Source organism: Lathyrus oleraceus, chromosome 6, assembly GCF_024323335.1.
Source record: "Lathyrus oleraceus cultivar Zhongwan6 chromosome 6, CAAS_Psat_ZW6_1.0, whole genome shotgun sequence".
NCBI lineage: Eukaryota > Viridiplantae > Streptophyta > Magnoliopsida > Fabales > Fabaceae > Lathyrus > Lathyrus oleraceus.
The window spans coordinates 27,375,980-27,448,068 of NC_066584.1; the positions used below are offsets into that span (position 1 = coordinate 27,375,980).

Here is a 72,089-nt window from a genome sequence, read left to right on the forward strand (position 1 = left end):
CAAGGTTTTGCATGCAAGAATGTAAATCAGGAGATACTTCAATTGCTAAGGGAGAGAAATTCAGTCTCAGTCAGTGCCCAAAAGGAAACTTAGAAATTCAAATGCAAAAGATTTCTTACGCGTCAGCTGTAGGGAGTCTGATGTTTGCCCAAGTGTGTATGCGTCCGGATATTGCGTTCGTAGTTAGGATGTTAGGAAGATATTTGAGCAATCCAGGAATGGATCATTGGAAAACAGCCAAAAAGGTTGTGAGGTATTTAAAGAGAACAAAAGACTATATGCTCACATATAGGAGGTCAGACCAGTTAGAGATCACTGGATACTCTGACCCAGATTTTGCTGGATGCCAAGATAGTAAAAGATCCACTCCAGGCTATATCCACATGTTGGATGATGGTGTGGTTTCTTGGCGCAATGCTAAGCAATCTCTTACGGCTTCATCCATCATGGCAGCAAAGTTTATAGCATGTTATGAGGCATCCAACCATGGAATTTGGTCGAGGAATCATGTCAATGGGTTGCGAATTGTGGAAGGAATTGAAAGACCAATTAAGTTATACTGTGACAATAAATCAATCGTCCTGTATTCCAACAATAATAGGAGCTCAACCAAGTCGAAACATATTGACATTAGGGATGGAAATTGTACCCATCCACAGTGGGTACCCGCAAAAATTATCCACAACAGGTACGGTAAAAACCCGCAAAATGGGTACGGACATGGGAAATCACTCATTAAAATAAGCGAGTATGAGTGCGGGTACATGTACCTTAGTACCCAACACGTCCCATACTCGCAATATATATATATATATATATATATATATATATATATATATATATATATATATATATATATATATATATATATATATATATATATATAGTGCGAGTATGGGACGTGTTGGGTACTAAGGTACATGTACCCGCACTCATACTCGCTTATTTTAATGAGTGATTTCCCATGTCCGTACCCATTTTGCGGGTTTTTACCGTACCTATTGTGGGTAATTTTTACGGGTACCCACTGGGGATGGGTACAATTTCCATCCCTAATGTCAATATGTTTCGACTTGGTTGAGCTCCTATTATTGTTGGAATACAAGACGATTGATATATATATATATATATATACACACACATGTTAATCTAATTTTTTTATTAAATACATCACTATTAAATTTCAACGTATTTTAATATAAATATTTGTTTATTTCTTATCTCAACAATGACATCCTCAAATTATTTTAAATGTTGTTAAAAAATAAAATTGACATGATAAATTATAATCGATCGATAATTTTTTATTAGAAATTCGGGTAAATGGGTATGGGTATGAGTACTTACGCACCCATAGGATACATGTACGGGTACAAACATTGATGCCTACGCGGGTATGGGCTCATGTATGAGGATTTTTTTTAACCGCGGATTTGGGGATGTGTACTTTAGTACCTTGCCCATTGCCATCCCTAATTGACATGAAGTTCCTTGTTGTTAAGGAAAGGTACAAAGTGGACAAATTTCCATAGAACACTTGGGGATAAACTCCATGATAATAGATCCTCTTACAAAAGGTCTTCCATCCAAAGTCTTTCATGAGCACACTGCTCACATGGGTGTTTTACCGTTAGAGGAGTCTTTGGTTTAGTGGGAGTTAATTGGTTATGAATTTTATGTTATGTGTTTGGTATTATGTATGCATACTATAATTTTGTATATTTTCCAACTAATAAAGTTTGATATTCAGTAGTTTATAGTTTTTACAATAAAGTTATTGAATGATCTCACTAAAGTAAAGTAGGAGCAGTTGAAAATCGACATATACATACCAATTTCATGTGATTTTCATGTTGCACATTTCATGATGGTTCTATGTCATTTAGTTGTGTCACTATTGGTGATCATTGATGAGTTTAGTTATGATTGATATAACGAAAAACACCTTGATTATGTATTTTGGCATGACTAATGAACGAGATAATTTGGATATGCTTAAGGAATATAATGGTGAACTTTGAGCTCATACAGTCTAGCACATGTGTATGATTACATATGTGACCAGTGAGAGATTGTTAGAATTTTTGGGTCACAATTGTAATATTACACGTGTTAGGGTAATTATGTAAATAACTAAAGTTATAGTGGTCTAATTAATAATAAGTTTGTGGCTAAAAACATAAATATCATGAAAGGTAAGATTAATGTGTAGATATCATAACTCAATATCTAACTTGATGAGGGGCCAAGTTTGAATATTAAAAATTAAGAAATAACCCTAAGGTTATTTATAGGGGTTATGGTCCCCATTTCTAGACAACGTAAAATAGTTTATCATAAATAATATCTTCATCCCCATCAGAGAAGAATCAAGGAGTCATAGATAAACTTTACCAATTGAAAGATCAAATGCCCGTAAACCTTCAGTGATTTTCAATGGCAAACTCAAATACGCTTCCACTTTTATTCTCTGTTTGAATTCTGATATGAGTTTAAATGATACAAGTTGATGGGTTATCGGCTCAGGGATTAATTTTATAATTATGTTCTTGATTTTTATATTGATAATAATCATAAAGTTATGAAAAAATCTAACAGATAACGGTTGATTTTTTGTTTGATAAAGTTAGAATTCTTACTTGTTGATGGTAGAAAGTTAATATGGGAAACATTATATATGCTTTGAATAATTTGTGGTTTAATCATTTATTATTTTAGGGGTTAAGACCACGTGATTTTTTTTTTTAAATTTTTGTTATCATTTTTATTAAGTTTTATTTTGTAATATCAAAACCTTTTTTTTGAGAGAAAAAAATTGTATTCCCCAAAAAAATACAACCATCTGATCCCTTGGATCCAGGAAGAGTCAAACCAAGCTTAAAACAAACACCAAAACACTACCAAACTATTATATACATAATGTTTCTAGATTAACATGCATTTTCATTTTTCTATGGAGACTGCATCTCATAGCCAAGCTAGTCTTGATGTAAATTGTGATATCCGGATCCATATGCTGTTGAGTAATCATGTTTAGCTTTCCACATATGGTATATAGTTTTTGCATCTACCATCTTTAGCAACTTCCTTATCCAACCGTTTTTAGCAGTTTCTTATACTACCCAAAGTGTTTCTCCATTCCAGACTGTTGCATTCCTTGCATATCCAATCCAACACATAATGTCCATCCACACCCTGTTTGTAGCCCTTCAATCAAAAAATATATGTTCCATAGTTTTCTGATTCTGATAGAAGCTACATTTTCCATCAGTCAACACCCCAAATTTAAGTAATTTATCTTTTGTTTGGAGCATGCCCAAGAAAGTCAACCACATAATGAAAATAGCTCGAGACCTATCATAATTAGCAAAGAGAATTATTTTTCAGAGGACTTTCTCTCTTTCCCCTTTAAGAACCTTATACATGTTGGCGGTCCTAAACTTGTCAGGTTGCATAAAACCTTTTTTTATTGAGAATATTTAATATTTTTACTTTAAAAAAAATTCAAATATTCATGATTCTATCATTAAATTTTTAAAAACATAAGATAAATTCACGATATTATAATGATTTAATCAAACAATTTCTTTCCTATAGAATAAATATAAAGAAAAATTGAAAAATAGGTTATGGTTTTAAATAAAAGTAAGGAATTTTTTTCCAAACTCAACTAGACAACTTGCTAGAACTATCAAAAACAAGTTATCCAAATCTAAACAGTCATCCCTGACGCCTCAAACTTTACTAAGTCAGCTAAAAAAGTTATGTTATAATTTGGACATAATTTATATTATACAATCCCAACCATAAATGGATTACATGCTACCATGTTACCAGACCTTAAATGTGTCATTCATTTGTTATAAATATAATACATAAAATTTATTATTGTAAATATAATACATTTTTAACTATTATATTATTTAAAAATATATTATAACATGTTTTTAAATACAATACAAGTTTGAAATCGAGTCTGATAGAAATAGGTTTGTTCCTTTTCGATTCGACTTTTTTTTGTTGTTATTTGAATTTGATATAGGGAAACTAGATAAATCTTAATTTCCATCATTTCATTTTGTTTTACTCTTGTTCTTTCTTTTTCTTTATCCATGAGATAATCCCCCCACCCCAAAAAGAGGTATGAAAGTTATAATTGTAAGCCACAATCAAATTTATGGAAGCATGTTATGAATCTCTCAATCAAGCTTGAAAGCGAGTTTCGGTGATCTGAGGGTGAATAGATATAATACCTGAATTGGAATTCCTATAGTGAGGTAAGTCGTGCTTTTCGGTAAGGGATAATTTGAAGATCTTAGTGAATAGAGCACAAGACATGGATCTCCTTCATCGAACTTTGAGCCACCCTGGACTTTAGCCAGGCCCCGATTCCCAAGGTTTGAGTATTCCCTATTATTTATATGCCTACTCAGATCAGAACTAAACTAGTTAATTCTCTTTCTCCTATCAGTCGCCTTTAAGCAACCTTCACATTTCCTGTTGAGATCACAAGTCTCCAAGTGGGCCCTCTTGTCCACCCGCAGCCTTGGCTTTTTAGAGAATACCGCTCTTGTGTCGTAGGACTTGTAGCATTTGTGATCTCGTATATTTCGCTTCTCTGACACCTCTTACTGAGTTTCTCCCTCATCTTTTTGCAAAAAGCCACTCCATGGTGGTAAGGTCTCATCTTGTGCGTTGTTTTATCTTTCCATTCGAGGGGGCTCGGACATATTCAGCAATACCCCCTGTGAATACTCCACCAGTATGAAAAGTTCTTAATGTTAGTTGAGTTCTCGATTCTCCAATAGATTGACCAGTAATAATCCCTACAGCTTCTCCCAATTCTACAGGGTCCCCATGAATAGGACTTATCCCATAACACAATCGGCAGACCCAAGACGTATTCCTACAAGTAAAGGGAGTTCTAATAAATATTGGTTGTGTTTGAAAAGTTATGAATCGATTGATAAGTCCAATTCCAATATCTGGATTTCTAACGGCAATGCACCGTGAACCTATATATATTCTCGACTACTACACGACCAATTAATGTTTGTATCAAAATTATTTTTGGCATCATTCCATTTTGGATGTTTACAGAAATCCCACGGATGGTACCGCAATCTATTCACCGTACAACAATGTGTTGAACCACTTCAACAAGTCAACATGTAATATGTTTAGAACTTTCTTTGAAGGTCGGTACCACAGAAATTCATCAAGGATGGGGCAGTAACCAACCCCAAAGGAAAAGAGGATACGAGTGAACCCGTTTGCCCGAGTCCGAGTTGACGAGGTGAAAGAGTTCAGACTAGGACAGTTCAGGCTAGGCCAGTGGAAGCCAATGAAAGGGAGAAGCATTCAACCACTAGAGAAGAAACTGAGTAGAAGATAGCCATTTTCTTCTATGATTCGACCATGAAATAATCCCACTTCACCATCTCTCTTGGGATGGGAAAGTAGCCCTAATTCTATATAACATTCAGGATGGATGGACTACTTAGACTACTTAATCGATAGAGCCCGACACGATTTCTGGATCGAAAAAAGCATAGGTACACTTAACACTAACCCAATCCAGATGAAACAACTCTTATTAAAACACAACTTCTCTTTTTTAGCGAATAAATATTGAAGTATCTCTTACACTTACTATATTTTAAATCTTTCTTATTTTTTCAAAAATAATACATAAATATTCAATGTAACACAAACTAATAAAATATGATAAAGTTGTGAAGTAAACTATGGAATAATTTAACAATAATATAGAAATATCGAATACAATATATGAGATTAGGCAACTCAATATGTTGTTTTTGAGTAAAACAACAAAAAATTTAGCATAATTTTTAGGATTTTTAGTTATGCGGACGAACTACCCACGATCCATACGAGGTAGACCTAATGGATTGTTGAAATATGTCTTAAAATCTTAAGATATGTAGAGAAATGAAACATGTTTTGAGATCACATAAACCAAAACTCAGCTTGGAGGCAAAGTCGCGGTGGCAACGCGATAGTGTGTTCGGGTTCGAAGGGCGGTTCAGTTCGCCGGAGCTCGGGTCAGGTTTTCTTGGTTTACGTGTATTAGGCTTCGTTGTTTTAACTTGTGGATTTCTTTATGAGTTACATTTTGGGTCTGTTATGGATCCTTTGGGTTTTAAAAATTATAAATATGTATGTCTTGCATGCTTGCTACCACAACCTTTAGAACTTCAGAGCTGAAGGCACATAAAAAGGTGTGAGAATCCTGGTGGTAATGTGTGGAATTTAGGGTTATGTTTTAATGTGTGGATTTGTTTAGGGTTATGTTTTGGGCTTGTTATTGCCTGTTGGATTTCAACAATTATCAATATGTATCTCTTTCATGCTTGTTATCATAATCTTTAGAATTTTAGAGTTGAAGGCAGAGAGAATGGTTTGAGAGTTCTTGTGGTAATCTTAGACAGGCAATGGTAAATTCCTAAGAATGTATTCTTAGAATTTTGGAAACCTTTGGAGGTATCTAAGGGGGATTGAGAAATACTTCTAAACACCTTGGATATTTGTGATTCTTATATTCAGAGTTGGAGAGATTGAGTAGAAATAGGATTTTTTCTTGGCAACTCCTAAGACTTTTTTCGTGCAACTCATATTACAATCTCTTGTAATAAATTTTGAAGTATAGTAAATTGGAAAATTGATCTCTCCCCCAGACGTAGATTGATTTGATAGAACTGGGTAAACAAATTCATTATGTTCTTGCCTATTATTATTTTTATTTCTTGAGGTTATTTGTCTGGTTGTTATTATTCTTTGTCCCATACATCAAATTTCTTGGTTTAATTTAACTCTGAACAATTCTTCTAAAGTGGAATTAAATATTCTATCAATTTCACACAACATGGTAATGTGCTTTTTAAAACCGGACTAAAATATCCTTACAAAATTTAGATTTTAATTTAAAAACTGAAACCCTAAATTTTACCAGGAATGGTGGACTAGTCCACATGAGCTAGTCCATTTTAAAGAATATTGAACTTTCTATAAACAAATCTATAAATTGATCAGAGGGGCTAAAAATTAAAGAGTTATATATTTTTGGCTTAATTGTAATTTTTGTCTCTCTATTTTGTATTGTTTGGGTTTTGGTCCCTCCATTTTAAGAATTACAATTTTAGTCCATTTTTTAAGTTTTGTGTTGGATTATTGGTCCCTTTTAGGGACTAAAATCCAACCTAAAAACTTAAAAAATGATCAAAATCATAGTTTTTAAAATTGAGGGATAAAAAAAAGTAAAATAAGGAGACCAAAATTGCAATTAAACCTTTATTTTTAATCATTAGAAAACCAATATTATTTAATTTTAGTCATCATAAAAGTTTTATTTATTTTTAATTCTAACTTATATGTTTTTTTCCATCTTATTGAGATTAAAAACAATTTATTAATGAACCTAAAAAAAACTCCAAGAAATCTCCAAGATTGATGTTTTCTTCTCCTAATTTCCCTAAATGATTGATCCCTTTCAATCCCCCTTTTCGATTTATTCTTCTCCTACTTTGTTCCGGTATCAAGTGTGAGTGTTTTGTTTGTTCCAATCATCATCTTGGATGCTGAGTTGTGCCTTTTTCATCTCTTTCAGTTTTCCGGCGATATTCATTCTTCTCTCTGAGAAGTTTTGGTATTGATTTGTCTTCTTTTGCGTCTTTTTTTCTGCAACTTCCAGTTTTTTCTCTGTCTTTTGTTGTTAGCTCATTCCTCCTCGTCGATGATGGATTTTAATTTCCCTCCTCCGAACCTGATCATTCCCAAGAAACTGTTCTTGGGAGACAACAACAATTCAAAACAAAAAAAAATCGCGAACAAAAATTAAAAATAGTCCCTGAAATTCAAATATGAAATTAATTATAAGAAACAAATCAGAAAATTTCAGTCACAACACCCCTTTAGATATGCATATCAAGAATCATGAAACTATTCATAAAAAAGAAGACGACAATGATGACTTCTACGTGTGGGATGAGAACGACGTGAAGGAAGAATAAAATCCAATCAACAAGCCATTATTTGAAAATTTCTGTCCGAAAAAGCTATGCACAAAAGTTCTATCAGCTTCGGTCTAGCTAGTAATGGTGTGGGCCTAAAGGGCTCAAAATAAAGGAGTTGAATTCTGGTTTTTTGCATATCACAATGGAAAATCCAACCGACATTAAAAGGATCCTCAAAGTAAATCGTTGGACATTCACCTCATCAAAAGTCACCAGCCTGATATAGTCTTCCTCTTCGAGGCTAAGATTCTCCCTCACTCTTTAAAAAAAATCTATCTTTTTTCTAGTATGTCTAATTACTATATCAAAGAGCCCTCCCTCCATAGCTGGTGGAGCAAAAGCATGGAGTTTGATTTTAATATGGAATAATAATGTAGCTATGAACATGTTAGACATTGATAAAAATTTCATTGACGTGTACTTCTGTTTTGACAACAAAATTAATAACTGTGGGCTCACTAGGTTTTACGGTTTCTCTAATCATTGTAAAAAGGCATGACTTGGTCGCTCATAACTGATCTTTTTAATGCTAGTAACATGGAAAACTGGATTGTTTGTGGTGATTTTAATATAGTTTCTCATGCTAATAAAAAATAAGGGGGGAAACCCATTGATCATAGTTTAACAAACAAATTTAACAACACTATATCTACCTGTAACTTGAATGATATAGGTTATTCCAGGAATAATTTTACTTTGGACAATAATCAAATGGGAAAATTTTGTATTCAAGACATGTTTGTATAGGTTTCTAGTTTCAGACAAGTGGATGGAGAAATACCATTATTATTCTAACACTCATTTGCTTAGATATTCCTCTTACCACTGTCCCATATTATTGTGGTTTGATACTTCTAACAAATGCAGAAAAAACTCACAAAAATAAAAGAATTTTTGAAAAAAATAAATTGGACCACTAATGAGAACAACAAGCAGATTGTTTAGAAACACTGGTGCAAGTCTCAAAGTACCTATGAAACCAAGCAGAAACAAATGTTGCAAGGCCTTGCTGAGTAGGGGAAATCCACTTTTGAGAATCTCACTACAAGTAAGATAAGAGCTAAAGAAAATCTCAGAAAATTCAGAAATTTGAATCATAATAAACATAACATAAAGGAAATTATTGAGCCAAAAAAAGAGTTTGATAACATTTTAAATATTATTTGGTGGAGACAACGCACAAAAAGTGAGTTGCTTAAGGATGGGACAAGAACAGTAAATTTTTTTATTTAAAAACTAGTAAAAGAAAATCTAAGAACCCTATAAAATACATCCAAGATAAAAATGGTCAGATATACAAATCCAAGGAGGAGATGGCTATAATCTTCACAAAATTCTGGACATAGTGGATAATGATATTGTTGACCTAGTCCTCAAAATTCTGAACAATAATAGTAAGATATCCAATCTCAACAATACTTTCATTTGGATGATTCCTAAGGTTAGTAATCCCTCTATTCATGCTGATTTTTGTTGAGAATGTGTCAAGTGTGAGTAGTGTGGATAATAGTCCCACATTGGTTGATAATGTGGAGACTTGAGCATTTATAAGTGAGAGAACCCACTCACCTATCACCTTAAGGTTTTAGGTGAATATGTGGTGTGTCTCTCACAAAGGTGTTGCTCTAGAAAAGGAAGTCCCACTATGTTCAATGCTCCCTAGTGAAAAATCTCCCCCAACAATTTTCTCCGCGTATCTCTTTATAATATCACTCTTAAAATTGTGACTAAAACTATAAATAGCAGAATTAAACCCATGCTTGATAATATCATGAATCCTTTCCAAGGTGCTTTTATTCCGGGAAGATTGATTATTGATAATATTATTCTAACTTTTGAATCTTTTCACACTTTGAATATAAACAAGAGTTCTGAAAAAGGTTATATGGGCATGAAGTTGGATATGGCCAAGGCTTATGACAGATTAGAATGGGACTTCATTAAAAAACCCTTGTTATTATGGGATTCCCAACCAATATTGTCAACACCATAATGGATAATATCACCTTTGTTTCCTATTTCGTTCTTATAAATGGGGATCCTACTATGTATTTCAATCATAATAGTGGCATTAGACACGGGGACCTCCTCTCCCCTTACATATTCATCCTCTGTGTTGAGGTCCTTTTTGGTTTGCTTTCAAAGAGCAAAAATGCGGGCATCATTCATGGTGTCACTATTGTTAAAAAGGATCCAGTCTTAACTTATCTTTTCTTTGCTGACGATAGCCTTATTTTTGCAAGGCAGTGGAAGAGGAATCTCGAGAGCTTAATAAGATTTCTGGGGCCTATCAAAAAATTTGGGGCATGTGATAAACTAGCAAAAACTTGTGATAATCTTTAGCAGCAAGGTTGAAGAGTATACTCAGAAGAATATTAATAGATGGATGGGCTTACCTACGACAGTGGGAAAATCTAAGAGATTGGATTTTCAATTCATCATAGTCCGTATGGAAAAGAGAGTTAAGGGTTTGAAGGAAAATACCTATCTTATGCGGGCAAAGCCACCGTGTTCAAAGTTATTGCCCAAACCATACCCACTTGTGTTATGAGTGTCTTTAAATTCCACCCTATATATCAAACAAAAAATATAATGATAAAGATACGAACATAAATATTTTTATCTTGGTTCGCTGTTAATGAAGCTATATCCAATTGACCCGCCTGAGTGATTTCTCCTTATCAATTAAGGACTTAATCCAGTAACCAATCTAATCACAATAAATTCAATGACACATAATCTAAGACTTTCTAAGAAATTATGACTATATCCTAGTCTTTAAAGGAAATCAACTCAACGACTAACCGTCAATAACATCTTGAGAATTCTGACTAAACTTAGTCTCTCAAGGAAATTAACAATTGTTAATCAAGATAATTGTTTTTACAAGGATGCTTCTTACTAAGCAGAATACACAATAAAATTCGGGTTTTACACTAGAGAATATTTGAAATTAAGCTCTAAGTGTTTCTCTCTTATTTTCTCTTGATGTTAATTTTCTTCATTGAAATTCTTCCAATGTAGAGTTTTTTTTCTCTTCACAACATCATTGTTTTCGTAATTCTTTTCCCCTCTTTATATAGGTGAAGAATAGATCCGTTAGAGGGTAGAATAGAAAACTTATTCAAATCCACCACAACTGTGATAATAGGTAGCTTCAGTTGTAAATATTGGGAGTTGGTAGAATGCTTCATATATAAGTAGATTTTTAGAGAAAGTAGATTTTTCTTTTGTACTTCTGTCACTTCAATCAGTCGTTGACTTTTGGACATAAATTCAAGTCAAATGCTTCATATATAAGTTGACGAAGCTTGAGTAAAGTTAAGAATCCAGTGAGAATAAGACTTCAGAGTTCTGAGACTTTCGATGCTTGAATAGTCATAGTCTTTATCATAGTCCATCTGGATAGTTTCTTTTCAGAAGTGTTGATTAGGAAATCCATATGCTTGACTCTAATTTTAGAACTTCTCCATATTATCACTTTGGTTCAAAATTCGATGAAGTCCATAGTCTCTCTTTGTCCAGAGTCTATTTTGGTTAGCTTTGTTTTGCATCTGGCTTGTTCATACTTTGCTCTATTCATGACCTAACTTGTTCAGAGTCTTCCGTACTCAGGTTCTGACTTGATTAAACTCCTCTTTACTCAGCTTCTAGCTTGTTTAGAGTCTACTTGATTCAACTTTTGGTTTGTTTAGATTTTACAGACTCAACAAACTATTAGAAAACAAAATTATTCTTTTACACTTTGTTATCATCAAAACTCAAGGATAATACATGTAGAATCAAACGTGTTCCAACAACAAGTGGATATAAGGGAGTGGTTTTGGGACACTATTAACACACAAAATAAGGACACAATCAAGAGATTTATGAGTACTTTCTATAGCATTTGGTGGGCCAAAAACAAAACCATCCATTAGGAAAATAAGACCCATATGGAGGACATCATCAACTATGCTAATTATGTCAACATGGAAGGAACTACATATAAGCAAAGCATCCACATTACTTAGAGTAGCAACCACCAGGATTAATGGTCAGACCATTATAGACACACAATAGGAAAAAAAAGAAATAATAAGAACAAGGATATTACTAACCTCAAAGGTTCTATGCATGCGTCTAAAAATCCAAAGCAAAGTCAGCATCAGGAAGATAACATCTACAAAGTCAACAACCATATCCAGAATTTTCAGAAGGTGGCTAATAAGAAAGAAGATAAAGGTGAGAAAGAAGATGAGGATCAAAATAGTACCTGGCAATTAGATAGCCTCACAAGAAGGGATCAACAAGTTGGAAAAAGAAAGGGAGTCCATAGGAACCTTCACAACAATGACAACAATAAGGAGAACAATAAAGGCAAAAATATAGAGGAAAAAGCTGAAGTTTGGAACACTAAGCTTCAAAATATGAATAACAACTCCAAAATCCACATGTCCAGATACAAATATAATAACCAATTATACAATATATATCTAATTGGATGCAACTATGTTGAAGTTGGAAGGAAGGAAAAATCTACATGGGAAATAGGAGAGTGTTCTCACAACCAAGACAATAATAAAGCCGAAAGTCAGATGTGTGGCATGAATTGAAACTTGGAGTCAAATTGGTACAATAAGAATAAAAGCATTGAGGATAATAATCTCAATCAAGGAAATAATCATGCTAAAGAGAAGGTTAACAATAACAAGATGATAAATTTCCAAAATCAATTCAGATACTCACGTCAGAAGATTAAGGATTTATGTAATAACATAAGCCAACTCCACAATAACAAGAGCAATACCATAAATCATAACCAACAAAACTACACCTAGGAGGGGAACACCAACACCAATTCGAAAATGCAAGAGGAGAATTAGAAACAAGATAATTCTAGAGACAACGACAGAGACAAGTTGAAGAGCAATCAAAAGAGTAGGAAAATAAACACTAGGAATAATGATACACGATAAAAATTTGAAAAACGGGAAGAACATTACCTGAGAAGAAGAGTTAATGGTTATCAACACAGATGCGAACTTAGCGATTAAGGGTCTGTTTGATTCAAATGAGGAGATGAGAGGGGGGAGATTTTAATGAAGGGATGGAATGGGAGGGGAGATGAGGGAATTTTTTTCATTATATATATATATATATATATATATATATATATATATATATATATATATATATATATATATATATATATATATATATATTTCAAAAGAGAAAAGGGGAGGAAAGAGATTTTAATTAAAAATATGTTTCATTCACAAGGAAATGGGATGAAATTTATTAATAACTTATATTTTTATCCTTATAAATTTATATAAGTTATATATATATATATATATATATATATATTGAAAAATTCATAAGTATTTTTTTGATAATAACATATGTATAAATAATTAAACACAAAATTTGTATTTTTGAGTGATTAAAATTTTTTTAACTTACTATATAATGTTAAGAAAAATTGAGTACACGTGATTCACAATATAATTCTCCGACACAAATTAAACTATGTGTTGATAACAAATTTTTAATTATGATGAACCATCTAATAACTTTTTTATAAAATAACTTATTACTATATATATATATATATATATATATATATATATATATATATATATATATATATATATATATATATATATATATATATATATATATATATATATATATACAAAAATATAAAATGAAAGGTTTAGAATTAGATATAAGAAAATAATAGGATAAAAAAATAAAAATGAACCTTAATAAACATAAAACTAAAAAACTATAAAAAAAAATTGAAGTGATTATAATTTATATTAAATAAAAAATATAAGTCTTTTTTTAAAAAGGAGAACGATTATAATAATTTTATATAAACAACAAAGAGAAATTAAAAAAAAAAGGAAAACAGTAAAGGAAAGAAAATAAATAATATTAAAATAATAAAATAAAATAGAGAATATTTTTATAAATATAATAATTTTTTAAATATCAAAAGAAACCTTGCCTCCGTTACTTGGAATTAGGGAGGGTACGAAGGGCTATAGCTGCAGAATGTCAAGCCATATACAATGTAGTCAATCTAGCGCTGGAAATGGAAGCGAAGGATATTTAGTTGTTCACATATTGCAAAACCTTAGTCGACCTATTCATGCATCAAAGTAAGCTTCAAGGTAAGAAGTGGAATGAAACTAATAACAATGGTACATAAGCAATTCATAACGAGATGGAGAGAAACAAGAATATTAGAAGAAGAGATGGCAACCTGACGAAAACTAAAAACGAGAATGATGCAAAGGACCAGACTCGTCTATAGAAGCTTATCTCAAACACTTTGGAAATCATAAAAGAGCTTTAGGAACTAGGCTATTAAATTTACTAGTAAGGGCAATAACTAACAACATTTAACTTCTCACCTCCAACTTACCATCTAGTTATTATCCTTACTAGTAAATAGAGTAAGAAGGAATATCAAATTATGATCATTATTATGTCATAATGATCACATGCCCCTAAACTTTCTCTCCATTGCATCTCAACAAGAACTCGATTATTAGTAGTAATAAAGTTACAATTTTAAATCTATTTCAGAAAAAAATAAGAAACTTATGATATATCCAATTCAATTTTCCATATTAAAAATATGTACTTCATTATACAATTTAGAGAAATCTCAAATTTTTGAAGGCCTTGTCTAGATAAGATGTTGTTTAATCATAAAAAATAAATAAATAGAGATCTTATTTAACTATAATTTAATTGCGGAAATATTTTCTGACATTCTATTTAATCACAATTAAACCGTGACAAATTTTAGATCTTGTGTGATTTTACACGCTCTCAAAGACGACTATGATATAAAACACATATTTGTCCTAAATATATTTTAGTATATATATATATATATATATATATATATATATATATATATATATATATATATATATATATATATATATATATATATATATATATATATATATGTGTGTGCGCGCGCGCGCGTGTTTGAGATAAGAAAGATGGATCAATCATACAACAATGAAACACAAATTGACTAAAGAAGTGCATAGACATGCAAAAACCCAATACATAACAATAAAAAAGCAAACATAAACAAACACCCAAAATCAACAGCCAAGGAACTCCTGAACAAGAGAACAAACTCCAGAGAAAAACTTACTCTATGATACATCACCCAATTGAATATCCAGTTAGAGCTGAGATCTCCAGACACACCATCAACATACCAAAGAGTCGCAAGCAGAACCAAAACTATTGAACACCTCAAGAACATGTCATAATTCTTGATCCGCTAAAGGTTTAGACACTAGGCAGTGTTCTGAAGCCATTCAAAGAGGGAGAGAGAGTTCAATGTTGACCGATTAAGAAACCAGTTCCAAGCTAAAAAAATATACTTCTTATCCATTTCATTTACATTATTGACACACAAGAAAATAGCTTATCATGACACACTAACCAAATAGACAACACCACCACATGCCAAATCATAACAAAACCTCTTATTAATTTAATATTCACTCCTAAAGATAAGAAAAACTCAAAAATCAAACTAGGTTCTTTAGGAAGAGTCGATTGTACCCCAACAACTTAAATATCCTATACCAACCGCTATAGGCTAGATTACAGGTAACAAACAGATGCGAGAAAAATTCAAGAGAAACCCCTCACTTGATACAAGAGAAAGGTATGATTGGGCCAAATAAGAAGACACCACTGAAAAGAAACTATCTTTGGAATGTCTCTACACCCACCTATCACTCTCGTTACTAAATTGAAAGTCTTGGAGGACTGAAAAGAAATCAGAGACCAAAGGTTCTTCATGGAAAAAGAAATATCTCATTCATATAAAATCCTAAGATGTCATCCCCTCTTGCAACCTTCCAATATCACCCATCAACCCTTCCTAAAATTTGAAGATGAAATACAGTCTCCTAAACCTAACCTTAAGAGGTATAGCCCATATCTAGGAATATTCCTAAAAGGATGTCTGAAGACCCGACCCAACCTTCTTAACCATCCCTTCTCAAAATAGTTCAAAGGATCCTAATTTTTTGGAGCCAAGGAAGGATGCACATTTACACCAATATGAAACAAAGTGAAAACCCATACATTAACCTCTGCACAAGGAGGAAACAAAAGGGACCCCTTACGTGGCAGACAAGATATCGAACCAAAGACTATAGGTGCTTGATAAAATTCTCCAACTTCATTTATTTAACAAGGCTAGATTAACTTTATGAATATCTATGACACATAATTCCCCAATCTTCTTAGGTTTATACACTTCAGAGCACCTCACCCAGGAAATTTTGGAATCCCCTTTAACACCTCCCTACAAAAAACTCATTTGTATCTTGACTAGCTTCTTCCACACTTTCACACACATCTTAAAGACAGAAAGAAAGAAGACATGAAGGGAACTAAAGACTTAATTAAGAAGAATAACTCTCCCCTAAGGTTGACATACCCATGTTTCCAAGAGTGAAATCTTTTCCACATAAGGTTAATTAATGGTTCCCAAGTGGCTTCCGAACAAGGGTTAGCTCCCACTAGAAACCCTAAATACCTAAAAGGGGGAGACTCAATCTTGCAATGAATAAAATTCTGAGCTAGCTCTAAAAAGATAGGCTCAACATTGATCCCAATCAGGCTACTTTTATGAAAGTTATCCAAAAGGCCCAACGCTAACTCAAAAATCCTAATGATTTCTTTGATAGTCTGCAAAACCTAAACCTAAAGATCAACCAAGATTAAATTATCATCAACATACTGAAGGGGGGAGACCTCCAAACCAGATGGACCTACTTTAAATCCATAAAAATGAATAAGATTAGAAGCCCTTCTAAATAACCCATTAATACCTTTAACTGCTAGAAGAAAGAGGAAGAGGGACAGATGATGCCCCTGCTTCAATCCTCTTTTGATCTTAATCTCATGAGTTAGGGAGCCATTGACCCACACATTCAGGTTTCCTGAAAAGACACAAGAAAGAATCCATGATCGCCACTTAGCTTTAAAGTTGAATTTGGCCAGCATATAATCTAGGAATCCGTAGCTAACTGGGTCATAAGCTTTCTCAAAGTCAACATAAAAGGTGAGGCAAACCTTTCACGTGTGATTTTCCAAATCAATCGCTCCATTAACGACAACAACTCCATCCACCAACATTCGTCTTTTAGGAAATCGGAATGATTAGGCGAGATCAACTTGTCCCTAACCAACCCTAGTCAATTTGCAAAAATTTGTCTACCAACTTATAAATAGATCCCACGAGTGAGATATGCTTAAATTCAACCAAGGAAGAAGAATTCTTAATCTTAGGGATAAGAGTGAAAAAGTAGATGGAAAATCTATGGGGGTAAAGACGCAAACCGATGGAGCTCAAAACAAAATAACCATATCATCTCTCAATAAAGTCCAAAACATTTTTAAACAATAAAAATTAAACCCATCAGGACCAGAACTCTTATTCCCATCACTCTTAGACACAACCTCATCAAGCTCCTCAAGGAGGAAATGGGAAGTCAAGACCAAATTATCCTTTGTATCCAGGGATCTAAAGGGGACCCCATCAAGTCTGGCCCAATATAAGTTTGTTCTTGAAATAACTCAAAGAAATATTTGAAAACCTCTTGCGGAATGACAAAAACCCCTTGAATCCAACTACCACCCACCTTTTTGGAGCCAATATCTAATTTCTTCTGCTCTTACTCTTAATCAAAAACATGAAAGAAACCTAAATTATAATCCCCTTCCTTAAGCCACTGAGCCCTCACTCTTTGAGCCACCTGAGAGTCTTTCAACCTAAAAAGAGCCCAAATATTAGACATAACCTTAGACCTAGAAACCAAGTTCCTAATTTCGAGTCTGAGAGACTAACTTTGATAATCCAAATTACCAGACACTTGCTTGTTCCATTCTTTAAGGGAAATTTTAGGGATATGAGGTTACCCATTAGAATAAACACCTTTCATCCCTAATTAGAGGAAGAAGACGAGGAATTACAAACCAACTTTGGGAAAGTAGGATGAGATAACCAACAGTTGTTAACCGAAAAGGTTTAAGACCCGTCAACTTATTTTCATACTTTAAAATAATAGGACAGTGGTCAGAGCGATCTATGGGAAGAGCCCACTCTACTGGTGATCCCTAATGGTCCCACCAGCCTTCCGAGATCAGAATCTGATATAACATGCTAACAACCCTTTCATTAGGTCAAAACCAGGTTAAATTCCTACCTAAAAGAGGAAGATCAAGCATATACATCCATGAAATAAAAGAAGAAAAAGTAGAGCACTCAACCTAGAAATTTTGGAAATACCATCACCTCTCCTCCTCTTATTAGGTGAGGTCACCACATTGAAATCACCTAGGGCACACCAAAACTCACCTAGAAGGTTGGACTTACGCAAGATAAATGATCCCACATACATCTTTTATTAGCCAACAAGGTTTTAGAATACACATTAACTATAATGACTTTGAAACTTCCTACTCCAAAAAATCTCCAAGAAAGGCAGAACCTAAGAAGGATAACAAATCCCTCCCTTTAGAATTACACCAAATCAAAAAGAGGCTCACTATCACCTAAAGAAGGAATAAAACTTCACTCATATAATGGATTACCCCAAAGGGACTAAACCAAAAAATATGAAATCTCAATGAGTTGGTCTCTTGGATTTCCACATACTCGAGAGAATTGGCAAGGATAAGATTTTTTACCTTCCTTATTTTAATACTACTTGAACCCCATAATATTAAAGTAACAAATCAACATATACATCCTCCTTAGATATTCGAGAAGCTTTCTTCTTCCTATCTCTCCTTTCTAACGCTATAAGTTTACCCTCATTGTTCTCATCACTCAATAATAACTCACATCTTAACTACTTTGAAAGCCTTAAAAGTTTTGAAGCTACAAGACTTTCAACATCCTTATATACCTTAGATGCCCCATGGGTAAGTGGTAACAAAGTAAAAAATTGGGAAGGAGAAAGAATCAAAGAGTCTTCTAAACAAATAGATAAAGAGGCCTATTGAGAACTCAAACTTCCATCTAGTATCAGCGTAGCAACACTACCTTGCATACAAAAACTAATAGAAGTACAAGGTTCAGAAGAGGGGTTAGCCATACCTGACTCCGAAGAAGGAGTGGGGGAGCATATGAATAATCTGGCCCATAATAGGGTCTGAACCTGAGTCTATCACCTAGAAATCGTATGGAAAAACAAATTGCAAACAAACAAAGGAAGGAGATCCTGATATAACCACTAGTGAAACCTCTGCTCTCTCTGAGAATGAATACATGATTTCACACACAAGCCTATGAGGAAGAGGAGTCAAGGAATCTTTGGGTAATGGGAATAACGACATGGAATATGCATTTCCCTTAGAAGTTACTTCCACAAACAAAGAGGGAACAAAAGAATCAACAAAATCCAAAGCATGCACCAAGTCTAAAAGATTTCCACTCTTCTTAGAAAAATAATAATATCACCACTAGGGGAATATGGGTTTTAAAATCATATATGGATGAGTATAAATTTAACACACCATCAAACCCAAGAGAACCAACCTGACCCAATATTGAACTAACACCCAAATCTACAACTGAGGTGCTCTTTGGACCCCCCTCAAAATATTTGTGGAAGCAAACAATTGGGGCGTTGAACCTCCACATGGCCCCAAAACCACTAGCATCCAACTAAAAAGAGCTAACACCTCTTTTTTGAAAATGACGCACTGGATAGGGGAAAAGATAGAAGTGGGTCGTACGTTGTGAGGACCAAGGTAGGAAAAAGTTGTAACACAAAAATGAGAAAGCTTCAAAGGGCCAACATGCACATTATCACATATTCTCTCTCCAATTTTAAGATTTACTTATATAAAAGTGGGAGGATCATCTTGTGACTAAACCCTTAAAGTACCCATCTCATCAGAATGAGAATGGTCATTCTCTACACTATCCGACCTAGACATGGTTGACTTTCCACCAACCCCACTTTCCACATGACATGAGGTCACTTCTTCCAAAGAACAAGCAAAAAGAAAAGCACCACTAACAACAAAATAATCATCTTATACCTCCTCGTTCTTGATAACACCTTCATGACGATGGACTAAAGCATCACCTTTAGAAGGATCCTCAACCTTACCTCCTATAATAACCTCTAAATCATCCACTTCTTCTTCTAAACCTTCTTTTTCTCCTTAAAATATGATGTTACAAAAATCATCAACAAGTTATTAGCTATAAAGTCACCATTTATTTAGGTAATTTATTTATCATCCTTTGCATTTTATGAGAAATAGATTTAGTCTATAATATAGGAAAATAATAAATGTAAATTCATTGAAAATGACTTGTGTAAATGATTATTTAACTTATTAATCTTGGATATAATTTTTCCAACATATCACTAAGATAGAATAGAGTTCAGGATAATGAAGTCATCATCAGATTTTTTAACAAAAACATAATTGTTAAAAGTAGTGTTATATATTTTTATCCACACATAATTGACCACTCCCTCCGTTCTTTTTTAAGTGTCATTTTTTTTATTTTTTACACATACCAAGAAAGTTAATCATTATGGTTACTTTTCAAACAATAATTCTCCTTTTACCTATAATACCCTTAATTATTTATTACATTTATTTTACTTTTTCTCTCTTTGTAATGATTATCTAAGGTTAATTTTGACAAAAATACAATTAGTACTACCTTGAAGTTGGCAAGTGACAACTAAAAAGAAATATTTTTTTTTCAAAAAATGGACACTTAAAAAGGAACGGAGGGAGTATAACTTATTGTATCATTACCTTGGAGTTTAGTTCTACTTATAATACACTCTTTTTTAATCTACATATTATTATTTGCCTTAAATTTGAAAGTCATAAGTTACTTCATATGAATATTTTCCTCCAAATAAAAATGAAGGAGGAAACAATTACATCTATTTTCTCTATCTCTAAATCAAAAGTAGCAACCAAAATAAATATTTTTCTAATTAAATACAACATAACAATATGTGAGAAAATTTCATTAAAATTGACGTATTTTTTTGACATATATCTTTCACCACTAATTTCAATTTATACCTAGAAAATTTAAAGTTACTCTTATGTTTTATTCTATAAATCCACTTAATTTTCAAACCCCTCTTGTCTTTAGTTAACTTCACTAAATCATAACTTGTCTTTTCATGAATTTCATATTAAAATTTATTATATCCAATCACTTTTTATTTTCTTCAATCTCCATGGCTTATCAAAAACACTCAAATTCCCTTTGTATATGATTGTCTCTTTCTATTAGACCTCATAATTTATACTTTAGATGGTTCAAGAGAACCATCAAGAATCGCATACTATGATATTATCTACTCATTGTCATAATCATTAGTTTGAATGTTTGCTTCATCTCGAAGTTATTGATCATTAACATAATCATGCAGTCCACCATTTTAAAAACTACAACTATTAGTGTTTGAATATAAACAGATTCAGATCAACATCAAAAAAAAGTTTCTACCTTTCTTAGACGTGTTCTTCTCCATCTGACTAATGTCTTAGATAGTTTGATCTTCCATAAACACTACATAGTGACTTTTGATAAGTATTTTCTCTACATAGTCATACAAAATGCAACTGAATTCATCTTGGACATAACTAATAAATATGCATTTCCATAACTTTTCATCCATATAGCATGTTTCATGCTTTGAAGTGAGCTTCAAAATCTTACAACCAAATATTATCCAATGACCATAATTGACATTCTTTGCAAATCAAACTTTATCATGAACTCCATTTTTCAAATAAACAATAAGACGAAGGTTAACAACATGCATCACTTTACACACGACCTCACTCAAATAGTGTTTGGGTAACACATATTTAAAAGGCATACATCTCATTATCTCAATCAGTGTTATTTCCATCCTTGCCGCTAAACCATTCAGCTGATAAATTTTAGAATGAACATGTTCATGTGCGATACACTGGTTATTTCAATAGATATTAAATGACTACAATAATCATCATCATTGTCAATACAAACACATTTGATCTTCTTTCTTTATTCCGTCTTAGCCAAATCTTGAAATTGTTTGAACTTATACAACACTTGTATTTTGTTTTCAAAGCATATGCACATAGTTTTCTACAACAACCATTAATAAATATAACTAAATAAAATGTACGACTAAAATATTTTACAATTAAGAAATCACATACGTTAGAGCACACTAATATAAACAACTCTGATTTTTTTGAGAGATGATTCCTTTGAATGATATTATGGTCTATTTACTAATCATTCAATGATAATATTTATCTAAATATATATTCAATCTTGGAAGTAGATTATTTTTGGATAAAAACCTTAACCATTTTCACTAACACGACTACTGAGACACTTCTATATTAGCGACATCCATATTATCTTTAACAACCAAATATTTTATCCAATACAATTAGCAATTTTACTTTCTCTATCCAAAATTAATTTACCTTTATCGAGTTTTCAATTTCTAGAGTTAAAGTAATTCTCATAACCTTAATAATGAAATATATGGCCATAAATCAAAATAAAATAGGTATTTATAGTATATTTGAGTCCTTTAACTAAAAAGTATATTCCCTTGATGGTTTGGAAGACAAAACCATAAAAATACCTATTATCTTAAAGAACATCTTAATCGCCCATCTTTAAACCTTCAAAGTCGCATGAAATATAAGATGTGAAAATTTATTTTTACTCTATATAATCATATAAACTTCAACTTATTCAATCTTGGACATAACTAATGAAAATATATTTCCTTGACTTTGATTACAAATTAGATGTTTCATCCTTTGGAATATATATGCACCAAAATCTTACAACCAAATATTATTCAATGACCATAATTGATATTTTTTCCAACCAAATTGTATTGTGACTCTCGTTGTTCAAAGAAACGGTATGACGAAGATTAATAACATGCATCACTCTATCCACGACCATCATCATCATCCATTTTTTTATGCTTATTATTATGGATTAGGTTCTCCTTTTTCCACTTTAAACAATTTTTTTTATACGTAGCATGTTTTGTAAAAGTAATGACACATCACTTACTTGTATTTAGATTTTAACGAGTTTTTACTCTTTTCTCACCACCCTTCAAATGCTTTTTTTTTAAATCTCAAAAAATATTTTTCCTAAGAACACCGTCCTTATTTATTTGTAAAAATACTTTCTTACAACCATAATATAACTCCTTTCGACTTATTTATATATATGTGGCTAAAATATTTGGGTATTTCACATGGTAAGAGAGTCTAATACTCAAAACAAACATCTTTTTGACACATTGAAATCATAAAGAGCAGACGCAAATGTGTGTTTATGATGTTGCACGTGAAACGAAACTGATGTTAAATTATTTTAAGATTATCTTTTGAGCACTATTATTTAGAGTGAACACATGTTATCACGAAGCAATTGAATTAATATCTATCTCTTGTTTTAACATATTAGATAATATGCGCTTTATTCGTAAAAAAATCATTTCAACCGACTCTAATATGTATTGTAATGTTAGTACAATATTTACTATTCCAATTTTAGCTTTCCTTTTTATATTTGAGGAGAGCTCATCCAGTCTTCATACAAGTAGTCATGCAACTTCCTTTTCGTGAAAGATTTATGTCTTTTAATTTTTTTATTCAAACTTTTATATTCGAATCAATAATCTATTTTTTGTTCTTTTGAATAATTTTCTCCTTTTTTAGAGAGATATTAATTTCAATTTACATTACTAAGCATCGCAATTTCATAATAATTATCAAATAAGTGAAAAATCATTGATATAAAATTTTGATAGAAGAAGATACATTCATGTAGATAGAAATAATGATGCCGACACAACATTGTCAAGTATTTGGGTTCAATTGAATATTGAATTGAAACCAATGAAACATATAAAATTACTTATGTGTATGGTGTTAATTAACTATATCCAATAATCTCTTTTGGAAACTTATCGGAGTAATTAGTCGTTGATGAAGAAGAAGGTGGTGATTGAGGCAACCGAGAGCTAAAATCTTTAAATGGGATATCATCTTGGGCACTTTCATTTTCAAAATTGAGTGCATAACTTGAAGGGTCATAGCTAAAATCTGCGGAATGTGATTGACGATTATGACATTGTTTGCGACCCACGCGTGCCCTTATACTTCTACCCCTAACGCGTGAAAAATCGCTTCCATTATTTGGGGGTGATTTCTTGAACCACGAGGATGATGAACTTGACGAGCCTGCAGGTGAAATTGGTGTTTTTGGTATGCGTAATTTGTTATAAAATCCTTCTCCTTCTTCAAATGAAGAATCATGATGATGAACATTTCCCGTGAAACAACATATTGTATTTTTAAGTTTGTTTTTTATGGAAGATTGTCTCTGAATCCCATTATCCATTAGAAATGAATAATAGGAAAAATTGATTGAAAAATAATGATTAATAAAACTCTTATTTTGTGATGTGATTGAGGCACTGTGAATTTTTATAATGGATTTAAATGCTTAAGGAGAAAAGCGAATTAGAAAAGAGAAAGAAGTTGAGGATATTAATGAGTTAGTGAGTTGGGAAAAATCCGAAGATTCCGCGAGACGAACGTGGTTGCGATTTTTATGTTAAAACCACATTGTTATGTTTATGTTTAGGTAAATTTGTGCTAAAAAACTTAATTACTTATGTGGAAATTATACTTTTTTTTCGATAGTTTTTGCTTATATTAGGCTAAATTGTAGGTAGTATATAAGGTTGATAATATCCACCCTACAAATCTAATATAATTTGTTATTCTTGCTTCTTACAAATACAATTTAAGTATATAGGTGTAACAAAAAAAAGTTAATTTTGTTAATTTGTTGTTGTGTTCATAAGTTATTTTCATTTTTTAAAGGCGTGAACTGCCATAATTTTTTTTATGAAATAGTTATTAGCAACTGATTTTTCTTCTTTTAGGATTTACTAGAACATTCAACCTTTCACACACTATCATATTTTTTTGGTCCGTTTATGTGCATGTATGAATCACTTTTGTTTTCTTCAGTTTTATTTTTGTATAGTCAAAATTTTGAATTTTCTTAGAAAATTCTATCACCAATCAGTGTTATTAACTAAAGTTGAAGATTCCTCATCAATATGTTAGACCCAACATTGTTATACTTATCATTCAACTTGTGTAAAAATTGTATTTGATCTTATGTCTTTGTCTCCAAAATACCAAAATTAAAATTACAAGAGTACTTAATCGCAAAAGTTTTATTCGAATCTAATGTGGATAACTAAGTGTGGATTTACTTGTTTTTTTTTGTCTTTGTCTTTGCAATAAACTAATGAAAATCACACATATAACACATGTTAGAAAACTCAACAAAAAGTTTCATCTCAAGTTTAGAATATAAAAAAGATTAAGTTATTATCATGCCAAGAAAATTTATTAAATGTGGTGTGAGCATGTTCTTCTTTCACTAAAAAAGTTATTGAACCATTTATGTCTTCATGGAAAGAATAAGAGTCTAGGTTGAAAAGTCAGATAATACAATAAAGGCTTACTATATTTTTTCGTCATATATCTTGTACTCGAGGTTCATTTTAGTCCCTTAACTTAAGAATATACTATTTGAGTCTCTTAAATATATAAATTGAATTGTGTTAGTCCTTTCTGCCCATTCTATTAGTCAAAGTCAATTAATAAGGCTATGTGAAACTAGTGTGGAATACCACGTGGCTTATACCAACTTTTTGTGACTGATTTAACGACAGAAAAATTTGTCACTAACAATGTTTTTTTGAATTTTTATTGTTGTTCTTCATATTCTTCCCCAAACCCACAAATCCAAAATTTTCAAAATGCAAATAATGCAAATCCCATTTGTGAAGAAAGATCCCACATTTCTTATTCTTCCCATAAACTCAATGTTGTTGACAATATGCAAATAATGAAAACTCAATATTGTTGTCAAATAATGAAAACAACCTTAATAAATTTTATTAATGGGTTTTGTACGATTGGTAGAATAAGGGATGCATTGAAGGTGTTACGACAATCAATAATGTAATTTAGGGAAGTAGAACGAACATTCTTGTATTTCTTATAAACTGGATAGGCGGGTCAACCAACCACGCCAAATATGTTATAATCTCATCCAACTAAGAAGTGAAGAAAACCAATTTTTGACAGTTGAAAATGCATACGTAACACAGAAGGTGGACATGAATCCACTCAACAGTAAGCTACTGGTTAGTTTTACTAAGGGCACACAATGGACGCCACTGTACTAGTTAAAAAGTATAGGTATGTTGGTGTAAGCCCTAGAGGCCAATACTTTTGGTACTTGTATCGAATTATTTATTAATAATAAAAGGCTTTTTCTTTATTACGTTTGTTTAATAAAGTCCCTAGAATAACTAGTCTGTTTAATGTATCAAGTATGACTTAATCATGAGATCACATTAAACATAAGGACACTATTCTTAAAGTATCCGTAGTCGAGCTTTATTGTGAAGTGGGGTGACATTAAAGCATTAAGACTATTATGTATATAGACTGATGATCACATCTCATGGATCATGGATAAGGAGTTATCAAGTCTTAAACATAGGTATGAATATTAAGAGTAATATTTATACCGGATTGACCCGCTATGAGAATACTATATAGAAAGTTATGCAAAGTGTCATAAGTTATTCTCATGGTGATAATGGTGTATACCACTCTTCGACCTGAAACCACTATGGACCCTAGATGTAGAGTCGAGTGCTTTATTGCTGATCAAACTTCCGTAACTGGATAACCATAAAGACAGTTGATGGGTACTCCACGAAGCATGCTGAGGGACATGAGTGACCTAGATGGAATTTGCCCATCCTGCATAACAGGATAAATGTCTATGGGCCCAATATTGAACTGGACAAGGATGACACGGTATATGCCTTGTGTTCAATATAGACAAAAGGGCAAAAGGGTAATTATACACATAAGTATTATCACAGAAGGAATTGTCAGATCACATGACATTTTCGTGTCTTGGGTAGCAGTGATGTGTTGCTAGATACCGCTCACTGTTTATTATGTTAAGTACATGATTTAAAATAATTGCCAATGCCGCGAAAACCTACAGGGTCACACACAAATGACGGATTGATGAGAGATAGAGTAATTAAGGAACACCGTAAGATACGGTGCCCTTAAGTGAATTGTAGAACATCGTAAAGGTACAGTGTACTTAAGTAGAATACGAAATATGGTAAGGTACCATGAGCTTAAGTGATTTTGGGCATATTATAAGATATATGGGCCAAAATACACTTAAGTGGGCTTTTTAGCTTGAAGCCCACGCAAGTGGTTCTATAAATAGAACCCTTGTGCAGAAGCATTAATTGCGGTTGCATTATTTTCGTTTTCTCTCTCTCTCTCTCTCTCTCTCTCTCTCTCTCTCTCTCTCTCTCACTCAAAGCCTTCATTCGTGCCAGCTAGCACTGTGATTGAAGGAATCCGTTCGTGTGGACTGAGTAGAGACGTTGTCATCGTTCAACGTTCGTGATCGCTCCGTGGATCTGCATCAAAGGTTTTGATCGTCACAAGAGATTTGCACCAAAGGTTTCAATCGTCACAAGAGGTAAATATTCTATCACTGATCATGACCATTCGTAAGGATCTCTAAAGGAGAAAATTTTAATTTCCGCTGCGTTTTGGATCGCAATTCTCCCTCAAGGTATGCATGGTATCCCTACAAGGGCAGGGGATACTCAAAGGCTTTAGTAGACTTATAACAATTTAGGGGTGGTTAGGTCTTGCTCGTGATGGTGAGAAGCCCTGTATGGTGGTTTTGCGGTGGTTTTAGAGGATATGCTTAGGTGAGGTGAGAGGCTCTATGTATAAGCGTCATGCTTAGGGTATTATGCGTAAGTTATGATCTGTCTCTTTCTGATTTTAGAGGAGATATATATATATATATAAAGGCCTTTGGACCTAGAGTTTCATTAGGAAGGATCACTAACCACCTAGTCAATGACGGACCTTTGAATCCTTATTTCCTAGGGAGACGTTGATCAGCAATTAACCTTGACTTTTCTCTGCCCAAGGAACGTTTTTTCTCATGTTTCCCGTAACTGGGTGAGTGGAAGGTAGTTCGAGCAAGGCGATACCTCTTGGAGGGTGACACATAGTCGTCGCCCCTCCCGGGGGATACAAATCTCCCACCCTTGCTAGGTCTTTTACAAATATAATGCTACATTTGTTACTATGGGATACAAGAAATTGTTTGTGTCACTAGTTGTTTCTAGAGATTTATGGATATATGATTGATGTGAAATGTTTTTAAAGAGGGTTCACACCTCCAAAATCCGTTAAGCGAAACTTATTTTGACAATATGTAGTTTGTAATGATATTTATTTTATTAGTTTGCTCGTTCTAACAACCTGTATAGCATGGACATAAATGTCACGCACTTAGGCAACTAATCACTATTTGTATTATTTTATTCAAATTGTGTTAAGTTATTGAGAATATCTACACCAGAGCTAGAAAATCATTATTTTTATATGAATGATATAGTGTTATATTTGCAAATATCCTTACCTAGGGCGGCAACTTGGTGCCACCCTAGGAAAGGGGCGACGACCCAAGGTCGCCCGAAGGGAGTTACCACCTCGCCCCTATGTTTTCCTTGCTCCCGGGAAGAAGAAACGTGGGATAAGATGTGTCTTGGATAACGGAAAAGTCAAGATAGTTATTGACTCACGTATTCCTTGGAAATATAAATTCAACAGTCTATCCTTTTACTAGGCAAGCGTCGACCTTTTCCTAGAGGGCCCTAAGGATCAGGAATCCCTATAAATACCACATCCCTCAAAAGGAGGGATAAAGTCGTATTCACTTAATACCACCCAATACTGCTCATAGAGCACTTCGCTCCCAGCAGTCATAACGCTGGTCATTTAATCGCCCATCTGTAAACTAGCAACACCGATCGCCAACAGGGTCTCTCACCTCACATGAGATGGTCCCTTAAACTGCCTCAAAAACCACCATACAGGGTTACTCTCCATTGCGAGCTAGCTCTCACCCCATTTGTGCAATATACCTAGTAGGAACACTAAGTCTCCCCACCCTTACAAGGGGAACACACAAATCTTGTTCTTTTTTGGACAGTACAGTGGTGCTCTCCGTGGGGCCAAGTAAAACAAACATGGTCCACACTTCCTTTTAACAAACAACACATTTCACTTCGACCCTATCATCCCTTTTTTCTTTCTTGTAGGAGATGACTGACAGGGTCATATACCACACACCATACACCAAGCACCATCGTCGAAGGTATCTCTAAGAGAGGTCTCTCCAGGACCGCTCGATGAAGATACGTGAGACAGGTTCTTGCTGTGAACGTCATATCTGTCATACCCCAAAATGCTCACTCCCTTTTCCACTTTTCATCTAACATATGACTTGAAATTCATTTTCACTCATTCATGTCTCATTCATGTGCATCATTAATTCATGTTAACACTTTCTAATAACCATCATAGATTCAAAGTTTGTGGCTAACAAAAGCTAGGGTTTGCTTGTGGATCAAGGCCTAGAGGTGTGCTATGTATAATCACATGGAATCAATTGGGTGAAACCCTAATTTCATGATCTTTGGGACCTTGATTCAAGGAGACCACATCATGACATCAAAACCATATCTCTTGGCTTTGTTCCTATGAGATCTTGTGTTTGACCTCTTGAGCATTGGTTGGGTCATTAAACCCTATTATGGGCCTATTTGTTAGGAGATTGACTATGAAGCTTCATGTTTGGTTTGAAGGCCTTGATTAAGGGGTGTGCATTATAAAACCCTAATCAGGGATGCTTGGTACTTGGGGTGTCATTTTGAGTTGAATTTGACCATGGGATTGACTGAAACCCCAGGTCATTTGGAATAGGTTCTTGACCATCTTGTCATGCATCATCAACCATTAAACTTGATGTTGAGCGTGAGATTCATTCATATAACCTACACATCCATATGTTTGAAGTTTCATCTGGTTCAAGCTTTTGTTCAAGCATCCATATATATGCATTCTACTTGGTCTTTCTTAATTCATTGATCATGGGCCTATGGTGCTTTTAAAATATATGGTTCTTAACTCATGGCCATTGCTTCCATCCATATGGTGTTGTCAAGATTATAAGTCCTTGATCATTGACTCTTGGATTCATGTTTGCATTAGTGCATTGGTCTTTTGGTCCTTGGTTTGTTTTTGATTCATTGAGATTCTTAAGGCATTATAGGTCATCATTGTTGGTTCATTTAGGCATTTTAGTCCATTAAATCAAGGTTCATTCATATTGCTTAATATTTGAACAAGTCACATAAATCATTGTTTCATTTAAACCTTGACATATTCATTAAAAACCTTATTTACCTTACAAGTAATTTAAACTAGTCCTTACATATACATCAAACAATACAAAACCCTAGTTTCTAACCTACAGTTGACTTTGGTCAACTATTGATTTTTTGGTCAACTATTGGTTTTTTGGTCAACTGTTGACTTTCTGATCAACTAGATGACCAAAGTCAACCATTTTCCCTTGAGTCCTTAAGTCATCTTAATCCTCAAGTGTCCATGCCAATTGCAAAACCTACAAAAGAACCATTCCATAAAATTATGTCACTAAGCACTTTTGTCCAAAACAATTCAACCAAGCAAGCCATACATAATCCAATTCATGCGATACAACTTTCGAGCATTCAAATTCCAATACAATTCAATAGCATGTTCAAGGCCATACACATTCCCGATCCAATTCCATATAAAACACCATTCAATTTTCCATATCAAGTCCCAATTGCATTTCAATTCTACAAACTAAGAACGATACACATAACAGACCAAAACATTGACCAAGTGCAACCTACAAAGCATTACAAGGCCAAGACACATTGAACCTGCAAACTGACTTCAACAAAGCACAACATATCAAACCAATCCAACACATACATAACAGGCGCCAACACATTGAACCTACAAACATATTTCCTACTGACTTTAACAGGGCAAAATAGTGAACCACTACATACATTTCATGACAGAAAATCAGCAAAAAGCACCCTGCATCTTTTTCATCTAGCAGAACACACAAACAAAATACATATCCCTATAGAACACAAGTGAAAACTAACATTAATCCTGCAAGTTTCGAAGCCCCCTTCATGAATAACAATACAACCTGCATATTATTCCAACAGGATATAATAGAAATTCAAAAGCATTCATCCTGCATATTTCGTGATAACAGAAAAATGAGACCACAATAACTAACCAACAGATGCAACACAGAGAATCAAATTAAAAATAACTCATTTTCACTCATTTCAAAACTCTAACAGATTTTCTAATTTTTAACCAAATTGATGCGAATTTCATATTGGAAGAACCAAAAAACTATAAATACCCATCACTCTTTACAAATCAGAGAGAGCAATCACAACTCAGCAATTCACGAATCAAAAACTCAGAAGCATCTTCAACTCTCTCACATTCCAATCTTCAAGGAATCCTCGCATTTGTTCAATCCCTCACGTAACAGAAAGTTGTAGAGAAGAAGAACTCGAAGCATACATCAAGGTTAAAGCAGAGCAAAGAAAATCTGATACCTATTAACGCCGGAGAGCCACCGCATTGGTAAGTTACTTTTATGTCTCCTTCTTCAATCATTTGTGTAAGCGCAATCCTCAAGATCCATGTTCTCTTCTCAATTCACCACATCCATACAAATCGAATACATTTTGGATGTCGCACTTCTGATTCGTTAAAGGTGATGTTGAAATCGAGTTTGATTAAAAGTGTGGTGATGGTGATGGAGCTTCGATTTCAGAGTGTCTCGTGATTCTTGTTTCGTTAAGAGCATTTGAATTGAGAAGATGCAAGAGAGAGAAGCGTGGAAACATAAGTGAGAAGCTCAGGTTCAAACGCCACGGATGAGTCTATGAGTCTATGTGCTTTGTGTGTTAACATAGACATGACCCGAACATGGACTTGGATTGGACTTTAGGCCCAAACTTCCTATTTCCACATCCATCAAAAATCCACACCATGCCTCACTTCATCCTATTTCCTTTTTGTTATATAATTATTTTTATTGTTTCTTGTTCTTATTAATTTCTGATTTTTTTTCCCTACATTTTTATGCATAATCCAATGTTAGGATTAGGTGGATTTTAGATTAGCCTAAACTTTGATCACATAATATGATTAAATTTAGTTCGAATTAATTAGGATTAATTAATTTTAATTGTTAGAAATTAATTCAATATTAATTAAATTGTGGATAATGACCATTTTATCCCTAGGGTTTAGAGAATTCATAATATGCATGATCCCTAAACTTAGGGCTTGTGTAGATTTAATTGGTATAAAATTGATTGTTCAATCCATTAGGTTGTACATAATTCAACTGATCTTTTTTATTCACATTGGCTGTGTTGGTCAAAGTCCACTTTGATCAACCAAATTCTTTGCACTGTGCTCAATTCCCCAAGTCTGCTCAAGTGATCAAAAGACCCTTGATCACTTGATAAGGCAAGTCCTTTTTATTCAAGTTGTACAGGACCTCGGGAGCTTAAGACCTCAAGATTAAAATTCAAGTTCAAGACTTCAAAGTCAGTACAAGGCCTTCACATTACAGACAAAATGGACTACTATTCAAGCACAACAAAGGTGTACCAACACTTGTCAATTATCATTCAAGTTGTGTGCCATGAGCCTTAAGCAACGAAGAATGATGAGAGGTATTATTCCAACCCTCGTCTAAAATACCTTTGAGTACGATGCGTAGGCCCTAGCTACTCAAAGTATTCGTCTTTGTTCACAGGCTTTAGTACAATTCGAATCAAATGATTGTCAAGTCTCTTCTTCACAAGTAATATTTCATCATAAAGAGCAACAAGGAGAATCTTCTTCAAGCAACTTGTCAGTTATGATGAGTCTCACATGCCACGAGTCTTAAGCAACAGAGAATGATGAGAGAGATTATTCCTACCCTTGTCTAGAATACCTTTAAGTACGGGGCGTAGGCCCTATCTACTCATAGTATTCACCTTCGTTCATAGACTTTAGTGTGATTCAAGTCAAGAGACTGGCAAGCCTGGTGCATCTATCATTTCCACCCCTCAGTAGTATTTTACTGTCTTCTCGGGAACCAAATACCATAGTCCCTTTGGATTCCACATATGCTTTTTTAGGCAAATAACCAGTGTCCATTCTTTAAACCAAAAGTTGTTTGTCTTAATGCCAAATATTTCATTCTTTTCTTTTTGGCTTGATGCATGTTTACTCTTTGGTTCATATTTTATCAATTCATGATTAAATATATACCATTATATTTTGGTTTCAAATTGCATGTTCCCCAACAGTGATATAATGTTTCCTTGGGCCAAATACCATATTCCTTTGGGGTCCCATATATACCGTTTTAGGGAAAATAACCAGTACCCATCCTTCGAACCAAGAGTTGTTTATCTTGATAGGAAAATATTTCATTCTCTTTCTTTTTGGCCAATATGACTGCTTTACTCTTTGGTTCAGAGTCATTTCCTTCATGGGTTCCTACAATACCATTGTCTTTTGGTGTCAAGTTATACTCTTCATCACTTCTATCAAATCTCTCTTTTCCTTGATTTGCATTAGTTCTACGAACTACAGAGCTATGAATTTCTCATTGCACGATGAGAATACGTAGGCACAAGGGTTCGAACCCTTGGAAATCATACTAATTATTTCTTCTGCCTTAGGGCATCATCCATATCTTTCATGATCCATTATCATCAATCTTCACCCATAACCATTCATCTCAATGATATATTGTTTCTTTGAAACCAAATAAAATATTTCTTAGGATTCCATATGTACCCTTTTAGGACAAATAACCAGTGTCCATCTTTGTACCCAGAGTTGTTTGTCTTTATAGGCAAACATTTCATTCCCTTTTGTTCTTGGCCAATATGTCTGCTTTACTCTTGGGTTCAAATGTCATTATTCTATGGATTCCAATAATACCATTATCTTTTGGTTCCAAATTATACCTTTCTGTCACTTCTGCCAAGCCTTTCATTTCTTTACATTTTAATTATTTCTCTCTATCCTACTATTCACCTTCCATTATTCACTATTCACTACCCCCATTCAATATCTTCTACCAATCATTCATCCTCATTGATGTACTTTCTCTTTGAGTCAAATACATTATTCCTTTAGACTCCATACATACTTTTAGGCCAATAACCAATGCCTGCCTCTGAACCAATACCCTTTGAAATTCTGGTATTCAGATATCAGGTGTCGTATACAATGTCATGACACTAATATCAAGACTTCGCACAACAATAATAATAATAAGGATGTTAAAATGCACTGCTAAAAGTAAATAACATAGATGATTGTTAACCCAGTTCAGTGCAACTTCACCTACATCTAGGGGCATCCAAGCCAGGAAGGAAATCCACTATAATAGTATTAGTTTGAAGACCTCAGTAAACAACCTCCTATTTACAATCTTCGCACCTAATCAATACATGTGTTATTTCTATCTAAGACCCTCTTAGATATGAGACCCATATCACTTCCCTCCAATCACATACAGTGATAATGACTTCAATCAAATAATAGAAGGCACTCCTCCAAAACATATAATCCACTCTTGCTTAAAAGCTTATGAGTGATTAACAATTACAACACAAAGATACAATCCAACTTTAATATCAACGAGATATAAGAGTGGCTCACAAATAACAAAGAATATTAAAACACCAATTTCACAATACTCAAGCGTAGCTCTCACTTCTTTAAATTAGGTTAGAAACATTCTATTTAAATAGCCTTTGGTAAGCGCGGGCTTAGGCTTAAAACCACACCAGACCTAATATGGACTGTTTCACAAAGTCTGCAGAATCTTCTGCATAAAATCAGGAACAAGATCACTTGTTTCCTAAAATGTTTCAACATCCTTTTTTATGAAACAAGTCCACTGCTGGAAACAAAACAGTAGTTACTAAAACAAACCTTATTAGACAGTCAGATATGATAGCTGAATATTTAGAGAATCTTCAGAGATCTCATAATAAAATAAGTCTTCCAAGTAGTAAAACAAAATATGCAAAGGTGCCTGATCAACATGCCAAGACATATTGCTCAACATTTTGTTGTGATACATATTTTAACAAAATTGTTGCCAATCATAAAAACACAGACATAACAATCTCCCCTTTGGCAAATTTTGGTTAAAATAACATTTGCATCATATAGCTGGAGAAAAGATAAAACAACAGCAATAATCACAAGCACAAAACCAAACAACCAAACAACCAAACACTTGGTATAACACCAAGACATATCAGAGGCACACGCAACAGAAATAAGTAGAAACCCAACCTCACAGAAAACACATAGAGAGAAATAAACCCTCACACTCCAAGCCTCCTCCAAAGAAGAAATTCTCTGAAACAAAATATCAAGACATTCTGTCTAACATCACAACAAGCACAAAACAACCTAAGCACACACAGATCAAGCTCCCCCTGAATGTCATGATCAGCAACACATAAACTACTCCCTCTGTCACACATGAAACATATTCCCCCTCAAAGAAATAGCCTTCACACGGATCACGCGAGGAATCAAAAAAAGAATTCAAGAGAACAACTATACATTATCTACTCCCTCTTTTTAGCCAAACTATGACAACCCCAGCAGGCATTCACCAATGACAACAATACAATAGAGAAAAGTAGTAGCAGAACATGTGAGTTAGAAGTCCAGACCATGGCACACAAAGGTGCAATATTCAGGGAAAAGGCCCACACAAAAACATACAAAATCAAACAGAAAAATAAACAGCTCAGATGTCAGCAGAAACATATGATTCATCTGCAAAGGTAGCACCAACAACAATATCCTCTTCTTCCTTATCTCCTTCTTCAACATCACCAGCCACGTTCTCATCGGGGCTCTCTTCAGCCAAATATTTGACCAATCTTTCAAGCTTGATATTCCTTTTAGTGAAGGTCTTGATAGTATCATCCAAAGCTTTGCAGATGTCCTTTAATTTAGCAACCAGACCAACCTTAGAGGTTGAACTGGAAGACTCTTTGCTAGATGTCAAGACAATATCTAGGACGTGTATCCCTACAAACAACCTGTAGTGAAGAGAAAGAGGAGATTCCCTCTTGCTAGCAACATCAACACTATTCAGGATACTTGGGTGTTGACTTAGAATGATTCCACATATAAGTGAAGTAAATGCAATGGCCATCTTCATTACACAAGTACCAGCATGCTTCAATGTTTGTTCAAAAACATAATTTCCAAAATCAAAGTTGGTCTTAGTACCAACTACATAGATGAACTTCCCTAATCCAATGGCAATGGTTGATGTATGGTTTGTAGGAACCCAGTTAGCAACACCAAGCCTATGAAGGATTGCATACTTTACACTTAACTTTCCAGTTGGCAGCTTTCCTTTTCTAGGCCATTGTATAACTTGTTTTGCAGTAATTTCTTTGCAAACCTGGTTGTCAGTCACCTCTATCTCAGGTTGTTCATCTTCAAATCTGCCCACGTACCTATTATTCACATTAGGTGAAAATTCCACACATTTTCCTCTCACAAAAACTTTTCTAAATTCCTTGCTTTTATTTTCATCACACTCAGTAGGGGTGTTTACAATAAGCTCCCTCACTAGCATCTCATAGCATTTTCTAAAGCCTGTAACACTTTTCATCAGATTTATTATTATAGACCCATTTTGTGCCAATGACATTTGTTCCTTCAGGCCTATGAACCAAGTCCCATACGACATTCCTCTTGAATTGACCTAACTCTTCTTGCATATCATTGATCCATAATTTATCAATTAAAGCCTCCTTCACATTCTTGGGCTCAAACTTAGAGACAAAGCAAGAATTGGATACAACCTCTCTCGATCTAGTGGTTATTCCCTCATTAAGATTCCCTATAATGAGCTCCTTAGGGCGATCTTTCTGGATTATGATAGAAGGACCTTTGTTGGCTTGATTGACCTCTGATTCAGTACCTGCAGACTCAATGTTGGACTCAATGTCTGATACATCTTATGGAGCATCATTCATCTGTAATGATATTTCAACATCTTATTCGATGTCAATTTCCTTCTCTATGATTGAATCATCAATCACAAGATTAATAGATTCCATCATGACTTTGGTTATGGAATTAAATACTCTATAAGCTCTGCTATTTTGTAGAGTAGCCCAAAAATATTACTTCATCACTCTTGGGACCTATCTTTCTTCTTTGTTCACGATCAGCCAAAATGTAATATTTACTTCCAAACACATGAAAGTATTTGACAGTAGGATTCCTCCCTTTCTACAATTCATAGAGAGTAATTGAAGTACCAGTTCTCAGAGTGACCCTATTATGAATATAGCAAGCAATATTCATTGCTTCATCCCAAAAATGGTAGGGTAGACGCTTAACATGAAGCATGACTCTAGCTGATTCTTGTAGAGTCCTATTCTTGAGCTCAATAACTCCATTTTGTTGAGGGGTGATGGGAGAAGAGAACTCATGGCCAATAATTTCAAAGGAGCAAAATTCAGCAAATTTTCTATTTTCAAATTCCTTGCCATGGTCACTTATAATCCTGACAATTTCATTTTGCTTCTCTCTTTGAAGCCTTTTACACGAATCTTTGAAAACCTCAAAGACATCTGATTTTTCCTTGATGAAGTTCACCCAAGTGAATCTTGAAAAATCATCAACAACAACATAGGCATACCTTTTCCCACCAAGGCTCTCAACTTACATGGGCCACATTAAATCCATATGAAGAAGTTCAAGAACCTTTGAAGTAGTTAGATGTTGGATCTTCTGGTGTGACATCTTGGTCTGCTTTCCAATTTAACATTCACCATAGATTTTTCCTTCCTTAATCTTGAGCTTAGGAACACCTCTGATAACTTCTTTAGACACAATCTTCTTTAGCCTTTCATATGCAAATGTCAAAGTTTTTGGTGCCATAGTTTGACTCCGTCTTCCTTGGAAAACAAGCACGTGGAAAATTAATTTCTTGAGGTTTCCATAAGTAACAATTATCTTTAAACCTGACTCCCTCTCATCAGTACTTCATTCTTCTCATTAGTGACCAAACATTCAAACTTAGTGAAATTAACTTTAAGAGCTTGATCACATAATGACTGATACTTGAAGCTAGCGGAAATATACCCGAACGTATCGCACGCTCGAACATACAACAGAGTCGCCATCGAACTTTATTTATCCCCAAAGGGAAGGGAAAACATCAATAAAACCCGGGGGGAAGAGATATACTGGGTAAGGAAGTCGGTTATGCAAGGGGAAGGTATTAGCACCCCAAACATCCATGGTACTCCATGGGAACCGTTTTGATTATTCTCGCTCGAATATGTGTGATAACTAAAGATTACTCGCAAAAGAAGGGGAAAGGAAAGGAAATAGATAGAGTGTTCGGTAAGGATTAGGGCCCTCATGCCTACGTATTCGCATAGTGAAATGAAGAATTCAGAGCTCCGTAGTTCGAAGAACTAGAGGTGGGAGATGAAAAGAAGTGTGATCAAGGTGTGGTATGAACCAAAGGATAATATGATTTGAACTCCAACAAGGGGTGAAAATGTAAACCCAAGAGTAAAACTGGTATGAACCAACAAGTGAGGGATCTAAGACATGGTATCACTGTATTGGAATAACCGAAAAGAAAGGGTTGCATACACACGACTGCAAAGTAAGTAAGGAGATGTTTGTCTAAGCTACAAGGTTTGACAAGACAAACAAATCTGCTATTGGTTCACAAAAAAGGGTACAAGATGGAGCACAAAGGTATAGTGTATTTGGCTTAAATAATAGGTATATCACATGAAGTGAGTGAAAGTAGAGTATGAAGGTATCATGAGAATGAACGGAGTGAAGTGACCGAAGTCACAAAATTTGAATGTTTGGTGACAAGTGACTGAAAAGGTATAGTTTGAAATCGAAAGGTGAAAGTGTATTGGAATCCCTAGGAGAAATGGAATTTTTACCATAGAGGGAAAGGTGGCATGAACCGCAAGTGAGGGGTCTAAGACATGGTATCACTATATGGTTGGCCAAAAAAGAAGGAATTAAATGTCTGGGTACAAGCCAAACAACTCTTGGTGCAAACGCGGACTTTTCATTAGGCGTCCTAAAAGGGTATGTATGGAATTCCAAAGAAAGTGTATCTGATTTCAAAGGAAAAGTATGTCACTGGGGTGAACGGTTTATGATCGAAGGTAGATAATGGATAGTGAAAGATATGAATGATACCCTAAGGCGAAGGAGAAATAATTATAAGTATGCTCGCCAAGGATTATTATCCTCATGCCCACGTATTCTCATTGTGCAATGAGAAAATCAGAGCAATCGTAGTTCAACTCACTAGGGCTGAAAAGAAATTGATTGGAGGCAAGAGGAAATGGATGATTGAGATTGAAATGATTAGAATTGGAATGATTAAGAATGAATAATGGATAGACTTGATAGTTACTGGATGAGAATCACACTAAAGTCTATGGGTAAAGGTGAATACGATAAGCAATGAGCCAAACGTCTCGCACCTAAAGATATCCATAATGAGTGTAGGAAAACTCCAGTCTCATTCCTTCTTTACCACTTAAGGCTCGTGGCATGTAACTCTCATATTAAACTTCAAGAGAAGAGAGAAGAGTCTTTGTAGTTGTTTCTTGTAACGATGAAGACCTTATCAATCGTTAGATTCGAATTGCACTAAAGTCTATGAATAGAGGTGAATACGATGAGCGTTGGGTCATACGTCCCATACCCAAAGATACTCAGAATGGGGGTAAGAATACTCCAGTCCCACTCCTTCTCCATTACTTAAGGCTCATATCGTACAACTTGATTCATGATGGATGAGTTGTTGATTGTTGTCCTTGCTTTTTGTTGTTTTTGCCTTTGTGAAGAGAGACTTGTCAAGTGTATGATTAGAATTGTGCTAAAGTCTATGAATAGAGGTGAATACGATGAGCGTTGGGTCATACGTCCCATACCCAAAAATACTCAGAATGGGGGTAGGAATACTCCAGTCCCACTCCTTCTCTATTGCTTAAGACTCGTGTCACACTCTTCTAACTTTGATTTAACAAGTGTTGAAGACGCCACCTTTGATGTGCTTGAATAATCCGCTGCTTGGTATGACTGAGGATGCCTTGATTGAAGATCTTGTCTTGAGGTCTTGAACTCCACAGCTTGGAAGAAAAGTCTTATTAAGTGACCAAGGGTCTTTTGGTCACTCAAATTAGACTGTGGGGTTATACGAGTTCAAAGGATTTAATTAATCAAAATTGCTTTTGATCAATTTAATCAGGGGTTTTGTTTTAGTTTTATGGGGAGCTAAGTTTGGATCTAATTGAAGTTAGTACTTGTTAGAAACTATACTAAGAGATCATGCATTAGAAGTTGATTGAATATTCTAAGTTAGAAGTTAGAAATCCTAAGGGAGCATGTCAAAATATTGATCAAAAACATGATTAAAATTCTATGTTAAGTCCTACAATTATTAGGAAATGATCGAATTCTAATCCTAATGGGAGCATGTAATTTTGACACAAAAATACCAAAATAAGCCCATAAGGGGCAAAATGGTCAATTGTGAAAATATGTCTAATTTTAATCATGGCCTAAAAGGGATTCTAACCTAAAGTTGAATTCTAATCCTAATGTTGAGAATGGTGTAATTCTAAACTTAAGCAAAGCATAATTGTTTCTAATTTCAATCTAATTAAAATTCCTAATTAAATTCTAATGACAAAACTAATTAAATTCTAAGGGAATTAATCTAATATTGTGCTAATCAGATTCTAAAATCAAGATTTAATTCCTAATTGTCAAAATTAATCTAATTAATCTAAAGTTGTACTAATAAGTCTAAAATTGTTTTTAAAAAAACAATTAAAAGTGACAAAAGAAATGAATTTGGTTGGGGAGGTGTGAGCTGAAAATGGTGGTGAGAAACTGGAATGGTCTTGTGGGCTTCAGACAGGCCCAACTCTGATTTTTAACCATAGGGGCGCTCATCCAAAAACAGAGTGGAAACTACATCGGGTTGATGCTAAGCCCAATATTAACTTGTTCACTTCCCAGGGGGGTGAGTTTCAGATTCGCATGGTGGATCAGGAAAAAGACCAGTGGGCTTTGCCAAATCCCAATTCTCATTTCTTTACTAACCAAAGGGGGTGTATCATCAACTGTGGTGTATGAAAAGCAAATTAATGGACCTAAACTAGTTAAGCCCAAACTTCTCTCTTCTGTTGACTTGTCTAAGTCAACAGATTCAAAACAAAGTTCAAAACGCGCGCTAACTTCTCTCCTAGTCTCACCATTCGTCCGCCTTGAAACACCGTGCCGGCGTCCGTCGCCGTCGCCGGTAGTAGCCTACCACTAAGATGTTACCACCATTGGATGCACCAAAATAAGCTAAACACGAATATGGGAATGGATTTGGGAAATGGTTCTCGGATTGGTCGAATCGAGCCTAAACAGTGGAAGAACCCTAGGTCTCTAATCTTAAATTAAATGGAGTTTATCACGAATTAATCTCTAATACCAAAGGGCTTTCACTCCCTAGCCTCAAAGCTACACTCCAGTATGCTCAATGTAAGAAAACGTTACAGAAGATAGATGGACTTACCGGAAAAGATGATCGGAAACTTCAACAGGTGAGTTCATGATCTTGCTTGCATGTTCCTTCTTCCTCTTTCTCCTTCTTCTTCTTCTGGATTGAGAATAGTGAGCAATGCAGTGGTTAAGCTCAAGCTGAATTGAAGCTTCAATGGCTTTTTTATGAGAGAGTGAGAGAGCTTTGGTGAGGGTGAGGGAAGAGATTGCAAAGAGAATTCACACAAATGCCAAGGGTCTTGAAAATGTGAGTGACGAGTTTCTTAAATAGAGGCTAGGCTTGGACTTGTTAGCTTTGGACTTAGGTATGGAGTTAGTTAAACATGTTTTGGAGTTAGTTGGACTCAACTCACTAAGTTAATTGAAAAACTCAGCTAGTTAGAAACGACTCAGTTAGTTATGTGAGTTGATGTTGGTTAGTGAGTGAGTGAATTGAAACTTGACTGGCTACTGCAGGTTAAAATTAGATTAAAGTCATGTTGAAATGGTTTTGACGACCTGTTATTCATGTTGTAGGTTTGGCTTGTATTTTGTTTGGAGTTAATTAATATTAATTATTATGAAGTTAGAATGGTTGGAAAGTGATTGTTTTGACGTTGTTGGATGTACAGGTTGAAGGAAGTGAAATGTAGTGGGATTCTGCAGGTTTGGTTCAACTCAAAGCACTGGTTTGTTGGAATTGTTTTGGCATCTTGCATATTAGAGTTGGTTTGAATGGTGATTGGTTTTATTGCATTATTATGATTTTACTCTATTTTGACATTGCAGGAAAAATGAATATCTTGCCAACGAACTCGACATCCTCGGCAAAGAAGCCATAAAATTTGGAGCTATGAAAATAGGAATATCTTGCAGCAAGCATGCTTAGCAAATCCGCTTGATTCGTTCTCCAAACTCTCACGTCAACAATTCTCCTGATCTAAACAATTCTAATGATTTTTCTCTGGGCTTAACATTGTTACTTTCCTGTGACAGATGATGTTGTAGTCAGAGAATCAATGCCTTGTATGTTCATTTTTTTCCAGGTAGAGCTTCAGCCAAAGTTGATGGTTATTTAGATGTAAATTGATTGTCATTTGAATGATTTGGTGTTAATCCTGCTCGTGCAGGTAAGTGACTTTCCGTCAATGAACACTTAGGTGTTGTTCTTCACTGCTTAGCATCTCCTTGATGTTTTTGCTTGCATCGAACCTCGCTAACCTTGCTTTGGACATTTTGCTGTTGAACCGTCATGTAATGCTACAAGTGGTTCTGCTCTCATGCTCTTTGCAGGTCTCATCTACGAAACTCGTGTCCAAGCTGGAACGGTATGTCGGTTGATGGAATGGCGTTGTACAACCATGTACTTGAGATTTTTGCGTGTCACTGCAACTTGTTGATGCTTTGGGTTGTTACTGTCATTTTGGTTTGGAGGAGACAACATCGATACTTGGGGTTGGGGGTTTGGCTTTGTTTTGTATGGAAGCAGAGTTTTGAATTGCTTTGATCTACCTTGTTGCTACTTCATAATAATCCCACTCAGGAGTTCCCATAGCGATCTTGCTAAACTCGGTTGCACTAGCATCTATGTCGGCAAGTATGTGCCTGTTGGTTTTGTCTATCAGCTTCACTAACTTCCATACACTCTCTTTGTCCTAAGGTCACAAAGTTCACGAGACTAAAGTGTTCAACAACATCACACAATTACTTTGTGAGCTTTCCGTACTTAGCATGGAGGGGATCGTTATCGAGATGGTGTCGCAAATACGACAAGTCTTGCACGTCTGTGTAAAAGTCAAGGTTGAAGGCCAACTTTCCATAGCTCTCAATTAAATCAATTTCTGACAAGCCATTCATGTGGAGAGTTATGGATGCAACATTGTCGACAAGGTTGGAAGCGATGCACTGATGTACTTCCCAGGGTCACTCCAAAGACGGGTATCAACCAAATGCGCATCCGTTAACTGTAAGTTCAATTTCTTTACAAGTCTCATGACGACATTCTTGGCGAGAAAATCAAAGAGTAAATCATTCCACTTGGCCAGAAAAATCAAAGAGTAAATCATTCCACTTGGCAAGAAAATTAAAGAGTAAACCATACATTTATCGCTCTTCTTTCATATTCCACCATTAGTTCTATGAACTACGGAGCTCTGAAAATCCTTATTACACTATAAGGATACGTAGGCATGAAGGCCCAAATCCTCAGCGAGCACCCTAATTATTAAACCCTTTATTCTTTTGTGAGTAATCTTTAGATGATAACACTCATTCAAGTATAGAACAATCAAAATGGTTACTAGTGAGTACAATAGATATGAGGGATGCTAATACCTTCCCATTGTATAACCGAATTTATTACCCTTTTCTCTTCCCCTGGGTTTTATTGATGTTTTCCCTTTCCTTCGGGAATAAATAAAGTTCAATGACGACTCTGTTGTATCTTCAAGCGAGTGATGCACTCGGGTATTTTTCACGTAGCTTCAATATCCTCCGATTTTCTTAAGAGCATCGCAGGTGTAACCTGGGTCAACATTGTGTTCTTTAAAGAAGATACTTGCGCATCAATCCTCATGACGATGACCCTTTGGTCTTCACCGTCTATCACGGAGACTTGGATATCAGGCGTATCTTGATAGACCAGAGTAGCTCAACCGATGTCCTGTTCTGGGATGCCTTCCAGAAGCTACAACTGAACCTGAATGATGTATAGGGGTTCACAGGCTCCTTGACAGGATTATCGGGGAAGGAGATACAAATAATGGGCTATGTGATCCTGAAAACCACTTGAGGGGAGAAAGCCGATGCAAAATCCATATACATCAACTACCTCATTGTATACACCATTTTCCTTACAACATCATCCTGGGGCACCCGACCATGAACACCTTAGGAACAGTCGTATCCATCCTAACCTTAATATATCCACTCCTACATGGTAGTGTGAGAACCATTTAGGGAGATCAATAAGCAGCTCACGAATGTTATCTGACTAGCTTGGAGACACCAAAGAAGAGTCTGCATTAGTTGATGCCCATCCTTCAAAAGTTCCAAATACTTACTTCGAGGGTTGGGACCTTAGATTGGGTACAGAGGCGCAAAGACTCACACCCATAAAATATTTGAAGGAAGTCCAAATAGGGCCTCACATCCATTAAGTTACAAAGATATGCACCACATTGTCTGTAGGGGAGGAGTGAGAGCTAGTCGGCCGACAAATAAGAAACATCGACCTGTTATCCTGGGCTCTCCGAGACATTCTAGGTATAAACACCAAATTTGTGATCCATCATCTTACCATCCATATGTCTTCCAGACCAATGGCCTAAAGAAAGCAGAAGGTCGGTGAAGAGAAGAGGGTCGCCATTGATGATGAGGAGAAAACTCTATACAATGTTGGGTTAATCACTGAGAAAAGGTACCCCCGTTTGGTTGTCCAACATGGTCTTGATGAGAAAGGCCAATAACAAATGGCGCATGTGTATAGACTTCATAGATCTGAACACCGCCTATCCCAAGAACCCGTATCCGTTACCAAACATCAACCGCCTGATTGAAGGGTCCTCAGGCTACCGGGTGTTGTGTTTCATGGATGCCTACTCAGTATATAACCAAATCAATATGGATCCATTAGATGCCCCCAAAACCACCTTTATGTCGAACCAGGGCAACTACTACTACAATGTCTTGCCTTCCGGCCTCAAAAATGTTGGTGTCACCTACCACAAAATCAATGACGTTGTGTTTGATTTTCAAATAGGGAAGAACCTATAGGTATATCTTGACGACATGATTATCAAAATGGAAGAAGGGAACAACCATTCCAACGACCTAGAGGATATCCTACAATCAGTGAGAAAGTATGACATGTGCCTAAACCCTGCCAAATGCTCTTTTGAAGTACAAGCAGGGAAATTTATGGGATTCATGTTAACAACAAGGGGGGTTGAATCAAACCTCGGCAAGTTCTAGTTGATCATCAATATGAGGATCCCCATTAATGTGAAGGGAGTGCAATAGGTTATTGGACGCCAAGTTGCCCTTTATCGCTTCCTCTCCTATGCTGGAAATAAAGCTTTCATGTTCTTCACTGCCTTGAGAAAAAAGGAGAAGTTCGAGTGGACAAATAAGTGTGAGGAAGCTTTAAACAAGACCAAGTAGCTCCTCACATCAACCCTAATCCTCACTCACCCAAAGGAAAACTCACCTTTGCTCATGCACCTTTCGGTCACTAAACGAGCGGTGAGTCCAGTCCTTGTTCAGGAAATAGGCAAAGAGGAGAAGTCTGTGTATTTTGTAAGCAAAGTGTTCATGGGCGCTAAAACATGCTATCAAAAGATTGAGAAGCTCATGCTGACTGTTATTACCACAACAAGAAAACTCCAACCTTATTTCTAAGGGCACGCTATCTTGGTAAAGTCTAACTACCTTATCCACCAAGTATTGAAAAAAACCCGACCTGAAGGGTAGAATGGAATCTTGGTAGGTAGAACTCTCGAAATATGACATTCAATATCTTCCAAGGGGAAGCAACAAATCACAATCCCTGGCCAATTTTGTTGTCGAACTTAGTTCGTCCGTTAAAGAGGAGCCACTGTCATAATGGGCGTTATCCATGGATGGCGCTTCTAACATGAAGAGAAGAGGTACAAGAATAGTACTCGAGGGACCAGGCGATATAGTTATTGAGCATGCATTAAAGTTCAAGTTCACTGCTAGCAACAACCAAGTGGGGTACAAAGCACTCATCACCGTTATGATCTTAGCCTTGGAAATGAGGGCTACCAAATTAGAAGCCAAAAGTGACTCTCAACTAGTAACCAACTAGATCTCGGGACAATACCAAGCCAAAGAGCCTACGTTGATGAAATATCTATAGAAGGTGCGACATATGTCCTCACGTTTCACTTCTTTTAAAGTAGAGCACATCCCTCATGAACAGAACTTTAGGGAAAACCTACTATTGAAGCTAGCCACCTTAAAATTCACGAGGTTCAATAGGAAAGTCATATAGGAAACTCCGGCCTCCCCCGGCATTGGGACGAGTGAGGTATACTCCGTGGAAGTCATCCCCGAGTCCAGTTGGATGTCGCCTATATTGCGCTACCCGTAGTCTAGCGAAATCCCATTTGATGCGAGAGAAACAAGAAATATCAGAAGAAAAGTTGCCAAATACACCATACTCACATGGAAACTTTACATAATATGGAAGGCCGCTCCCATGTTAAGCTGCCAAATACACCCTTCTCGTGGAAGTCCATAAAGAGGTCTGCAGCTAAGGGTGGGAATAGGTCAAACCAACCAACAGGGGCCTATCGCCTAGCCTACACAAACCCAAATTAGGCCTGACTTTTTCTTCGATAGAAAATGCCTAGGGCTTTTTATAAGCCTATCTAGCTAAAGAGACTAGGCCACATGCTGTAAGAAAAGCCTTTTAAGCCTATCAGTCCGGCTTATTTACAAAAAAATGAATAAATTTATTATTATTATATTGTATTTTATACTTTGAATTAAAATATGAAAATAAAGCTTAGTTATCTTGAAGAACTTATGAAAATAAATTGGAAAAACATTATGAATAATTCGTTGTCGCACACAGGTCAAAATCGAGTAATTAAAAATTGTAGTTAGGGAAGCGACACTCGAATGTCATATCACAAAGTCTCTTGTATTGAATTTTACCAACTGAAAGAACAATGAGGGTTTAGGTTCGATTAAGGAAACAATAACAAATAATTGATTCCGAATAAGCTAAAACAGCAAATCTTACTGATTTGGGTTATGACTTATCACTGGCTATTATAATTCCATCTCATAAGCGGATTATCTATTCCCATTCAATTAAAAAACTCACTGACAAATGCAATTGGTTTGTGTGATGCAAGTTCCTATTATCCGAATTAAGCAAACAGATTTAAGCTCTCGCGAATTAAGCAAACGCGACTTAATTAAACACGATAATGAAAAAACTACATTAATGTGATTACAGTTAAGGATCATACAACAATCGAATTAAACCAATATACTCTATGAAAATTGAATTAAGCATGCAAGAGTCATAGAATAAAATTGAAAGGAATATAAATTAGATTGAAAACATTTTAACCTCAAAGTGGTGGAACCCCGTAATCAGCAGAATTCGCCTTAGGGATTCATTCTCCATGAAAATTGCAAAGCATACCTAATTTTGGGAATAGTGAATTATGTCAATGAACAGTACCGCCTCTTCTTTTGTTTAAAGGAAACAAGGAATTAGGATTATAATCCTAACCGGTTGGAAAACCTAAAAATCGACCCAAAATTAATTATTTTATTTAAGTATGAAACTAAAGCGATTTATTCGAGTCTTTTGTACTCCGAACCTGATTCTAGCATTAACATGAAACTTTTATCTTATCCCCTCATCTTTCCAACACTTATTAGAATATGTCAATCTGATTCTCGTATCCTAAGTTATGACTTGTGAAACGAGAGGGTATAAATAGCTATTTATTCAAAAAAATACCATACAAAATTAAAATAAATGTAACAATAAACTAAGTTAAGGAAATATACTAAAATTGTAGAAATAAAAAACGACACTCTAGAATTGTAGCAAAATAATAGTGAAAGAATATGCATGAAAATGCACTAATCAAATTTTCCCATATTTGAACTTTTGCACTCTGAGCAAAATTCTAAAGTTGAAATTCAAAACAGAAAAATAAGAGTAAAACATAGTATGAAAGTTCATAGACTTTCAAGATCACAAGGGTGCAAATAAAATTCTCATTCTAAGCTTCAAGAAATATAGTGTTAGTGAGTAAAATTCAATAACATTTAAAGGAAGTAAGAAGACAGTTTACCAAAGAGTATATCAAAAGCAGCAAGATTCTTACATGATAAAATTCACTCAACTCTCAAGTGTTTATATTACTATTTACACTCGAAACACATCATGAAAATTAGTACTACCATAAGCTTGAAAAGACTATAACATCCACAATTGAAATACGTGCACATAAAGATCAAAATGACTTTTATTTGGGTTGTACTTTGACCAAGGTAAGGGTGGGATAAATCCTAAGGGGTACTAGGATAAAATTCAAAGGGTCAAAAGAAACTGCGGGAGTTGAACTATCAAAAACTTCATTCATTTTCAAACAACAACCTTGCAGCTATTTTCTCTTTTCTTTTCTCATTTTATTATCTCTTTTTTCAGAAGGAATATGTATAATCATCCTTCTTTTCTTTTTCCATTTTTTATTTTTCTATTCTTTCTATTTTTTTCTTTTCTGCCAACTTTGAAGTATCACAACTATAATAATTCAATCCCCGCAACTCTAAACAAGACTCGTTCAACCCTTTGAACAGGGTGATACCATTGTTTTTCACTTTTCGGCTTGTAATGAGTTTTAACAAAGAATGAGATAATAGGCTTAAAGGGGTCTCAAACCATAGATGATATATTCAAAGTTGGCTTTTTGGATAATTGGATAAAAGATAAATAAAACAAAAACAAGTTAACTTTATCATATCAGTGTGCACAGGTAAACACAAATCTTCAACAAGAGTCAATTCAAGGTCTAGAGACTAACATACATGAGTGAAAGCACACAAGATAAAAAAGATGGATTTTTGAATGTTATATATTATTAGGCTCAAAATATCACTAGGTAAATGATCTACCACAAATGATGGATAGTTCAGAGTTTGGTCCTACTTACATATTAAGAATGCACAAAAAATCACTGTTAGTACCTTAGGATTGGCATTAATTTTGTAAAACAAATAATATATTCACCTCTGTTGTTTTAATATGTTGGGTTGAAGAAGTTCAACATCTGGACTAACATGTCATGTAGGATGTCATAACATCGTGACTATGACATCGCGCCTGTGTATAAAACTGAATTAGTTAATTATGCTATATGTTAACTGATTCAATATTCTGGGATTAGTTAGAATCCTATGTGGCGTTATTTGTGGAGGTCTTGAAGACTCAATCAGAATATTTGGTGAATATATATAGCTTCTAAATATGGAGATATTTTAGGAACTAAAAGGTTGAAGACCTTGATTGTAGCAAAAGTTTTCTGCTGGGTTTGTAATAGTAAAGGAGAAGCTTGCTGCGATTTCTGAAGGCCCAAATCCAGTTGGGTGTTTAGGTTATAAATAGCAGATTGTAACCTAGGTTTGGAGAGCCTCAAACAATGTAAAATTAGGGGTGTGTATGAGGTAAACCTCCCAACCTGTGGGAAGGTTACCATGTGTTTCTCAGTGCTCAAAGCATGAGATTATTTGTAACTCAAAGCCTGTGGGTAAGAGTAATTATGGTCTTGAACGAAGCTGTGAAGCAAGTTCAAGTTGTTTAGCATTACTTTGAAATTGTAGTGATAGGAATGGAAACTGGTGGTTTCTATCTAGGAGTTCCTAGGTATAGATTGCATTGGGTAGGGATTAAGTGAAGAGTTGTAAACGGGGGAGTTTAACTCTGAATTAATACTGCTGATATTGGATCTTCTTCCTGGCTTGGTGTGCCCCCAGAGTAGGTGATGTTGTACCGAACTGGGTTAACAATTACTTGTGTTTTTACCTTCTACACGTTATAATCCTGTCTGTTATAACTCAACATGTATCTCAGTCTGTTTATCAAGAGAATAACAGACCTGGTACATAGCCTATTGTCTGAATGTCAAACAGAATGTTTTGACATTCATCATTGACAGCATATACTGAATAATAGATTGGTTGGTCTTTTATAGTACAACATTTAGTACAGTCTGTTTTCAGGAAAATAACAGACTTAGCATATGGTTTATGTTCTGGACGTCAAACTGAATGTTGTGACATTCATTCCTGACAGCATATGCTAAATTGTAGGATGGTTAGTTTTTCTGTTTCAGTATTTTTCTCAGGCTATTTTTCAGGAATCCAACAGCTGAGCTAAAATCCAGGAAACTAACAACTGAGCTACAATTAATGAACCTAACAAATAGCCTATTTGTTAGCACCCTAAAATGTGGAAATTAGGTTAACTTGCTTAACCTTAATTTTAGGAAATACAAGTACAAGGCCCAAGTGTTGCAATGTAAAAGTTCAGTATTTATCTCAGTCTGTTTTTCAGGAGCATAACAGACCTGACATATGGCTCATTGTCTAAATGTCTAATTGGAAGTTATGACAGTTATCTCTGTCAGCTGATACTGAAGTATAGCCTGGTTGATCTATAATAGTACAACAAACGGTAATGCTGTAACAGGGGATGTTCAAATCTGTGTTGAGACATCATGATGAGAACTGTGTTGGTTCAGCAGAAGTAAGTGTTATGTTTGATCTCTATTGTGTCTTTGTACCAGATGGACAGAACTAGGTGATCTTCCACTCTATGGTAATATAGCAGCAAATGTCGTGACATCGGTGAATGTGTGCAAATTAGTACTGGGTTTTAATTTGTATAACTGCCTTGCTGTATTAGTAATAATATTGGATCAGATGTCATGACTTGGAGTAGAACATCTGAATTCCGACTACACCAAAATTTCAATTGGTATCAGAGCAGGCATCCTGTTCTGTCTCTGGATGAGATCCATGGGTGATACTTTCTAGTATCTTGTAAAGAGTTATGTTAGTATTGATGTTGGAACCTGTGGAAGGTTCTGTGATTTCCCTGAATGGTCCCTTGAAGTAGGTGGATGGACTATTCATGACAGGAACTGTGTGTACCTATCTCTGAAGGTTGGCAATTGGCCTTTGTGTGGGACAATTGTGCTAGTATTGAATCATATTCAAACTTGGTATGTTCTTGGAGGCTGATCTGGTGAAGTGTGTGTTCATAGGTTGAGTTGTATTATGATTTCCGCTGCATAATACCTGGCAAAACTCAAACTCTGATGTAGTTTCCCCTCATGTGGATGAAAGGCTGCTGTATTCAAGATTTCATCATAATCTACTGAAGATGTCAAAGATACTTGAGTCTCCTCAAGTCCACTCATCATGGTAAGAATCACCTGATCACTGATTCTTTTACTCTCTTGGGTAGTGTATATGAAGACCTTGAAGACTTTCAAGGAAGGTTTGTTCCAAGGAGGTGGAACTAATGTTCTATGTGATGTTAGAACATGTTGTTCAACAAGTATGCAGCTACTGGTTGAATAGCAAATGTTTTTAGGTGTCAAACAAAGGGATACGTTTGTTTGGAACCTACTCCTGACCTGGAAGAGGAGACATCTGTGTGTGCTAAGTTGACAAGGGTAGGGTCAACTGTGTGTGTGCTCAAGAAGGTCACTCTTGGAAGTCTGATCTCTAGAAAAGGAACTGGTTGAGGTGTGACATTGTGCAATTTCCTACTGTTTGTCTTATTCCTGTAGATTGATCAGGGTTGGATAGTTGTTCCCTGAAGTACTATGTTGTGTTGAAAGACAAGTCCCCTGGATGTTAGAAGTCAATAATGAGGCAACCTGATTGCTATTTCATTTAAGAGGACTGGGACCATGAATCTTGTTGTTCAAACACCACGCTCAGAAGTGGCAGTTCCTACAAGGAGTGAGAATATGAAGATTCAGAGGTATAACTCATAGAGTTAGTTGCCACTGGTAGGGATGGTGTATGTCATGTTGAGACATTTTTGTACAATGCATGGATATTGGTGTGGAGTTTCCATGATTGTTAATTTGAGGGGGAGTTTTGGTTAACCTCCTCACGTTTGGTCAGCCTAGGGTCTGGATGGCTGTTGACCTGTGTCACATGGGACCTGGTTGGTGTGTAACACAGTTGCAAGGAAGGATTCATCTCTCTCATTCCTAAGGGTGAATCTAATCTGGAAAGATTCTCAAAACTATTGAGATGCTAGCAAGCAAAAGATGTTGACACAAGAAGAGTATTTTCAAAGTATTCTTGTGGTGGAAGTATCTGAAAGGATAATTGGGAAACGATTTAAGATCAATGTCTACTTGTGCCAAATACAAGTATTTAATTGATTATCCTTGGAGCTCAAGATAACTGATGTTCTTAAAGATGTTGGAACATCACTTTTTCAAGACCCTGTGCAGAATCACAGGAAGGATAGTACATTGGTTTATGATCTATCTCTTTGGTGGCAGCAAAAGCATATGACCTCTGAAAAGGTTTCCTGGCAAGAAACATGGTCAACCTTAGTGTGTACAAGAAGAAGAAGACATCATTGTCTCGATGGTGGTTACTTGGATCAGTTGATTTATGATCTAGGTAAGGAAGTGCATTGGCTAATGTGCACTGTGGAGTTAAGAACAAGTGGCAGCATTCTTGGCATCATGGAAACAGCCTTGCTTTAGGAAGTGGAATCCTTGGTATAGCTGAAGGGTTAGTTTCTAACTGGTCCTTCTGAAGACTCATGCATCAGAGTGTCTGATGTCTTTGGAGAAGAAGCAGGGATTCATCAAGGTGTGAGCTTGGATGACTTAACTGCAAACCTGCAAGATGAAGGTTGTTTACTCAAACTTGGTTCCACAATCAAGTCTATGAGAGCGTTGAACTCTTGTTCTGTGTAGGGAGGAAGGTCTTTGTTAAGTGGTAGAAGAAGGAGCTGAATTCAACAGCTGGATGTTAAAACACAATGTTGTGACATTTGGTTCAACATCAGAATCTTAGTTGGTAAAGTGGCATATCAACTTAAGAGAGAAGAGTCTACAGAGTTGTAGATTGGGTACTTCAAAAAGATTGTTCTCATTGCAGTTCTCTGGAGTTGCTGGATGGAAAGGATGTTACATGTTCATCTAAGTGTTGTTTAACATGTAGCTTAAAGTTCAAGTCTCACTTGGTTCGTCAGAATATCTTTGGGAGAAGTCTGATAAACGTGGAGAGGTCAGAAAGTGGCATTTGACTTTTTCATATGAGGATTCATGAAGGAGGTAATCAACCAGTGGCATTTGGTCTATCTTAGAAGTGAGTTCGAAGAATCAAGATGATCAACATATGGCAGCTGATTATTCTTGAAGAAAGTCTGAGACAAATTACTTTTGAGCAGAAAAGTAGTAAGTTGAAGACAAAAGGAGGTGTTTTCTATTCATCTCTTGGAGCTTGTGGTAGGAGTTCTGAGCTATCTATGGAAGATTATCTCTTGTAATGAGATGAGAATGTATATGTCCCAATTTGTGTCTGGGTTCTTTTGGATCAAGCTGGTGACTCAGTGATATCTGAAGATTATCAGATGGGGTTCTTTGTTATGCTGTGAAGGATGTCCTAACTTATGTTAGAACATTTTGTGAAGTGGCTTTCTGTTCTGGTTAGAAGAGAGATTGACACAAAGTGTGGATGTGTTCAGCCAAGAAGGTTGAACAGAGGGAGTGCTCTTGAAGACATGAAGATGCGTCTTATGTTTTCCATTCATCAAGTGGTCGGGGTTCTCTTTGAATCAGGAAGTATGTGAAGGTCCAACTTTGGGGTGTTGGATATGTTCATGTGTGATCTCAATGTCTCAAGAGGAGAATGGGTTGTTCATGACAGGGGGAGTTCTGTCTTTGAGCTGCAAGTAATCATCAAGCTTATGGTCTATGTGTTCTCAGATAACAAGGTATGGCACTCTGTTAGTTATTGGGATGATGTGGTGTGTGTCAAGGCTGAATGAGCAGAAGAATGTCTGACCGGATGTCATGACATTGCCTTAGACAATACTGTTATTTCCTTTTGAAACTTACAGTCAGGAGGAAATATGGATGTGGTGTGTCTCATTATAATAAGCCTGAGTGTTACAGTTGTGTGGTACAGGGGGAGTAACCATCTACTGAGTGTTACAGTTGTAGTGGTGCCAGGTGTCAAGCTACCACTGGAGGTACGAAAGCGGTCTTAGGAAATGATGATAGGGAGAATACATGAAGAATGCAGGCAAAAGCCGCGTTGAATGTTAAGACATCACGTGCAACGTGTCTGACTGCATATATGGAATAGTCTACATGCATTGGAACTGTTGTATCTGAAAAGAAACAGTCAAGAGCTATAAAAGGTATCCAAAGATAGTATGAGATATTGTTGGTGATTCTCTGACTGATTCTCAACCAATATTTATGAATCTTGACCAAGCATTTACTCCTACCGTTAATTCCTAAGCACGGTCTGGCCTATTTAAAGGATGCATAAGCACTCCTCTTCTCACAAGAGCGACATTCCATTCCCTCTAAACCATGGGGTTTGTTAATATTTGGGCATACTGCGCTTGGATCTGGTTTTGTGAAGGTTTCATTTATAAATGTTTAGCTAAAAAGGGGGAGAGAAACATTGTCCTGAGGATGTACCAGAAGCAAGCAAAACATGGTAGCGAGCAGAAGTTGGTTTCAGGCACAAAAGTCACTAACTGGGGATATCACTCGTGTCTTGTGATCTGAGTTAAGAGGACAGTTGTGTCATGTGATCTGAGTTACATTATCTATGTACTCAGCATTACATATTCTTCAGGAAGCTCTAGGGTTGAGGGGAAGGGTTTTGATGCACCTGATTCCTGTACAGCTTCTTCTTCATGTACACCAAAGTTGGTGTTCATGATGGTGCTGACAATGACAAAGAGGAAGTGCAGACCCATATTGGGATGTGGTGTCTAGTGTAATGTTTATTTGTTTTAGCTAAAATTTGCCAAAGGGGGAGATTGTTAGTACCTTAGGATTGGCATTAATTTTGTAAAACAAATAATATAATCACCTTTGTTGTTTTAATATGTTGGGTTGAAGAAGTTCAACATCTGGACCAACATGTCATGTAGGATGTCATAACATCGTGACTATGACATCGCGCCTGTGTATAAAACTGAATTAGTTAATTCTGCTATATGTTAACTGATTCAATATTCTGGGATTAGTTAGAATCCTATGTGGCGTTATTTGTGGAGGTCTTGAAGACTCAATCAGAATATTTGGTGAATATATATATGTTATACGGTGAACTGACTTTTGTGTTTTGCTTTGAAAAGCAATGTCGCGGATAGCAAGAGTCGCCACCGACTTTTCTTTTATCCAATAAGGAAAGGCGGAAAAGAACAGGAAAGACCTTGATTAGATTTTGAGTTCGGGAGGTACATTATACAAAGGGAAGGTGTTAGCACCCTTTATATCCATGGTTATCCATGGGCTCTTAATTGCTTAACTCACTTATGTTTTCCTTGTTCGAGAAAGTGTTTGAGAAATGTGGTGTGTTTAGAAAATATTTTGAAAGGAGAGTTTAACTTTGTAATGATTCTTGTATGAATGTATACAAAGTGTTTATCTCGTTTGATTTTGAAAGGCGTTTAGAAAAATATAACTCAGCAATGGTTCTGGTGCGAATGTATACCAAGTGGTGATTTTCTAAAAGATGTTTTGAAAAGTGGGAGGTGTGAAAAGTATTTTAAGCTGTGAGCAAGCATTTAAGAGTTATACCTAACCAAGGTCTTTATAGGTATTTCCTATCCTTATGAGGGTAAAATTGTCCTTACTATTGGGAAGTAAGTAGTCTTATCCTTTGGATGTAAAGGGACATCGTAGGGTCGTCGATTGGTCATTGAAGGCAACATTTGTAAGGATACCTTAGCATTCGAAGGGACGATCATCATTTAACCGTAGGCTACCACGAAGGGTCATCGAGGGACAAAGTTATGTATTCGAAGGCAACATTTGAGGGACTATGATGATTTAACCGAAGGGTCTTTGCTAAGGGTATCCTTACATTCGCGGGACATGACCGTAATATCGTAAGGCAACAAAGAGAGGGCCTAGATCATATGTTCAAAGGCAATGTAATCAGTCCAGTAATTAAAATGAATCTTCGCAATGTAATCAGTCAAGTAATTAAAATGAATCTTCACAAGGGTATCCCACAAATAAAGTGGAATACCAAGCAAACTGTCTCTTCAGGAGCGTGGGAACCCTCACAAAAATTCAACAAACGGGTTAGAATACCAAGCTAGGGTGCAACCAAGAGTTGCACCAAACAAAAGAATCTGTCAGGCAAACAGCGTATAGATGCAACAGAAAACATGTTAATCAAGTACAGAACAGATTAGAATGCAAACGAAAAAACAAATAATGTCATGTTCGCTACTGCCTCGCCTAGTGAAGGCTTGGCGAACTCTCGCTACATGTTCGCTCAGCGAAGTGCTAGCGAACGGCTGCGGGTTCTGGGTTCTTCTTTGATAACAGTACGATTTTAGGAACCCCAAACCCTATGGCATCCATTACAGAAATTACATGGTTAAACATTCAAGATATCGTGTTACGCGTTCATGCATACTTAAACCCATATGCAAAACCTAATGATACATTTAGAAATTCAATCATAATGCCTCAGGTATTGGAAGATGTCAAATTAGGAGCATAAAATAGTGGGGATGTGACAAACCTGTTTGCAATTGCAATTGCACTGTTGGACTTGCAGATCACTCTTATGGTTTGTACCAGATTGAGTTGGGCGGAGGTAACCTTTGTGCAGATGAGTTTCCTTCGGGGTATCCGGGGGTTACTCTGAATTCTCTTCGTTAGTCTCCAGGGTTTTTCCGATTGCCTCTGTTAGGGTTTTGCTTGTTCCCTCTCTGTCCTCCGTCTCCTTCTGTCTGTGTGTCCTGTCTCCTTGTGAAGTTCTGGTATTTATAATAATTGTGTCTTGGTGGGCTCAGAATCAAGCCTAAAATTTTATGGTATTTCGTGAGCTCGCTAGGCGAGTGAGGTAGCGAAGGATTCTCCTAGCGAAGGGTTTGCTCGCCTAGCGAGCATGCCAGTTTAGGCCATCTTCTGGATTTGGTAACCTGTGCGCTGGACCCTTGTTCCTTTAACATTAATGTCTTGAAAATGGATTAGAATGTCTTGAAAAATGTCCTGAACACTTAACGGGCAAATTTTGGGGTATGACAACTGCCCCTGTTCAATATTCGTAAACCGAGAGAGTTAGAATGGTACGTATGCCATTCGTGGTCTGGAGGTGGAAGATTATTGAACACTTAGAATGCCCCAAAAATTTGCGCTTGTTAATTAAAAGTTAGTCCTGATGGAAATGGGCTTAGAGATGCCATCCAGGAAGTATGATGATGGGGGCTTCAGAGTGCGTCGTACATTAGACCACATCTGAAGACATGGGTGTCATACTGGGTCGCACGCTAGGCCGTATAATGAGTCATCCATTAGGTGATGTTAGGGTGAGCTGAACCTGATGAGATAAGGATCGGAATGGGTCATACGCTACTGGGGATAAAGGATCAGAATGGATCATACGCTAGATTGTATCTGAATTGCAGAATGAACCGTCCGTTAGGCTGTATCTGGAGAGGTAAATATCAGAATGGACCGTACGCTAGATCGTATCTGAGTAGCAGAATGAGTTGTCCATTAGGCGGGTGACTTCACTGGGGATGAAAGATCAGACTGGATCATACGCTAGATCGTATCTGAGTAGCAGAATGAGCCGTCCATTAGGCTGTATCTGAGATAAAAGGCAGTCGTACGCTAGACTACATTTCAGAATGTACCGTATGCTAGGTAGTATCTGGGTAGCAGAATGAGCCGTCCGTTAGGCTGTATCTAGAGAAATAAAGAATGGATCGTACGCTAGATCGTATCTGAGTAGCAGAATGAGCCGTCCGTTTGGCTGTATCTGATGATAAAAGGAGTAGTCATACGTTAGACTACACTTCAGAATGTACCGTACGCTAGGTAGTATCTGAGGCATAAAGATCAGAATGGATCGTACGCTGGATCGTATCTGAGTAGTAGAATGAGCCATCCGTTAGGCTGTATCTGATGATGAAAGGGGTAGTCATACGCTAGACTATACTTCAGAATGTACCGTATGTTAGGTAGTATCTGAGGGAATGAACATCCAAATGGGTCGTACGCTAGACCGTATTGGAACAGTTGAAGGAACCGTACGTTAGGCTGAATCAGAATGAGTTGTACGTTAGGCTATATCTGATAATGTTTGTATATGTTGTATTCGCGATAAATGTCCGTGATGGGCTTAAAGATGCCATCATTAGGAGGATATCATAATGCTTAACAGAATGAACATTCATATGGATTATATCTGAAAGATGCATCTGAATCTCAAATGTAACCGATGAGGGTGTCCGTCTGAATGAACCTTTATTTTGACTGTATCGGGAGGATAATTAACCTGAAAAAAGTTAGCCTCATGCCATGTCATGATGCATGAGATGTTTTATGCTTTTGAAAATGAATGCGAACATTGCATGCATGTATATGATGTGAAATGATGCATGAATGAATTATGCGTCTGAAATTTTTTTCCAGGGGAAAATAAATCCCCATATTCTGGTTGGAGATATTTGTATTTATGACCCTTTCTTAGCTGGGGATATTTGATTTCTTGCCTGATGGTAGAAATGTTCAACAGGACCTGGCTGGGGGATAAAAGAGATGACCAGTCTGTCTAGTAATGCCAATTCTTCTGGGAAATAACTGGTTTTGCCGGGGAATAGGATTAGCAACCGGATTCATCGGAAAACATGGTTAGACTTTATCCTTGACCCTAAAGTCTTTTAGTAATTGCTATTTCTATTTTATGCATGTATTTTTAGTAAACATCAATCATGTTCAAATGCATATATTAATTCGAATTAAATCAATGGATGTTTATGCAAACAAAACAGAGAAAGTAAAACAAAAGCATCTTTTTGGAAATAAAATTGTATTGATTTTGAAAGAGAGCCTATAAACAGGCAATTTGAGTACAAGGAGACAGAAATCCTAGTAAGAGGAAATTGTCAAGAAAACAAAGAAACAGCTACGAAGAAAAAGTCCTATTGATCTTAATTCCACTACTGTCATTATGTCTTCAAGCCTCTCATCTCCTGCTGTCGGATAAAAGTGATTGGCTTGTTCAGTCCCTTTGACTTGGGTGAAGCTGACCGAGAACGGGACATAGTCATACGCTTTAATCCCTAATTTTTGCCTGGACCGCCTTTTCAGGTTTTCAGCCCACCAGGATACCCTTTTTTGCCCAAGCCGCCTTTTCAGGTTTTCGACTTGCCGGGTGTACATTTTTATATGTTTATCCCTAATTTTTGCCCGAACCCTTTTGGTTCGCCGGGATGCCCTTACTTTTGCCTAGATACGTCGACCTAGCGGGTCTCTTTTATGCGTAGTATTTTTTAACTATGTCTGCGTTCACGGGATGTGGGAAGTCTTCGCCATCCATCGTAGCGAGTATCATGGCTCCACCAGAGAATACCTTCTTAACTACAAATGGCCCTTCGTATGTGGGAGTCCATTTGCCTCTAGAATCACCAAGTCGCCAATTTGATATGCCTGTCTCTTGACTTTTTTATTAAACGCCTGGGTCATGCGCTTCTGATATATCTGCCCATGACAAACAGCCGCAAGTCTCTTCTCATTAATCAAATTTATCTGATCGAGTCGAGTCTGAATCCATTCATCTTCATCTAAGCCTGCATCTTTCATAATTCTTAGAGAGGGAATCTGAACTTCCACTGGTAAAACGGCTTCCATTCCGTAGACTAATGAGAAAGGAGTTGCCCCTGTCGAAGTGCGCACTGAAGTGCGATAACCATGAAGAGCAAAGGGTAACATCTCATGCCAGTCTTTGTATATTACTGTCATCTTTTGTATGATCTTCTTAATATTCTTATTAGCAGCTTCTACGGCGCCATTCATCTTTGGCCGGTACGGAGAAGAGTTATGGTGTTTTATTTTGAACTGCGTGCAGAGTTCAGTAATCATCTTGTTGTTCAAATTAGTAGCATTATCAGTGATAATTCTTTCAGGGATGCCATACCGACAAATAAGACTATTTTTAATGAACCGTGCCACCACATTCTTGGTGACAGAAGCAAATGAGGTTGCCTCTACCCACTTTGTAAAGTAATCAATAGCAACAAGGATGAAACGATGTCCATTAGAAGCAGTAGGTTTGATCTCTCCAATCATATCAATGCCCCACATTGCAAAGGGCCAAGGTGCTGTCAATACGTTCAATGGAGCAGGAGGTACGTGTACTTTGTCCGCATAGATCTGGCACTTGTGACAAGTTCTGGAGTGATGGTGGCAATCAGCTTCCATGGTAGACCAATAATACCCTGATCTCAGAATCTTCTTGGCCATCGTATGTCCACTAGAATGAGTCCCAAAAATACCGTCATGTATGTCTTCTATAATCTTTTATGCTTCCTTTTTATCCACACAGCGCAGCAAAGTCAAATCATGATTACGTTTGTATAATACTCCATTACTCAAAAAGAATTTAGCGGAGAACTTCCTCAGAAATTTTCTGTCATTGGTGGATGCCCCCTCAGGGTATTCCTGAGTTTCTAAATATCTTTTTACTTCGTGGAACCAAGGTTTCTCTTCTACTTCATCAGTATTAAGTTCATAACAATATGCTGGTTCATCTAATCGTTCAACGGTGATCATGGGAGCTTCATCATCCCATCTGACTCTGAACATAGATGACATGGTAGCCAATGCGTCTGCCAACTAATTCTCTTCTCGTGGAATATGTTCGAATGTAATTTCTTCAAAGTATGGGATTAATGTTAACACCCGCTCTCGATAAGGGATGAGATTCGGATGTTTAGTGTCCCATGCTCCTTTGATCTGACTGATTACTAAGGTTGAGTCTCCGTACACACTGAAAAACTTGATTCTCAGGTCTATAGCAGCCTTGAGTCCCAAAATACATGCTTCATACTCAGCCATATTATTGGTGCAATCAAAACATAGTCTAGCAGTGAAAGGCGTATGGCAACCCTTGGGAGAGATAATTACAACACCAACACCATTGCCCAATGCATTAGAAGATCCGTCCAAAACCATAGTCCATCGGGATCTCAGTTCGGGTCCTTCATCTGGTCCAGGTTCTTCATAATCAGTAACAAGCATGACATCCTCATCTGGGAACTCAAAATTCATAGATTGGTAATCATCAACTGCTTGATGAGCCAGATGATCAGCTAACACGCTTCCTTTGATTGCTTTCTGAGTGGTATATTGGATATCATACTCTGTTAAAATCATCTGCCATCTTGCTATTCTTCCGGAGAGGGCAGGTTTCTCAAATATATATTTGATAGGATCCATCTTAGAAATCAATAAAGTGGTATGATTCAACATATACTGTCTTAGTCGACGAGCAGCCCAAGCCAAAGCACAACAAGTCTTCTCGAGCAATGAGTATCTTGTTTAACAGTCGGTAAACTTTTTGCTAAGGTAGTATATGGCATGCTCTTGTCGACCAGACTCGTCATGTTGCCCCAACACACACCCCATTGAATTTTCTAACACGGTCAAATACATGATTAGAGGTCTTCCTTCAACTGGTGGCATCAGAATTGGAGGTTCTTGGAGATACTTCTTGATTTTGTCAAAAGATTCTTGACATTAATCATTCCATATCATCTCTTGATTTTTTCTCAGTAATTTGAAGATGGGTTTGCAGGTAGCAGTCAAATGGGAGATAAATCGGGCAATGTAATTCAAGCGTCCCAAGAAACCTCTGACTTCTTTCTCTGTACGGGGAACTGGCATTTCTTGAATAGCTCTCACCTTAGTCGGGTCAACCTCAATTCCTTTACCACTGACAATAAAGCCCAAGAGCTTACCGGATCTTACTCCAAAGGTGCATTTGTTCGGGTTCAATCTCAACTAGTACCTCTTCAACCTCTCAAACAGTTTGTATAAATGATCGAGATGTTCTTCTTCAGTATGAGATCTGGCTATCATGTCATCCACATATACCTCTATTTCATGATGGATCATATCATGGAACAAAACCACCATAACACGCTGGTATGTTGCCCCTGCATTCTTTAAACCGAACGACATTACTTTGTAACAGAAAGTGCCCCATTGCGTCACAAACGTAGTTTTCTCCATGTCTTCAGGTGCCATCTTAATCTGGTTATAACCTGAGAATCCATCCATGAATGAGAATACCTTGTGTTTAGCGGTGTTATCTACCAGAACATCAATGTGCGGAAGTGGAAAGTCATCTTTGGGACTCGCTTTATTCAAATCTCTGTAATCTACACACATTCGCACCTTACCATCCTTCTTTGGCACTGGTACCACATTAGCAACCCATTGAGGATAAGAAGTAACAGCCAGAAAACCTGCATCAAATTGTTTCATAACCTCGACTTTGATTTTCTCGGACATTTCAGGACACATGCGACGAACCTTTTGCTTAACAGGATGACAATCTTCCTTCATTGGCAAACGATGCACTACTATATCAGTATCCAGTCCTGGCATGTCTTCATAAGACCAAGCGAAAATCTCTCTATAGTCATGTAACATCTGAATCAATCTTTCTTTGACACTGTTTCCCAAGCCTGCTCCTATTTTGACTTCTTTCTTGTCTACTTCAGTACCCAGATTTACAATTTCCATGGATTCCTCATGCGGCTGAATAATCTTTTCTTCTCGCAGTAACAGTCTGGCAAGCTCTCTCGGTACTTCGCAATCTTCCTCACTTCCATCCTCGGCTTGGTAGATCGGATTTTCAAAGGCATAATTAACAGTAGCAGAATTATTATCAACAGGATCCAGAGTGGATATGGATCTGCAATTTGTTACGTGAGTGTGTGTAAGAAAGCATAGCTTGTTTAAAAGATGACAGGAAAGATAAAGAGCGCAATATTTGAATGCAAAAAGTCCATTGATTTATTGAATGTGGATATGCTTATGAAAATGACAAAACCCTCAACAAATTATGTAACACCCCGATAATAATAAAATAATTATTTGAATTGAGTTAATAATTTAATTATTAATTTAATTAAATAATTGGAAATTTTATTATTATTATTATTTTCTTGAATTATTATTATTTTGGAATAATAATTATTATTTGGAAAATATATATAAGTTGGAATAATGAAAAGTCCCAATTTTTGGAAAAAGGTTTTTCACGTGAAAAGGAAAAAGGAGACAGAACGTGGAAAAGAGCAAAAAGAGAAACAGAAGAAGCGATCGTGAAAGAGGCAGAGCAAGGGCTGAAGGGTGAAGAGAGAAGAGCTTGAAGCTTGAGATTCGTCGATTAATCAGGTAAGGGGGGTTTATCTCGATTAATGGGTATTATGGGAGAATATGTGATGGGTAGTAATAAGCTGTTAATTTGACCCTAATTGGGAATTGTGAATGCTGAAAATTTGTTGGATGAACCGTGTGAAAAGTTGAAATTAAATCGGTAATTGAGTCTGTTGTAATTTTCCGATCGTATAGCTTTTTACGGAATCGGATTCGGAGGTCCGGAAGTCCTCCAATGGCGGAAAATGCGGAGAATTCTGCATTCTGCCTTGAGTTAGCGCAGGAACAGCTTCTGTCTTGCGTTAACCGGTTAACCCAGGGTGTTAACCGGTTAACACTGTGTTGGATTATGAATATGTGCTGTTTTGTCTGCGTTAACCGGTTAACCCAGGGTGTTAACCGGTTAACACTGTTGTCATTTCTGATATTTGGCTGTTTGTGCTGCGTTAACCGGTTAACCCAGGGCGTTAACCGGTTAACACTGTTAAAAATTGAGACAGAAGGCGTGTTGTGCTGCGTTAACCGGTTAACCCAGGGCGTTAACCGGTTAACGCTGTAGCAGAATGGAAAAATTGTTATTTAAATGTTGTGTACCTATCTGAGGGTTGGTCTATGTTGGCCTATGGTGAAATAGGGATTTATTCCCGCTGTTTTGAGCAGTACATGGATTAGTGGAATGTACTAATATTGTGGTTGTTGTTTGGCATAGTCTGACATGCTTATGTGATGAAATATTGATGATGTATAATGATGTGCATGATGCTGTGAATATATATATTATGCATGCATGTGTGAATGGACTGTGGTATGGCTTGGAGTATGAGCTTGTGTCCGTTATGAATTGTTGTTGGTGTTGCATTGCTAGATGATTAGCATGCATGGCATAGCCTTCGGGGCTGTAGCTAATTCCCATAGTGAGGAATTAGTGAGTGAACCATTGTGGATTTGTTGTTGATGTTTGCATACTAGATGAGTAGTGTGCATAGTCTAGCCTTTGGGGCTGTAGCTAATTCCCATGGTGAGGAATTAGTGAGTGAGGCATTAGATCTCAATGAATGGGACTAGTGAGCTCAGTAGCCGTATCTGGAGGGATCGGTGAGCTTGAACTATATGTTCGAGAAGAGTCGGTACCGCATTTCATGGAGTCTCATTGCATAATGAATGCATGGCATAGCCTGTGGGGCTGTAGCTAATTCCCATTGTGAGGAATTAGTGAGTAAATCGTTGTGTTGTGTTGTTGGTGTTGAATATGGTTTGAGGATTATACATATGATATATATTATTGTTGAATATGATGTTTGGACGGATATTGCCGTTGCTGAATGCGTAGTCTGGTTAGGGTGAATTGATGTGTGATTTACTTAGCATTACATGTTGTTCTATAATGCTTATTATATTGATTGAAGAACTCACCCTTACAACTATTTTTCAGGTAACGAGCAGTGAGTTGAGTAGAAGCTAGTGCTATGGAGTCTAGTGTCGTCCTTAGTGGGTCATGCTCTGGTAGATGTAACATCGGGAGGGGATGTTTGACTATGTTTTAATTTAGTTGTTGATCAACTTTACATGTAATGTAGTACATGTTTTGAATGTCGATGTTTTGTATCCGCTGCGTATTATGCAACTGTTTTATTTGATAAATAAATGAGCATGACAGGATGTTTTGATAAATGTTGTGAAATGATTGTGTGACACCCTTTGGTGCATAATTACTCTGATTGTTATATGTTAATAATTTAATTAAATATTTGGGGTATTTAGAAGGGTGTTACATTAGTGGTATCAGAGCATAGTCGGTCGTGTCGAGTCGTAATTATTCTGTTTTCCCTGTACGGGATAGGTGTTGTGTAACCCTATCAGTACTTATTTGTTTTAGTTGTTGGGTTTTCAGAATAGAGATGGCTGGAAGAGGTAGAGATGATGCTGCGATTGCTGAGGCTCTGGGTATGCTAGCTGGAGTACTTGGAGGAAATCCGAATGTTGTGGGGATGGGAGCTGCTCGTCAGTTGAGTGAGTTCCAGAAGAACAATCCTCCGATGTTCAAAGGAGCATACGATCCAGATGGTGCTCAGAAGTGGTTGAAAGAGATAGAGAGGATCTTCAGAGTAACTGAGTGTGCTGATAACCAGAAGGTCAGGTTCGGTACACATATGCTGTCAGAGGAAGCTGATGATTGGTGGGTTGCTACCCGCACTGAGTTGGAATCTGCTGGGAATACTGAGATCACTTGGGCTGTGTTCAGGGAAAGGTTCCTGAGAAAGTATTTTCCAGAAGATGTCAGAGGAAAGAAAGAGATAGAGTTTTTGGAATTGAAGCAGGGTAACAGGTCGGTTACTGAGTATGCTGCGAAGTTCACCGAGCTGTCAAAGTACTATACTCCCTATAATGAGGCTGCTGGAGAATTTTCGAAATGTGTGAAGTTTGAGAACGGGTTGCGTCCTGAGATCAAACAAGCTATTGGATATCAGAGGATCAGGGTGTTTTCTGACTTGGTTGACTGTTGCAGAATTTTTGAACAGGATTCCAAGGCTAGAGCAGAGAGCTATCAGCAGAGGGTTGATAGGAAGGGTAAGAATCAGATGGATCGTGGAAAACCGTATGCAGCTGGCAAAGGTTTTCAGAAGCAGAGTGGGATGAAGAGGCCTAGTGGGGGAGACTCTAGTGCTCCTGTTAAGTGTTATAGATGTGGTCGGGCTGGACATCGTGTTCACGAGTGTACCAGTGCTGAGATGAAGTGTTTCAAGTGTGGGAAAGGTGGTCACTTGGCTGCAGAGTGCCGATTGAAGACTGTAACTTGTTTCAACTGTGGAGAGTTGGGTCATATCAGTCCCCAGTGTCCTAAGCCAAAGAAAGAGAATCAGTCAGGAGGCAAGGTTTTTGCTCTATCAGGTTCTGAGACTTCTGCAGATGATCGTTTGATCAGAGGTACGTGTTATATTAATGGCTTTCCTCTTATAGCTATTATTGACACCGGTGCTACTCATTCTTTTATATCTGTGGATTGTGCTGTGAAGCTTAAGTTAGAGATATCTGAGATGCGTGGAAGTATGGTGATTGATACTCCTGCAAAGGGTTCAGTGACTACTACTTCGGTTTGTTTGAGTTGTCCTTTGAATATTTTTGGTAGAGATTTTGGGATAGACCTTGTGTGTCTTCCATTAGTGCAGATTGACGTTATCTTGGGTATGAACTGGTTGGTGTTTAACCGAGTTTCTATCAATTGTTTTGATAAGACTGTGATTTTTCCTGAGATTGAGGAAGGAAAGGATTTGTTTCTATCAGCAAGGCAGGTGAATGAGGAAGTGGCAGATGGAGCAGAGTTGTTTATGCTGTTGGCAACTTTAGAGGCTAAAGATAAACTGGTGATTCGTGATCTAGCAGTGGTGTGTGACTTTCCTGATGTGTTTCCGGAAGAAGTGAATGAATTACCGCCAGAGCGTGAAGTTGAGTTTTCGATTGATTTGGTACCTGGTACTAGACCGATATCGATGGCTCCGTACCGTATGTCTGCTGCTGAGTTAGCTGAATTGAAAAGTCAGTTGGAAGATTTGTTGGATAAGAAGTTTATTCGTCCAAGTGTGTCACCGTGGGGTGCACCAGTGTTGTTGGTTAAGAAGAAGGAAGGTACTATGAGGTTGTGTGTGGACTACAGGCAACTGAATAAAGTGACGATCAAGAATCGGTATCCTTTGCCGAGGATTGATGATTTGATGGATCAATTGGTTGGTGCGAGTGTGTTCAGCAAGATAGATTTGAGATTTGGGTATCATCAGATACGTGTGAAAACTGAGGATATTCAGAAGACTGCTTTCAGAACGAGGTATGGACATTATGAGTATTCTGTAATGCCTTTTGGTGTGACTAATGCGCCTGGAGTATTTATGGAGTACATGAATAGGATTTTCCATCCGTACTTAGATCAGTTTGTCGTGGTGTTTATCGATGACATTTTGGTGTATTCGAAATCTGAAGAAGAGCATGCTGAGCATTTGAGAGTGGTTTTAGGAGTGCTGCGAGAAAAGCAGTTATTTGCTAAACTGTCAAAGTGTGAATTTTGGTTAGAAGAGGTTAGTTTTCTTGGTCATGTGATTTCAAGAGGTGGTGTTGCTGTTGATCCTTCTAAGATAGAAGCGGTGTCTAAGTGGGAAGCTCCGAAGTCTGTTGCTGAGATTCGAAGTTTCCTTGGTTTGGCTGGTTATTATAGGAAGTTCATTGAGGGATTTTCTAAGTTGGCGTTACCATTGACGATGTTGACTAGAAAGGGGCAAGCGTTTGTTTGGGATTCAAAATGTGAAGAAGGTTTCCAAGAGTTAAAGAGAAGGTTGACTACTGCTCCTATTTTGATATTACCGAGTTCGTCGGAATTATTTGAGGTTTATTGTGATGCTTCATTGTTGGGTTTAGGTGGTGTGTTGATGCAGAATAAGCAGGTTATAGCTTATGCTTCGAGACAGCTGAGGGTTCATGAGAGGAACTATCCTACTCACGATTTAGAGTTGGCAGCTGTGGTATTTGTTCTGAAGTTGTGGAGGCATTATTTGTATGGATCAAGATTTGAGGTTTTTAGTGACCATAAGAGTTTAAAGTATTTGTTTGATCAGAAAGAGCTGAATATGAGACAAAGGAGATGGTTAGAGTTTCTGAAGGATTATGACTTTGGTTTGAATTACCATCCGGGTAAAGCAAATGTAGTGGCTGATGCATTGAGTCGGAAATCATTACATATGTCTATGTTAATGGTTAGGGAATTGGATTTGATTGAGCAGTTTAGAGACTTGAGTTTAGTGTGTGAGAGTACTCACAATAGTGTTAAATTGGGAATGTTGAAATTAACAAGTGGTATTCTGGAGGAGATCAGAGAGGGTCAGAAATCTGATATGCTTTTGGTTGATAAGCTGACTTTAGTGAATCAAGGCCAAGGTGGTGAATTCAGAGTTGATGAGAATGGTGCTTTGAGATTTGGTGATCGGGTGTGTATTCCGAATGTTACAGAACTTAAGAAGAGTATTCTTGAAGAAGGACATCGTAGTGGTTTGAGTATCCATCCTGGAGCTACGAAGATGTATCATGATTTGAAAAAGCTATTTTGGTGGCCGGGAATGAAAAGAGATATTGCGAGTTTTGTTTATTCTTGTTTGACTTGTCAGAAGTCAAAGATTGAGCATCAGAAGCCGTCTGGACTAATGCAACCGTTGGCTATTCCAGAATGGAAGTGGGACAGTATCAGTATGGATTTTGTTTCTGGTTTACCGAGGACAAGTAAGAACTTTGAAGCCATTTGGGTGATCGTGGACAGATTGACGAAGTCGGCTCATTTCATTCCGATTAGAATGGATTATCCGTTAGAGAGATTAGCTGAGTTGTATATTGAGAAGATTGTAAGTTTGCATGGTATTCCGTCCAGTATTGTTTCGGACAGAGATCCTAGATTTACATCGAAGTTCTGGGAAGGTTTGCAGAGGGCTTTGGGAACTAAGCTGAGATTGAGTTCTGCATATCACCCGCAGACTGATGGTCAGACTGAGAGGACGATTCAGTCATTAGAAGATCTTTTGAGAGCTTGTGTTTTGGAAAAAGGAGGTGCTTGGGATTGTTATTTGCCTTTGATTGAGTTTACCTACAACAATAGTTTTCATTCGAGCATTGGTATGGCACCGTTTGAAGCTTTGTATGGTAGGAGATGTCGGACACCTTTATGTTGGTATGAGTCCGGTGAGAGTGCTGTGGTTGGACCGGAGATTGTTCAACAAACTACGGAAAAGATTAAGATGATTCAGGATAAGATGAGAATTGCTCAGAGTCGTCAGAAGAGTTATCATGACAAGAGGAGGAAGTCACTTGAGTTCCAAGAGGGAGACCATGTGTTTCTTCGTGTTACTCCGATAACTGGTGTTGGTCGAGCCTTGAAGTCGAAGAAGTTGACACCTCGATTTATTGGTCCTTATCAGATTTTGGAGCGGATAGGGGAAGTAGCCTATCGTATCGCTTTACCGCCGTCGCTTGCGAATTTGCATGAGGTTTTTCATGTGTCTCAGTTGAGGAGGTACATTCATGATCCGTCGCATGTAGTCCAAATAGATGATGTACAGGTGAGAGATAACCTGACTGTTGAAACATCACCTATGAGGATCGAGGATCGAGAGTTGAAGCAGTTGCGGGGTAAAGAGATTGCCTTGGTGAAGGTAGCTTGGGGAGGACCAGCAGGTGGCAACGTGACTTGGGAACTGGAGAGTAAGATGAAGGAGTCTTATCCAGAGTTGTTCGCTTGAGGTATGTTTTCGAGGACGAAAACTCTTTTAGTGGGGGAGAGTTGTAACACCCCGATAATAATAAAATAATTATTTGAATTGAGTTAATAATTTAATTATTAATTTAATTAAATAATTGGAAATTTTATTATTATTATTATTTTCTTGAATTATTATTATTTTGGAATAATAATTATTATTTGGAAAATATATATAAGTTGGAATAATGAAAAGTCCCAATTTTTGGAAAAAGGTTTTTCACGTGAAAAGGAAAAAGGAGACAGAACGTGGAAAAGAGCAAAAAGAGAAACAGAAGAAGCGATCGTGAAAGAGGCAGAGCAAGGGCTGAAGGGTGAAGAGAGAAGAGCTTGAAGCTTGAGATTCGTCGATTAATCAGGTAAGGGGGGTTTATCTCGATTAATGGGTATTATGGGAGAATATGTGATGGGTAGTAATAAGCTGTTAATTTGACCCTAATTGGGAATTGTGAATGCTGAAAATTTGTTGGATGAACCGTGTGAAAAGTTGAAATTAAATCGGTAATTGAGTCTGTTGTAATTTTCCGATCGTATAGCTTTTTACGGAATCGGATTCGGAGGTCCGGAAGTCCTCCAATGGCGGAAAATGCGAAGAATTCTGCATTCTGCCTTGAGTTAGCGCAGGAACAGCTTCTGTCTTGCGTTAACCGGTTAACCCAGGGTGTTAACCGGTTAACACTGTGTTGGATTATGAATATGTGCTGTTTTGTCTGCGTTAACCGGTTAACCCAGGGTGTTAACCGGTTAACACTGTTGTCATTTCTGATATTTGGCTGTTTGTGCTGCGTTAACCGGTTAACCCAGGGCGTTAACCGGTTAACACTGTTAAAAATTGAGACAGAAGGCGTGTTGGTGGAGTGATGGTGGCAATCAGCTTCCATGGTAGACCAATAATACCCTGATCTCAGAATCTTCTTGGCCATCGTATGTCCACTAGAATGAGTCCCAAAAATACCGTCATGTATGTCTTCTATAATCTTTTATGCTTCCTTTTTATCCACACAGCGCAGCAAAGTCAAATCATGATTACGTTTGTATAATACTCCATTACTCAAAAAGAATTTAGCGGAGAACTTCCTCAGAAATTTTCTGTCATTGGTGGATGCCCCCTCAGGGTATTCCTGAGTTTCTAAATATCTTTTTACTTCGTGGAACCAAGGTTTCTCTTCTACTTCATCAGTATTAAGTTCATAACAATATGCTGGTTCATCTAATCGTTCAACGGTGATCATGGGAGCTTCATCATCCCATCTGACTCTGAACATAGATGACATGGTAGCCAATGCGTCTGCCAACTAATTCTCTTCTCGTGGAATATGTTCGAATGTAATTTCTTCAAAGTATGGGATTAATGTTAACACCCGCTCTCGATAAGGGATGAGATTCGGATGTTTAGTGTCCCATGCTCCTTTGATCTGACTGATTACTAAGGTTGAGTCTCCGTACACACTGAAAAACTTGATTCTCAGGTCTATAGCAGCCTTGAGTCCCAAAATACATGCTTCATACTCAGCCATATTATTGGTGCAATCAAAACATAGTCTAGCAGTGAAAGGCGTATGGCAACCCTTGGGAGAGATAATTACAACACCAACACCATTGCCCAATGCATTAGAAGATCCGTCCAAAACCATAGTCCATCGGGATCTCAGTTCGGGTCCTTCATCTGGTCCAGGTTCTTCATAATCAGTAACAAGCATGACATCCTCATCTGGGAACTCAAAATTCATAGATTGGTAATCATCAACTGCTTGATGAGCCAGATGATCAGCTAACACGCTTCCTTTGATTGCTTTCTGAGTGGTATATTGGATATCATACTCTGTTAAAATCATCTGCCATCTTGCTATTCTTCCGGAGAGGGCAGGTTTCTCAAATATATATTTGATAGGATCCATCTTAGAAATCAATAAAGTGGTATGATTCAACATATACTGTCTTAGTCGACGAGCAGCCCAAGCCAAAGCACAACAAGTCTTCTCGAGCAATGAGTATCTTGTTTAACAGTCGGTAAACTTTTTGCTAAGGTAGTATATG

The 72,089-nt window shown here is 36.5% G+C and overlaps 3 protein-coding genes, 2 long non-coding RNA genes and 1 pseudogene across 6 annotated transcripts; all 6 read right to left on the minus strand.

Moving 5' to 3' along the window:
- Window positions 1-7,415: 7,415 nt before the first annotated feature.
- On the minus strand, window positions 7,416-13,138 carry LOC127097885 (uncharacterized). 2 transcript variants are annotated; one of them, XR_007793228.1, is made up of 6 exons: window positions 13,019-13,138; window positions 12,289-12,355; window positions 12,134-12,195; window positions 10,518-10,602; window positions 9,005-9,075; window positions 7,416-7,801 (listed from the first exon to the last, which is right to left on the minus strand). It is a non-coding gene; the product is annotated as an uncharacterized LOC127097885 (long non-coding RNA). The 2 variants fall into 2 exon arrangements; XR_007793229.1 differs by lacking the exon at window positions 10,518-10,602 and having other exon boundaries at window positions 7,417-7,801.
- Window positions 13,139-23,970: 10,832 nt separating this feature from the next.
- On the minus strand, window positions 23,971-24,533 carry LOC127097907 (uncharacterized). Its single transcript, XM_051036394.1, has one exon. The coding sequence runs from the start codon at window positions 24,505-24,507 to the stop codon at window positions 24,040-24,042; it is 468 nt and encodes a 155-aa protein (XP_050892351.1). The 5' UTR covers window positions 24,508-24,533; the 3' UTR covers window positions 23,971-24,039.
- Window positions 24,534-30,452: 5,919 nt separating this feature from the next.
- LOC127097349 (uncharacterized) lies at window positions 30,453-32,105 on the minus strand. Its single transcript, XR_007793008.1, has 2 exons — window positions 31,745-32,105; window positions 30,453-30,729 (listed from the first exon to the last, which is right to left on the minus strand). It is a non-coding gene; the product is annotated as an uncharacterized LOC127097349 (long non-coding RNA).
- A 3,877-nt stretch (window positions 32,106-35,982) lies between these two features.
- LOC127093800 (uncharacterized) lies at window positions 35,983-36,828 on the minus strand. The gene has a single exon (XM_051032703.1). The coding sequence runs from the start codon at window positions 36,826-36,828 to the stop codon at window positions 35,983-35,985; it is 846 nt and encodes a 281-aa protein (XP_050888660.1).
- Window positions 36,829-36,841: 13 nt separating this feature from the next.
- LOC127093801 (uncharacterized) lies at window positions 36,842-38,144 on the minus strand. Its single transcript, XM_051032704.1, has 3 exons — window positions 38,036-38,144; window positions 37,520-37,924; window positions 36,842-37,176 (listed from the first exon to the last, which is right to left on the minus strand). Exons 1-3 carry the CDS (start codon window positions 38,142-38,144, stop codon window positions 36,842-36,844), a joined length of 849 nt encoding a protein of 282 aa, XP_050888661.1.
- A 5,035-nt stretch (window positions 38,145-43,179) lies between these two features.
- On the minus strand, window positions 43,180-43,895 carry LOC127093803 (GPN-loop GTPase QQT1-like; annotated as a pseudogene).
- Window positions 43,896-72,089: the final 28,194 nt, after the last annotated feature.

Bases quoted from the DNA above. Each gene is read 5' to 3' on its own strand.
- LOC127093801 (XM_051032704.1), bottom strand. From the start codon at position 38,144: ATGGCACCAAAAACTTTGACATTTGCATATGAAAGGCTAAAGAAGATT. The intron at 37,925-38,035 runs GTGAATGTTAAA...GGCCCATGTAAG, and splicing joins TAAGGAAGGAAAAATCTATG to TTGAGAGCCTTGGTGGGAAA. The intron at 37,177-37,519 runs GTACTTCAATTA...TTGAGTCTGCAG, and splicing joins TAGGGTCACTCTGAGAACTG to GTACTGAATCAGAGGTCAAT.
- LOC127093800 (XM_051032703.1), bottom strand. From the start codon at position 36,828: ATGCTAGTGAGGGAGCTTATTGTAAACACCCCTACTGAGTGTGATGAA.
- LOC127097907 (XM_051036394.1), bottom strand. From the start codon at position 24,507: ATGGATAATGGGATTCAGAGACAATCTTCCATAAAAAACAAACTTAAA.